Source organism: Equus przewalskii, chromosome 7 (assembly GCF_037783145.1).
Source record: "Equus przewalskii isolate Varuska chromosome 7, EquPr2, whole genome shotgun sequence".
Taxonomy (NCBI): Eukaryota; Metazoa; Chordata; class Mammalia; order Perissodactyla; family Equidae; genus Equus; species Equus przewalskii.
The window spans coordinates 84,974,556-85,046,644 of NC_091837.1; the positions used below are offsets into that span (position 1 = coordinate 84,974,556).

General features: G+C 38.7%; 1 protein-coding gene across 4 annotated transcripts; it reads right to left on the reverse strand.

Annotated features, from left to right (window-relative positions):
- Nucleotides 1–15,914: 15,914 nt before the first annotated feature.
- Nucleotides 15,915–38,965, reverse strand: DSEL (dermatan sulfate epimerase like). 4 transcript variants are annotated; one of them, XM_070627842.1, is made up of 3 exons: nt 38,608–38,965; nt 33,230–37,782; nt 15,915–16,136 (listed from the first exon to the last, which is right to left on the reverse strand). In XM_070627842.1, exon 2 carries the CDS (start codon nt 36,875–36,877, stop codon nt 33,239–33,241), a length of 3,639 nt encoding a protein of 1,212 aa, XP_070483943.1. In that variant the 5' UTR covers nt 36,878–37,782; nt 38,608–38,965; the 3' UTR covers nt 15,915–16,136; nt 33,230–33,238. The 4 variants fall into 4 exon arrangements, with proteins under 4 accessions (XP_070483943.1, XP_070483942.1, XP_070483944.1 ...); XM_070627841.1 differs by lacking the exon at nt 15,915–16,136 and adding an exon at nt 21,670–25,024; XM_070627843.1 differs by lacking the exon at nt 15,915–16,136 and adding an exon at nt 38,318–38,451 and having other exon boundaries at nt 29,435–37,782; nt 38,608–38,743.
- Between the last annotated feature and the right edge of the window lie 33,124 nt (nt 38,966–72,089).

Below are 72,089 nucleotides of genomic sequence, written 5' to 3' on the forward strand. Positions count from 1 at the left end.
CCACATACACAGAATTGATTCAAACGTGCATACAGGAGTTTCGTATGGGGATTACTACCTCACTTGTAACATTTGGTTAAAGTTGGAGAGCAACAAAAAGTTACAACTGTAATAATATTTCCTATATTAAATACCTATGGGCACAATTTCAATGAAAAATGTATATAGTCTTTGCAGTCCTTTTTTCCTATTGTCTATTTGATCTGATTATTGAAAAGTGATTTTATGTCTGTTGAGTCTAATCATAAAATGATTCCTGTTTTATCTTTTGTATTCATTTTTCTAGCAATTTTATTTTTTACGTTTCATTTTTTATTGTATTTTACAAAAGCATAGATCACTGACAACTGGAAATTAAAAAGCAAAACTGTCCCTAACCACAGATGGTTTGAGAAACACTGCTATAACATTTGCCCTATGTTAAAGATAAGGAAAAGAAGCCAAAAGAAGATTAATAGTTTTTCACAGAAAAATCAAGGTGTACGGTAGCTAGATGCCCAAAGAATGTTAATAAATATCAAAGTACAAAGTGGAGTAGTCCTTAGCAAAGTCACATAGTGTGGTGGCTCTTAGCCTTGTCTTGTTAAAAATTTAATTTATAACCCGGAGGAAGACAGACAAAGGGCATGGCTTTAAGATTTGTAGATGGCAGCAAGCTGGGAGTGATAACTAAAGCAATAGAAACAAAATCAAGATTAAAAAATGGTTGTGACCATCTGGTATGCCTTGTAGAAACCTAGACAAAAATTTACAGAAATTGAACAGAAGTCTGGTACCTTTCAAAACGCAGTGGTATAATTTCAGAAAACAGGAAGCTTCTTTTGTAGTAGTTCCTTTAAAAAACCTTGGAGACTTTAATTGGATATATATACACATTGTGATTAGGAGGATGAGTTCCCTAAAAATTCTAACACAGAAAGACACCTGGTTTGCAAAATAGAAAGTTAACACAGATTGTTATATTCTACCACTCTCCTGGCTCAAAGGGCAATTTCAAACTATATTTTTATTTCTGCCTTCGTCACATGTAGAGGCTATTTCTTCCCGTCAGGGTCAGTTCTGTTTGTCCAAGGCCTTAGGTGTGTCCCAGACCTTCAGTGGTGCATTGTCCAATCAGGAAGGGCCATGGGATTCCAGGTGCGAGGCAGAGCCTGGCGGCAAGTTCTTGGCACGGACGAGAGTGTGTCTCTGCAAACATGATGCTCAACCGCTGCGAGGCTGGCTCTGCGGCTCAGCTGCTCTCCAGCAGGAGAGCGAGAAGACGGCTTATTGCCAGATTGGCTTCCCCATCTTTCCCTAGTGGTGTGATTGAAAGTTTGCCTTTACCCACCAAGGAGCTCAGTCCCTCCATTCTTTTCTCTTGGCTTCTCCCCCATTCTCTTTTCCTTCCCCTTTCCGTTAGAAAACAAAACAAAAACAACACGAAGCACATTCCACAGAGGTATACAGCAGTGGGGGGGAACGTTTGATGGGAGGGGCAGCGTGTAAACCCTCGCAACAGAATGCTCCGTATCTCGGCTTCTCAATTTTAAACGAAAATTTTTAAAGAAAAAAGGTTTCATGATTATGTTAATATTAATAATAATTTCACTATTAAAACATCCGTCTATATTATGTAACAGTACGTGACATTTACTTCCTTTCTGAACGGGGCTTTGAAGAAATGTGGAGTGTGCAGCAAGCAACTCCAAGTAATGGCCTCTTCCATGTCTCCATTTCCACATTTCTCAAATGAGGATAATGATTGTAGCACATTCCCTTTTTATCTCCAGACAATTGGCTTAATTTGGATGGAGCTGTCCGAGGGCCCTAAATTAATCTCTACCTCAAAGTGAGTCCCAGTAAATTTGGAGAGCCTCAGACGGTGGCTTCATCTGTGCTCATTACTCATCCCCCAGTTCTTCCTGCTGGTGCTATGTCTGCTGCCGACCACCCGGGGGCATCGCCTCTGCGGTAGGGACACCGCGGCGTGAGGCCCACGTCCTCCTCTGGTAGAGCACACGGTTACTACATCTGGAACACGGGCAGGCCCCCTTGGTCCCCAGTGCATGACGGACGCCTGGATGGAATTTTAACAAGACTGTAGCGAACGCCTGTGGGAAACGGAAGCGAAGCCAGCCTCGAAGTCTCCGAGCTCCCTTAGAGCCACCTGACCTTAAGCGACACGACTCCTCCTTTCTGCTTAGGGAGTGTTCGGACATCTCCAAAGCCACATTACGGCCCAAGAGAATGAGGAAGGCGTTTCTACAACCTGAAGTGACCCAGGATTAACCTTGTCCCAGGATGATGAAAAACGCAAAGCAGCAACTCCAGCAGAGAGCTTCGTCATGACACCATGCAGAACGGAGAGGCCCAAGGCCCTGAAACAGCCACGGAGTATCTGCCAGAACATCTCTGCCAGGAAGGCCAGCGAAACCCTCACGCGTGCTTTTTACCAGAGACCTAAACTCCACATCACCTACAAAGAACTGTATGAAAACGAGGAGAAATATGTAGAAACAGGCATGTGTAAATGACGTTTTAGAAAAAGAAATTTCTCTATTGGAAATAATTTACAGTGTGATCTCTCTGCTGAAAAAACAACTGTAGGCTTGTTGCAGAGAAGACAATTTCACGGCTAGAAGTTTGTTTTTAAGGGCTATTTTCCTTCATTCAGGGCTCTTTTCAAATTCATGGCAGGTATTTAGTTTTACTTTTAAGATGAAAATACAAAACAGAATAGTCATGAAATTCTGATAATATAACTGTATGAAATGAGATGTATCTTCAGGGTAAATTCCTAGAATTTGGATTGCTGGATCAAAAGGTTTAAAAAGATAGTTTTGTTAGGAATTTCCAAATTCCCCTCACTAAGGATTTTGCTAATTTGCGTTTCTCCTGGATATGTAGCACTTCACATTTCTTTATACTCTTGCTGGCAGAGTGTATTATTATAGCTCCCAATTTTTGCCATTCTGATAGATACGATGATTTTTGTATGTATGTTTTGATTATGAGGAATTTTCAACATATTTCCTTATGTTCAAATTAGCTTTGAATGTGCTTATGGTAAATTGTTTTTTGTTCATTATTATGAGCATTTTGTCTCTTTTTCTGTCATTTTTGATTTCCTTATTGGGGTATTACTCGTTTGTCAGTGATATAGTGAAATACATTCTTTCCATTTTCCATTGTTTTAAATCTTGTTTTGGTGTTTTTGCTATGCATTTTTTTTTTGTTTTTTTTAGTTTTATGCAGTCAAATGTATCAAATTTTCTTTTATTGCATCTGAATTTTTTCTCCCAGTGGATCAAGAAGGCAGATGCAATAGCATTTTTAAAGGTTTCCATTCCTTCTTGAATATACAAGCTTTCATCTGTTTCATTTCTTTTCAACCTAAAAAACATCCTTCAGCATTTCCTATGGCTCCAATGGGTTGATCGCACATTTTCTGAGGTTTTGTTCATAACACAGTGTCTTTGATTCTTTTTTCCTGAGACATCTACTGATTATATATAGAATTCTGGGTTGACCTTTCTTTTTTTCCTTCAGCACTATAAAAATGTTGGTCCAATATCCCCTAAACTGTATTATTTTTGAAGTCATGAGTCATTTGAAATATTCTTCCATATATATAGATGGTGCCATTTTCCTCTCACTGTTTTTAGATGTTCTCTTTATCTTTGATTTACAATATTTCGACTAGGGTGTGCGTAGGCAAAGTTTTTTTCATATTTAACCTGCTTTGAAGTTTCCTGCAGGTCATTGAATATAAATTTATATTTTTTAATAAATTTGAGGAAACCAGTTATTCTTCTCATATTTTTTTCTGTCTCATTCTTTCTCTCCTTTGCTTTGGGACTCCAGATATGAGTATGTTATTGCCCTAAATATTACTAATATTGTTTAGTTTTTCAACTATTTCTATAGTCTATGTTCACGTAAGTTCACAGTCTTTTGCAGTCTCCATTCTGCTGTGACAACATCAAGCATTTTTTATTTGTCTTTTTAAATTTCAAATGTTGCATTTTTCAGCTCTGGAATTCACATTTTTTTGTTTGTTGTTTTATTCATTTATTTTTAGTTTTTATTTCTTGACTGAAATTTTCTAATTTTTAGTTATTGCAAAGTAATGTTCCCTTATGTCTTGAAGCATGGTTATAACAGCTGGGATTTTACAATCCTCACTTGCTAATTGCAAAATCTAGATGTTCTCACAGTCAGTCTCAGACAGTTATCTTTAATATCGAGATTCATCACATTCCCCTTTTTCTTTATCTATTGTATAATTTTAGATTGTATCCTGTACATGGTGGAAATTATGTTCTGGATAATCTAGATGCTGTTATTTTACCCTAAAGAGACATTTTGTTTAGTTTTTACTAGGCAAATAATTTAGCTGTTCTCAAACTGAAAACTGTCTTTGGAGTAGCAGGTCCAATCTTAGTTCAGTTATTTTATCCGTATGTAGACCGCCAAAACTCTGCCCTTAGCATTTGTGGTTCAGGGATAGGCTACATTTTTAGGCAGAGTTAACGCATAGAATCTGTGCCCCAATCCGTTCCCAACCTGTACCCCAATCTGGCCCTCCCCTTTTCCAGTTTCCTCTTCCACTTTGCAGTGAGGTTTTCTATTGACATTTTTGGTACCCTGTGTGGTGCGGATCTGCCCTCAGGTGAGAAGTCGTGAAGATGAGAGAATCCCTAGTGCCATTCCCTTCCTCCAAGGGTGAACTTCTTTCAAGTTTCTGCTACCTTGGGATTATTCTCCAGTGCCTCCCAGTAGTTGTGTGTGTGTTTGTTCATTTATTATTCATTTTTGTATTTTCTCTTCAGAGCTAACAGCTGCTATCTGTGAGTGGGTTGACTCAGTCAGAGCTCACCTGCTCTCCCCACCAGAAGCGAAACAAGCATGTAAACACTGAGTCATAGAAAGCCTTTTCCTGTACCCAGGCTGAAGACAAGATTCCAAAGTAATCAGATAATTCTACCTAGAAGAGATTTATCCTAATGCTTTCTCCACTATTCATTTTCTCCAAATTCTCACTACCTTTTTAAAAACACTTTTTTAGAATTTACAATCCGTGCTTTTACTTTTTTTCCGCAGGTTTATTGAGATACAATTGACATATACCATTGTGTAAGGTGGATGAGATGAAGATTTGATATATGTATATACTGAAAAATGAGTACCACAATAAGCTTAGTTAATACATCCATCACCTCTCATAGTTAACTTTTTTTCTTAGGGTGAGAACTTTTAAGATCTACTCTCTTAGCAACTTTAAATATAGTATTGTTAACTGTAGTCACCATACTGTATGTTAGATTCCCAGGACTTACTGATCTTATAACTGGAAGTTTGTACGCTTTGACCACCTTAGCCCATTCCTTCCACCCCCCGCCATTGGCAACCACCAATCTACTCTCTCTGAGTTCAATTTTGTAGATTCCACATATAAGTGAGATCATACAGTATTTAAGTGTCTCTGACTTATTTCTCTTAGAATAATAACCTCACGTTTCATCCACGTTGTCACAAATGTCAGGATCTCCTTCTTCCTCATGGCTGAACAACATTCTATCATACATATATATATGTATATATGTATATGTATATATGTGTATATATATGTATAATAGAATGTTGAATCTATATATCTATAATAGAACATATATATACATATGCACACACACACGACATGACATTTTCTTTATCTATTCATCTGTTGAACGTTATGTTGGCTCCATGTGCTGGCTATTGTAAATAACTGTGATGAACCTGGAGGTGAAGCAATCTCTTCAAGATAGTGATTTCGTTTTTCTTTGCTTGTATATCCAGAAGTGGAAATACTGGATATTATGATAGTTCTACTTTTTATTTTTTGAGGAACCTCTATATTGTTTCCATAGCAGCTACACCAATTTACATTCCCGCCAACAGTGTACAAGAGTTCTCTTTTCTCCACATCTTCGCCAGCACTTTTTATGTCTTGTCTTTTTGATGATACCCATTCTAACAAGCGTGAGGTGATATCTCACTGTGGTTTTGATGTGCATTTCCCTGATGCTTAGTGACGTTGACCACCTTCTCACGTACCTCTTGGCCATCTGCATGTCTTCTTTGGAAAAATATCTATTCAGGTCCTTTGCCCATTTTAAAATCAGATTATTTATTTTTCGCTACTGAGTTGTATGAGTTTCTTACATATTTTGGATACTAACCCTTTATCAAATATATAATTTGTAAATAACTTCTCCCATTCTGTAGGTTGCCTTTTCATTTTGCTGATTGTTTCTTTTGCTGTGCAGAAGCTTTTTACTTCGATGTAGTCCCACTTATTTTTTTTTCTTTTGTTGCTTGTGCTTTCAGCGTCATATTCAAAATATCACATTCAAGATCAATGTCAAGATTTTTCTCTACATTTTATGTTCTTCTTTGAGGAGTTTTATAGTTTCAGGTATTACATTTAAGTCTCTCATCCATTTCAAGTTAAGTTTGGGGAGTGCTGTAAGAAAAGAGTCTTGTTTCATTCTTTGGCATGTGAACATCTAGTTTTCCCAGCACCATTTATTAAAGAGACCATCTTCCCCCATTGAGTATCCTTGACTCCCTTGTCAAATAATAGTTGCCCTTATATTCACGGGTTTACTTCCCGGCTCTCAATTCTGTTCCATTGTCTATGTATCTGTTTTTACGCCAGTAATATTGTTTTCATTACTACAGATTTGTAATATAGTTTGAAATATGGAAGTGTCAGGCCTCCAGCTTTGTTTTTCTTTCTCAAGATTGCTTTGACTATTCAGGGTCTTTTGTGGTTGTATATGAATTTTAGGATTTTTTTTCTATTTCTGTGAAAGATGCCATTGGGATTCTGAAGGGGATTGCACGGAATCCATAAATGGCTTTGGGTATAATGGATATTTTAACAATATTAATTCTTCCAATCTATGAACATGATAAATCCTACCATTTGAGTCTTCTTCAATTTCTTTCATAAGCATTATAGTTTTCAGCGTTCAGATCTTTTACCTCCTTAGTTAAATTTATCCCTAAGTATTTTATTGTTTTAGATGCTATGGTGAGGGGTTGTTTTCTTTAATTCTTTTTCAGATATTTTATTCTTAATGTATAGAAATGCAACTGACTTCTATATGTTGATTTTGAATCCTGCAACTTTACTGAATTTGTTATTTCCAACAGTTTTTTTTGCTAGAGTCTTTATGATTTTCTATGTAAAAGATCATGTCATCTGCAAACAGAGATAATTTTATTTCTTATTTTCTAATTGGGATGCCTTTTATTTCTTTTGTCTTTTTTTTCTTTTCTTTTTTTTTTTTTTGGTGAGGAAGAATGGCCCTGAGCTAACATCTGTTGCCAATCTTCCTCTTTTTGCTTGAGGAAGATTATCACAGAGCTAACAATCTGTGCCAATCTTCCTCTATTTTGTATGTGGCATGCCACCATAGATGGCTTGATGAGCAGTGTGTAGGTCCACACCCAGGATCCAGGCCCAAGGACCCGTGGCCACCAGAGTGGAGTACACAAACTTAACCACTACACCACTGAGCCAGCCCCACCTTTTATTTATTTTTAATGGCTGATTGCTTCTAATTAATACTATGATGAATAGGAGTAATGAGAGTGGGCACCCTTGTCTTATTCCTGATCTTAGAAGAAAAGCTTTCAATTTTTCCACATTGAGTATGATGTTAGCTGTGGGCTTGTCATATATAGACTGTCTTATGTTGATGTACATTCCTTCTATACCCAGTTTGTTTAGAGTTTTATCAAGAAAGGAATTGAATTTTGTCACTTGCTTTTTCTGCATCTATTGAGGTTATCATATTTTTATCCCTCATTTTATTAAGGTGGTATATCACATTTATTGACTTTCATATGTTAAATGAGCCTTGCTTCTCAGGATGAATCCCAGTTGACCATGGTGTACGATTCTTGTAACGGGCTGCTGAATTTGGTTTGCCAGCATTTTGTTGAGAATTTTTGCATCTATATTCATCAGGGATATTGGCCTGTAGTTTTCCTTTCTTGTAATGTCCTTCTCTGGCTTTGGTAATGCTGGCCTTAAAAAATGAATTTGGGAGTTTTCCCTCCTCTTCTATTTTTCAAAAGAGTTTGAGGATTGGTGTTAATTCTTCTTAGATGTTTGGTAGAATTCACTGGTGAAACTATTTGGTCCTGGGCTTTTCTTTGTTGAGAGGTTTTGGATTACTGATTTAATCTTTTTACTCATTAGTGGTCTGTTTAGATTTATATTTTTTTCATGATTCAGGCTTAGTATTTTTTATGTTTCCAGAAATGTATCTACTTCTTCCAATTTATTGGCATGTAATTGTTCATAGTAATTTCTTATAATCCTTTGTATTTTTGTTATCAGTTGTCATTTCTCCTCTTTCATTTCTGCTTTTATTTATTTGAGTCTTTTCTCTTTTTTTCTTGGTAAGTCTAGCTAGGTTTGTCAATTTTGTTTATCTTTTCTGAGAATGAACTCTTAGTTTTGTTAATTTTTTCTGTTGTTTTCCTATTCTCTATTTCATTGATTTCTGTACTAATCTTTATTATTTGCTTCCTTCTGCTAAATTTGGGCTTAATTTGTTCTTCTTTTTCTAGTTCCTTGAGATGTAATGTTAAGTTGTTTATTTGAGATCTTTCTTTTTTCTTAATGTAAGTATTTATATAACCATAATCTTTCCTCCTAGAACTGCATCCCATAAGTTTTGTATGTTGTGTTCCATTTCCATTTGTCTCAAGATATTTTTTGATATCCTTTTCTTTTTGGCTGGGAAAGATTCACCTTGAGCTAACATCTGTTACCAATCTTCCCTCTCTCTTTTTTTTTGTCCTCCTCAAAGCCCCGGTAAGTAGTTGTATATTCTAATTGTAGGTCCCTCTAGTTCTTCTCTGTGAGCTGCCACCACAGATGGCTACTGACAGACAGGTGGTGTGATTCCACCCCTGGGAACTGAACCCAGGGCGCCAAAGCAGAGCATGCAAAGCTTTAACCAGTGGGCCATCAGGACTGGCTCTTGATATCACTTCTGATTTCTTATTTGATCAATTGGTATTTCAGGGGTGTGTTGTTTAATTTTCATGTGTTTGTGAATTTTCCAGCTTTCCTCCTGTTACTAGTTCAGCTCTGCAGATGGGCAGAGCCGCAGGCTGGAATCTCCACTCAGGTACTACTGCAAACAGGAATGCAGTCTTCCAAGATCTCAGTGCCGGTTGCTGTAAGCCGCACCCCTCTTCTCTATCTCTATTTGGTCCCCAGTTTTGAGCCCCACAAGTTCTTCTAGCTATACCCGTGAGCTGAATATCCACCCTGGGCTCTCTGGCTCTCTTTCCCACTGGATAACCTGTAGGCTCAGGGTGCCCTCTTGGTGAGGCAATGTTCCAGCATTGGAGACAGGCAACGAGATGAGTTTCCTCTCTTCTCTTACTCTTCTAATGCTGTCCTTCTCAGTCTCTGGTGCCCAGGCGGGTGTGTCAGCCTCACCCCCAGGCTCTGGGATTTTCACAATGGTATCTTATCTACGGATCATTGCTAGTTGTTCTTCTTGTGAGAGGGATTGAAGTTGGCAATGACCTATGTCACCATTTGTTTTGAGGACTGACTTGTAATGCACTGTAGTTGAGGCTTGGGACACAAATCTGGGGGACAGGCTTCCTGTCCTAAGTGGCCTGCTGCCTTGCAGGCACAAGTTGCCCAGCTGAATTCCGTGATGCAGAGGCTGGTGGCAGCTCTGTCGGCAGAGCCAAAGCTGGAGTCAGAGCCAGAAAGCCTGGTTCTGGCGTTGCAGCTGCCACCACAGGCCACCATATTCTCTCATTAACCTTTAGTACGAAACCAATTTCATTCAATTAAGAAAAAACATGAATATTTCTGCTGGTAGTTGCAAAAATTCAATCTGGTTTTAACAGTTTCATGTTAATATCTAAAAAGTTACATACTACAATGCCTTATAAATATAATATTTCAGTGACTGTAAGAGATATCATAATTACCAATAGCAAGTAACCTAGGTTCATCTTTATTCATGTTTATTTGGGCAAAATATTATTTGATCAGTAATAATCTGTGCTCAGGAAGGGATGCATACATCATGAAGTCTCTAAATTACTCCATTTGGGAGTTACTTTTACAGTGCTATGAGTGATAAAAAGAACTAGGGAACAAAAGTGGCGAAGGTAACGATGAGACCTGGGATTCATTCTCTTTTGCATTAAGTGTCCCAGTTCTTTACTGAAAGTGAGGGAGTACCGCAAGGATGCTTGTTTCACTGGAGTCTCTTTGAACAGGTATGAATCTCCATGCTGGATGGTCCCTAAAAGCTGTGAATAGTTATCATTAGCATATCAAAAACCTTCCAAAATGTTTGGAAGTTTTTTTTTCTTTTATCTTCAGGTTTTTTCTGGAAAAGGCTGGTAAGGAGTGTATCCTGGGATCCAAGTTTATTTCAAGGTTATTGAAGTAACACAGAAGTGCAGTCAAATGGAAAACTGATAAATAACATCCAGAGGGCACTGCTCGCAAGATAACCCTATGGTTTAAAGAAACTTGAGAAGCGATGATAAAAAAAAAAAAAAAATAAGTTTAAATCTAGTTTGTTGCCAGTGAGAATAAAAATATATTTTGACAGACAACCAACACTTTTATCCAAGCTTAACCATAAGTTGTAGATTTGTAACCTTCCAATTCACAATGAATATCTATCATTTTGCAGTAATAAGCTCTCATGTTCAAGAGATATTTAGTCTTTAGTACACACATTTGTCGCCCAAAATAAAATCATACAAAATAAAATACATTCAAGACCATTTAGGATACTCATGTGATTTTATTCAATAGGGGTAACTTCCAGGATGTCTTCATGTACCAATCTTGTCCTTAACAATATGCCAGTTGGAGAGATCACTTATGTTACCTAGGCATTATTTTCTGCACAGCCAGACTATGAGATCATAAAGAGTCCTTCCAACTCTAAAATTCTTTCTTTCTACTTAAAGACTGTCCATTATAACTGTTGTCTAGGAAATTGAAAACTCCTAACCAGATAAAGCAGCCTTAAGATATACTAATTAATAAACATACACAAAAGAATATAAATGAAACAGTGAACACACATGTTGTCACCATGCAGATCAAGAAAGTAAATATTATTTTATTTCTGGAAACCCCATGTGCCTCTAAGCAAGTTAGCATTACAGTTAGCGGCTAAAACTTAGACATACACCTGCATACTTACTCTCCTGAAGAAAGAGAAGACACACAGCAGGGCTACCACTGAAGTTAGAACCTCAGAGATGGGGGAAGCACAGAAAAGGAAACCATAGAAGGGCAGGGCCAAATTCCGTGTATAAATTCCAGTCAGATTTCTGACAGAGACAGAACTAGGATGGCAGGTAACAGACTCCAGGCAATCCAGATAAGGCTAAAAGGACTGAAGACACATGTCAGCCGCTGTTGACAACAAGAAGCAGAGTTTGTGGTTTGAGTTTAGCCAAGTTAACTTTTTATAACAAAAGGTTAAACATCCCTGTAATTTTAATCCTACAACAACAGGAAAGAAAATCTATGTGGAGAATTAATGGACAAAAATGTCCTCTATTGGTGAAAGGCATACATTTATAGATTTAAAAAATTCATCAATCTCAGGGAGAATAAATACAAAGTAAACAGCAAGTAGGCGCATCATAATCAACTGTTCACAATCAAGCTTAAAGAGAAAATCTTCAAAGTAGAGAGAGAAAAAGACTTTAAAAGCACATGGGAGCAATGATAGGAATGTCTACTGACTTTTCCTCAAAAAAAACAATGGAAGCCAGAAGACAGCATAAGAACATTTCAAAAGCCTAGAATATTTTCATCCTAGATTTTTGTTTTCAGTGAAAATATTCTTCAAACATTAAAGCAAAATGAATATATTTTCCAATGAGAGGGTGAGTGAGTGCGAGAGAGAGAAAATGCTTTATCAGTAGATTTGTACTAGAAGAAATTTTAAGGAAGTCCTTCAGGCTGAAGGGAAATTAGCAATGATATACATATTATGAGCTAACTTGGCCTAATTGACAATTATAAAATATTTCACCTAACAGAATCAGCATATTCATTCTTTCCAAGTGTGTAGAGTACATTTATCAAGATCAACAATATTTTAGGCATAAAAGACTTTTCATTAAATATAAAAGGACTGAAATCAAACAAAGCATCTCTAACCGCAAATGAAAAAAAATAATAATAAAACAAAAAAAAGAAAGGAAAATTCTAAATATTTGAAAACTAAACATACACTTCTAAAATTCTCACGGTCACAGAATGAATAATAAGGAAAGAATAAAAAAAAAATCTAAAAGCCTGAGAGCACTTAGTCTTAGCCATGTGTGGGTCTGGTGCTGTGTACATCTCTCTTAAATGCAACTGACAGAGCACTCAGAAGTAAACGAGCTATCCATGGAGTGAATTCATCACCATCAGATGCATTCATCACCATCCAATCTAACTGGGAAGCTAGGACAGTAGCAGAATCCTCTGCTAAGAACAGAATATGAAACAGTAACTGACAATAGGAATGACAATGGTTGACAACTATATTCTTGACATACTACTTCCTTTTTCCTCCACAATATCTTAAAAAACCACCGCCACTCAGTTCATTTTCTAAGTTTGGTGCTGAGTGCTTACTTTGCTTACTTTGGCCATTGGATGAGCTCAGAATTAGGTTGGGTTCTTCTCTGGCCATTTTCTTTCTCTAACTGTTTCCTGAAATAATCAGGATCAATTTCCTTATTAATCTTTCACTTTATCTAGCCAAAACTGTCATTTCATAAATGGTCACTGAAGGAAGGGAGAAAAAAACGAAAGGGGAAAAAAGAAGGAAGAAAAGAAATGTGTTTCTATTTCTGTAATTTATAAAAAGAAAACTTCACAAAGTAAGTCAATTATCTAAGCTCTAAATTACTTCCTCTGACATACATGTTTTAAATTAATGAAATAGACTTACTTGGAACTTAATTTGAACTGGAAGTACTGAATGAAAGACTGTTCACATTTTTTAAGCTTTTAATATTTATTGCCATTTATCATTCATGAAAGTTCTGTGAATAGCAGCAGTGTTTCAAAGCACCTATTTTTAAAATAGAAAATATGCTATTTTTTGGCAAAAAATCCATTTCAACTTATTTTCATAATTTTGAGATTAGTTTTTCATTTGCTTAATAGTCATTTTAACTCAGTTTCTAAATTTTATATTAAATCCTGTGAGAATACTTTACTGATATGTTTTTCTTTGACTTTTCAATTTGTTTCTTCTATTATTTTAAAACAATTATTCTAATAATGAATATCACAGATAAGCATAAGGAAAAGAAAAAAAGCACTCATCTGAAATTTCAATACACAGTGATAACCACTGTTAACATTTGACCCAAAATAATCCAGAACTCTGTGTGTATGTACGAAATATGAGTATAAATAGATAATTCACAAATATAAACATAAGACTGAACCATTTGAAACTACTGATATTTGATTGTTGTCAGCCTATTAAAACAGCCATTTGACACACTTCAGCCTAAGAGGTAGATATAACTTTTAACCAATATCAAAATGAGGTAATTTAACAATTGTTTTGTAATCAATTAATTAAAAAATTGTCACAAGGATTTTTTTAATAAGCTACTACACATCTTCAATGATTTTTTGGCACCTTCAGCAAGTTTTCATGTCTTGATATTATAAATGATGCTCTTTTCCCCCGAGTTTTATTCATTTTTACATCGAGAGCAGATCTTTCTAGAGTCGTGGTATTACACTGGGATTCAGGCTTCCTGGATACCCAGTCATTTCAGCTCCCAAGTCCCAAGGTGACTGCAGTCATGTCTGACCCACTCCTTCCATCTTGGTTTGTTTCCCGTCTTGGAGGACACATTAAATATACATCTTTCCACATTTTTTCTTTTTTGTTTTCCTATGAGATAAGATGCTTGAAATGGAAATTCTGGGCCAGAAGGCAAGCTTTAGTATGGGAAGAGGGGATCTTTCAAATATCTGGCAAATAGAAAATTTATTTTAATGAAGAATATACACTTATATTCCCAAAGCAATAGCCAATAATTTACTTTTCGCTATAGCCACCAAAATCGATTTTCTTTTTCTTGGCATTTACCAATACTGATTTCTTCTTGATTTGAATGTATGTAATTAATAATGAGATTGATGGTGTTTCTATTTCTTGACCAACTGTATGTTTTGACTTTCTGAATTCCTCTTTATGCACGTAGAAGCTGCTTTGTACTCCCATACTGCATAAACCATGAAATATACAAAAGAAACATAATTTTAACATAACCTCAGTGTTAACACAAGTTGGTGCCTAATGGCTTGAGAAAAGGAATCTTTTTTGGATTGAGAAAAGTTAACTCCTTCACCTATGGCTTGGGACACCAAGCTGGTCACTGTGATAACTGTTGATTTGTTTATGGAAGGTGCCCAGGACATTTGTGCAAGTGAAGTGACCTGTAATCAATCCCTCTTTTTCAAAACTTGAAAGTAGAGAGGCTTTGAAAGTTGGTTCAGCATGACGTCAAAAACAATTACGTGTGCAGGAAAGGACAACACAAGTGCTTGGTTTTTGGACGGGGGGTTGGGCAGGGGATGGGTTATTGCTACATAATATGTACCTAATGTAGACAGCTTTTCTAGACCTAGTAACAATGTTCCAGTAGGTTGTGCTTTTGAGAATGAAATTAAGCAAAAAAAAAAAAAAAAAAGACAAACTAAAATGAACTGGCCTTTTGTGCATGAGTCACCAATGTGAACTGCGCAGCAACAGTATAAGCCTGAGATTCTAGCCCCTGTAGACAAGTGCCATTTGTTGAGCTGGGCAGAACCAGACATCTATAGTGACACTTTATCCTGGTGAGAAGCAGTGAAAGTTCTGGTCACATGGGATTATAGCTCTTTCTTCGTTTTATGTCTGCAAGTAGTCCTGAAACCTTTTGATTAAATCCCAAGGATTTTATAACTTTTTTTGCTGTATTTCTTTTTTTCCCATTTAGTAGTAGGAGGACAGCCCTTAAAGAGAAATAACTTGGAGTTTAAGATATGAATTGTAAAATAAAAGGAAAGCAACAGTATTTGTAGTTTGAATTGGTGAGACATTATGTTTTATGCATGTTTATCACTTTTAACTTCTCTCTTTTGAAGTTGTAATATTCATTTTTTTACTTATAGACATAAAATGTTTTCTACATTACAGATATTAAATCTTTAGTTGTTTATAGTGAAATCGTGTTTTCTAATTTGGTGCTCTTTTTAAATGCTGTTATTGTGGGGTTTGTTGTTTTGTTTTGACATCGAGAAGAGTATAAAATACGCATGCAAATCTCTCAATCTTTTCTTATCCGGTTTCTGGCTTTGCTATAATGATTACTTAGTCCCGCCTTCTTTACCCTCAATATTATAAGAGCAATCATTTCCTCACTGTAATTTGAACTGTCTGATTTATATCATTGATCCATTTGAAACCTATTTTATGGTATTAAGGAAAAAATAAGCTTGGTTCTTATCATGTATGTCTCACCCTCTAATTAATGAATTTGAGATTCTAAAAATAGCCACTTCAGAAAGTCATGCTTACCTACTGAAGGATACAGTTGAACTACATCTAAAGAAATTAGCAATTAGGTCAGTATTTGTAGTTAGAACTAATATTCCTGAGTCTATATGTACCTTCTTAATTGAGACTTGGTTACAGTTTGATCCCAGTTCAGATCACTTTATCTATTCATCATCTTTATAAACCTGAAAGTGAAAGGACGCGCAGTAAAATGCTAATAGGTATTTCTCATGGGTGGATTTTTGAGTGCTCTTCATATTTTTTCTGTTTTCAACACTTTCTTCAAATAATACACATAAGTTTAAAATCAGAAATCCCCTTTCCCTCACAATACTTTATTGAGAATATACAATATCACTCTTAAAAAGTGTTGAAAATGAAGGAAAGAATAAGGACAAAAACTTCTGCAATAATTGAAAGACAGAGGCAGACAAAATAATTTTGGTTGTTAAAGTAAGGCAGAGAGTGCTCAGGTACAGATGGGGGAGTAGATGTGGAAGCTGTTTTTCACGGCGGAAATACCTGAAAGATCAAAGAGCGAGATTAGAAGGAAAAAGAACTCCAGATACAGTTGATCCTCATTATTCGCAGATCCTCTATTTTTGAATCTGCCTACTCACTAAAATTTATTTGTTCTCCCCAAATCAACCATCATGGCACATGGTTATTTGCAGATATGCACAGAGTGGCACAAAATCAGAGGCCCCCAGCACTCACATACCCAGCTGAGGTTGGGCAAGATGAGGCTGTGCCTTCTTGTCTCAGCTCTCCTACTGTAAGCAAGTGTGCTTTTCAGGGTCGATCGAGTGCCTTACTTTTCACATTCTGGGGGCTTTTCTTGGTGATTTCCCTGTTCGAAATCCTGAAGCATAATGATGCAGTGCTGCCTCGTGTTCCTAGGCATAAGAAGGCTGTGATGTACTTACAGAGGAAATGAGTTGTCGGCCATGAGTTCAATGTTGAAATGAATCATCAATATAAATTAAATAAGATGTCTTTAAACAGAAATATACATAAAAAAGGTTAGGCACTGATCAGTTGACAAAAATGCAGGGAACAGAAGCATGAAGGGACCCAGCCGTACATTTTCCCTAGGAGCAATGGTGCAGCACTCACTAGTTCAGTGTTTGCAGCAATTACATAGACCGTGACTACCACAAAAAACAAGAAACAACTGTAAGTGATTGGAATGTTATCTGCCGAATGCAGCAGATCTCAACCCTGGCCACACAACAGAATCCCCTGGAGAGAGAGCATTTTTAAAAATGCAGATACCTCGGTCCACCCCAGGCCAAGGAGAAAGGAACCTGGGGAAGCTAATGCCTCTGCACTGCTGTTTTTAAATCTCTTGAGGTAATTCCAGAAATTTTTCTTTTCTACCAAAATTATAGCTCAGAAACGTGGAAGCTGTTGGATGGGAGGCTCTTTTTGGAAAGATCTTTTAAAATGAGTACATCAGCTGGGATGCTTGTCTTTCCTTTTTCCTGCTTCCTGGGATGCAGTAATGGTGGATGAGCCCTCCTAGCTGTCTTGGCTCATGAGGCAATCTTAGAAATGGCAAGCACATGCTGAGAATGATGGAGAAACATGCTAAGGGCGGAAGGAGCCATGTCCCTTATCACGGGGGAGCTACATTGACAAGTCCTCGTATTATGTATCTCTGTACCTCTCTCATATGGGAGGTAGAGAAATCGTTATGCAGTAAGCCACTGTTGCCTGTTACCTGTAGCCAAACTAAATCCTCAACCTTCCACCTCTAATCCTCACAGCCTCCTAACCGTTACCTGCCTTGAGACCATTATAACTAATTTCATTATGCCCTTAATACCTGTTTACTGCTAGTCACCCCAAGAATCCCAAGACTATGACATTATTCTGTTGTCCACACTCTAAAACCAAATGACACTGTTCCAAGCTATTTCTGACCCTTCTCTGACTCCCGAAACCCTTGCACTGTGCACCTGGGACGTCAGCCAGCAAAATCCCTTACGGCCTCAATCTCTTCTCTGCACATTCCTTTTCCTCGCTTGTTCCTGCTGTGAGCTGGCTCACACCAGAGGACAGTTCTTCCTTTGAGCTTCATTCAAGCACTGGCTGTGCTCTCTTCTACTCTCCTCCCGCCTGGTTCTGAAGGTGGAGCAGGTGTCCTTTGGCTTCTTTTTCACCTTCTAGATAATTATTATTCCTCCTCCCAAAAAGCACCCAGTGCCGACTCTCTGGTCATTAGACTATGCCACTCATTCATTATCCTGCCTGGCATAGTCCTTCTCCAACTCCACCCCATTCCATAAAGTTTTCATCTCCCGGCTCACTGTTACCCTCTCAACACTTCTCCTGTTATTATTATTTGCAATTTCAATATCCATCAAATGTCCTAGTCTGCTTGCAACAATTCCAGAATTAACATATAGTTTAAGAAATTATTTTCAATGTTCTTTTAATCTCATAATTATACCAGGTTGGTGACATATTTTTTGATCACCTTACACATGGATGTTCCTTCCAAATCTCTGGGCTCTTAGTTCCTGGATGTTCTCATCTCAAATAATCAGATGTCTTTATTCCTTCACTCCTTCTGTCGTACTCGAGACCAGTGACTCTAAGTCTGTGCTCCGTGGATCCCTGGGGTCCCTGAGACACTTTCAGAGGGTGAGGGAAAACTCATTTTTATAATAATATAAAGAAATTATTTCTCTTTTTAACTCTCAGTTTTTCACAAGTCTACAGTGGAGTTTTCCAGAGCTAATCACATCATGTGATCCAGAAGCAGATACGCAAATCCAGCTGTCTTCTAATAAGCCAAACATTCAAGAGATTTGTAAAAACATAAAACAATGACATTCTTCTCACTATTTTTTTTCTTTTGGAAAATATAGTAATTTTTATCAAAGAATTATGATATCATATATCATGCTATCATGGGTTTACTGCTGTTATTTTTAAATAAACCTATAAATGAATATTAAAAAAATCCTCAGTTCTAATTTTGAGTATGTTAAATATTTATATAAAACAGAGTTTTGTGAGCACTCAATAATTTTTAAGAGTGCAAAGCGTTTTCAAGCAAAAAAAGTTTTAGAACCACTGCCCTAGATTTTGTTATTAGCAATAATGTCAATGCCTCGATAACCTCAGTTTCAAGGATCCCACTCTTAGAGCATTGGGTTCGATCTTACCAGCTAGAGCTCCACTCCAACAGTCTCTCACGCCATCAGAATCTAAAATCCTTTGTAACTACGTCTCCTAAGTCTCATTTCCTCATAAGCCTCTTTACTCTGCAATCAGTCCCCCGCATACAACCTCATCTCATATTCTCTTCCCCTGTCATCTCACAATGCAACAACCACAATCTGGTCAATCCAGCTTTCCATTTTTCCATACTTCGTTGTGTGCAGCTGAACCAAGCCGGGAGAAACGGAGTCTCTTACTTTAAATGCAGAGTCATGACGATCAAGGGGACCCTGTAGGCTCTTTCTACAATTTCTCCTTCTACCCCTTTCTGCCCTCATTCTCCTAGATGAAAATTTCATACCCTCTTTTCTCTCCTCTAACTTCCAACACCCTCTTCATCCATATTTATTCTCAGCTGTTAACCTTGCTACCTATTTCACAAAGAAGGCAGAAGCAGCCAAAGAATCAGTAGAATAATATATTCAAAGTGCTGTTAACCCAGGACTGCATGTACAGCAAACTTATTTTGCAAGAATGAACGTCAAAAAAGACATATTTCAGGCAAACAAAAATTGAGAAAACATTAAGATATACCGAAAACAGGGAAAAAAAAAAAAAACAGACAGACACAGAAGAAAGGCTTGAACAGCTTGATGGGCTAGAAAGGACCAAAAAAAAGTAAACATATGCATAAATATAAAGAAAAATTGGGTGTAGAAAACAGTAATCTTCAGTTTTAATTTTTCCATACTGTCTCAAAATAAGAGAAACAGGATGCATTGCTTCTAAATCAGTAAAAGAGAGGGAGGAACAATCAATTAAAAATAAATCAAGAAGGGAGAAAATTTAAAAGAAATATAATAGAGATATAAAGTACATACTAATTATTATAAACAAATCTGAACACTTCAATAATCACAATTAATATAGATTAAAGACTTCAGATAATAAAAGACAATGATTCTTAGGCTATGAATAAAAATTCACTATATTCTACTTATAAGAAGTATTCGAAAAAATAAGGCTGCAAAATGTTTGAAAATATCAAGATGAAAAATTACATGCCAGGCTAGTATTAAACAAAAGAAACATTTATGTTATCGAGTATCATAAAAAAATTCTGTAAGCCAAAAGCAATGCCAGAAATAAAGAGCCTTTACTACATAAAGGCTCAATTCATAAAATTTAGAACAAACACTAGATTATATGCACCTAATAATGTGCATATGCATCTAATGACATATACCTTTTATAGTAATTGAAAGAGTAGAAAAAACTCATATGGATACACGTTTTGAATATGAAAATTGTCAAGCTAGATACTGCAGGCATTTTTAGAACATCATACGCAAACAGTGAAGAGTATCCATTATTTTACATGACACATGCAGCATTTACGAAAATTTACCAGATACCAGTCCATATCCAGGCAGAGAGACGTGCATTTCACAAAATGGGTGCCACACAGTCCATAGTTTCTGACTGCAATGTACTGAAGATAAAAAGTGACAAGAGATCACTTAGAGAAATCCTCTGAAGACAAGAATTAATACTCATGGTTGTATATGAGATCACACTGGAAGTCAGAAAATACTTATAAGGGATAATGGAAAAACTACTTATTAAAATGTCTGGACACAAGCAATATGGTTTCAGAGGTAAATCAATTACCTTAAATTAACACGGTAAAAATAATAATATTTTTAAATGAGAATGAAAAACAAAACAAAGTAGCTCTTGACATCCAGGAGCTGGCCTGTCATCATTAGCCAGGCCTGGTGTCCTCCTGTTGAACATAAGTAATTTCAAAAGACAAAGCAACCCTGTGATTATAATGGATCAAGACAAAAACAAGACCACTCTGTAATCATGTCTTTCACAAAAAAATACATAAACACCTTCCAAACCATAGAATACTACACATCGCTCTCTCCCAGCTAAGAGAAGTGATGGCTACTTCTTTACCAATTACAGCTTCAGCCTCTCTCTACTCTTCCCTCCTTCTAGATAAGACTTATTCAGATATCCAATCATAGAATTACCCCCACTTCCTGATAGCAGCTAATTCAGAGCAAAGTTGTCCTATTTAAATTCCTCTTACTGTAATAGCCAATAAATCCAGTTTGTTCCTGGTAGTTTTTGGCTGGCGGACATTGACAAAAAAATAATGGGGTATATAATTAAAGATACAAAACACAACAACAGCAAATTAGAGAAAATAAAATAGAATGAAGGAAATATATAAGATCAGGAGCCAAAGTTATACAATAGCAAATAAGCATAAAATAGTAGGCAGGGACAAAAAAAGCTGAAAGTTAGTCTTTGAAAGACTTCTATAAAAGGCGATTTAATTTATGGCCCATTATTTTTTGTCAATGTCTACCAGCCAAAAACCACCAGGAATGAACAGAAATAAGGCTCACAAACTCAATATTAACGATGAAAAAAAGGCGTAAGGTGTAAAGCAGAACGCATTATGAGCAAGTTTAGGTCAATAAATGTGAGAAATTAAAAGAAAAAGGCAAATCATTTAAAAATATAACTTGCCAAAATAGACTTCAAAATAAATACATGAGCTAAATAAAACAAGCATATAACCATCAAATAAATTGTACATGAAGTTAAAACGTTATCACAAATGAAACACAATGGCCAGTTATTTTACAGATGAGTTCTAATAAACATTCAATCTTACGCAAACTCTTCTAGAGAGTATAAAAATAGAACATCCTTAACTTATTTTATGTGACAAGTATACCGACTTTAAAATTAGACTAGTATGAAAAAATCACAATTACAAATGCTGATATAAATATCTTAAGTTAATTATTAACAAACTCAATCCAGCAACATATACAAATATAATGAATCATTGCCAGGCTGGTTTTATCATAGCAAATCAAGTTTGGTTTAATCTCAAAAGAAAAAAAAATACTTTTACATAATACACCACATTAACAGATAAGGTAAAGAAATATAGGACTATTACAATAAATGCAGGAACAGCATTGAATAAATCTCAGCATGCACTGATGATAAAAAGTTACTTATCAAATATTCCAAATAGGAATAGAGGGAATACCACATCCTGATAAGGTCAATCTATGATACAGCATCCATCTGCTCAGTGGTGAAATGAAGAAGCAATCCATTCACATTAGGAACAGTACAACACTCACGATTACCAAATCCATTCAGTACTTTACAAGGAGGCCCTAACAAATGCAGTAAGAATATTAAACAGTTGTAAGATTAGAAGGAAGGAAATATAATTCTCATTAGTTACAGATTACAAAACCACCTACGTATTTTGAAAGAATTTACAGGCAAATTATTAAATTATTAAGAGGATTTAATAAGGTCCCTGATACAATATAAATATACAAAAGTCAATCATATTTTCTATAGACTAGTAACAGAACATATAATTAAAAATAAATATTATCTGCTGTAATAACAATATACAAAGTGCTCAGACTTAAATCTATCAAAGGATTAACAAGAATTATATAAAAAGAGAGACATATCATGCTCATGAATAGAGACTAATTAATGTAAAGAAGTCAATTCTCCCAAAATTGATGTAATGCACTTACAGTTAGCATGTATTGTTCTTTGTTTGCTTTGAGGAACTGTGCAAACTAATTCTAAAATGCATATGGAAGAACAAAGGCTTAAGAAGGTCTAAGACAAAATGAGGTAAAACAGAAGAAAAGAGATTTGCCTGGCCAGATTTCAAAAAAGACTATATCACAAAAAGACTATCACAAAAAGACTACAGTATTTAAGACAATGTGGTATTGTCATTGGCGTAAACAAATTTGCCAGAATAGAGAGCTCAGAAAGAGACTCACACAAAATATAAGGACCTGATAGGCGGTAGAGACGGCATTGCAGGTTAGTGGGAAAGAAAAGGTTATTCAATCTTTTCAGTCTCGGACAACAGGTTATCCACACAGAAGAAACAACTATCTCAGAATAAATACAATTAATATAAGGCAGATTAAATATTTAAATATAAAAGACAAAATGTGTGGCAGACAGACTCTAAACTGACTCCCAATTCTTACATCTGCTGGTATTCATTCCCTTGTGTAATCCCTTCCCCTTGGGTGGGTGGGACCTGTGACCTGCTTCTAACCACAGTTGATCGGGCGTCACTTCCATGATATGCTACGTTGTTAGCAGTGTCTCTATCGATTGATTCTCTCTCATCCCGGCTTTCTGGAAATAAACTGCCACATAAAGAAGCCCACATGGCAAGTGACTGAGGGTGATCCTCAGCCACCAACCAGAAAAGAACTGAGGCTTTTAGTTCAACAACCCACAAGGAACCAAATCTTGCCAACAACCACAGAACTTGGAAGAGGATGCTTCTCCAGGTGAGTCTCAGGTGAGATCCCAGTCCTAGCCAGCAACTGATTGTAGCTATGCTTATGAAAGACCCTGACCAGAGGACCCAGGTAAGCCCTGCCTGGATTCCCAACCCACAGAAACTCTGAGATAACAAATGTGTGTTAAGTCATTAAGTTTGTGGTAATACTGTTATGCAGCAATAAATAACAAATACAAAAATTAAAATGCTTAGAAGAGAATAGAGGAGAACATTTTTAGTGCCAGGACTTTGGGAAAGATTCTTTAATAAGTTGCAAAAAAAACCCCATAAATAAAAGGAAAACACTGACATATTCACTTACATTCAAATTAAGAACATCTGTGTGTCAAAATATACCACAAAAGTCATAGTACAAAGACCATGTAAATATAAGCCAAAAACTATTCACAATACACATAACCAAAAAATGGTTAGTATTATTACTATATGGTAAACTTCAATGAATCAATTAAAAAATGAACCCGAGAAAAATGGATAAAAAAACATGAACATAGATTTCATTTCACAAAAGAAACACAAATGGAAAAAATACGGACTACTATATACGTGTGTGTGTGCGCACACAGTTGTGTATATGCTATGTGTCATTAATAATCAGAGAACTGCAAATGAAAACAAAAATGTGACACTCTTCTACCCTACCAGACAGGAAAATATTAAAAAGTCTGAAAATGTCAAGTGCAGGAGAAAATCTGGAGCAACAGAAACTTTTCTATAATGGTTAGAATGTCAATTTGTAGAGGCAATCTAGAAAAATAGTAATTTGGCATTGTCTAAAATAGTTGAGGATGTGCTTTCTGCCCTAGATATACATACAAGGAAGGAGGGTCGTTGGGGATGGGTGGGAAGGTTCTGGGTACAAACAAAACACAGTAACAAAATTCTTGTATATGTGCATTACAGAACATATATAAGAATTTTTATATACAACGCTTGAATTTGCAAAAATTAGAAATATTCCCGAAATCCATTGACAGGATAACAGATAGATAATGGTATGTTCAGATAACGGCCTATTCATATAGCGGAACACAACAAGTTGAAAATAAGTGATCTTCACCTACAAATATCAACACGCAGTAGACAGACAAAAGAAAAGCAAGCTGCACAGAATACATGCAGTATGTTAAGGCTTACACAAAGTTGGAAAACATGCAAAAATACACAATATGTTGATAAGGAGAGAGACATATGTGGAGGAGCTATAAAGAAAAGTAAGAGAATAAAACACAAAATTCAGGAAGGACGTTTCCTCTGGGATGGCTGGTGGGAGAGGAGGATGTGACAATGGAAGGTCAGATGGGAGGCTTAACTACTAGTATTAATTGTGCATTTCTTAGAGTGGATGGTAGGTATACTCATGTTCATGTTATTAATATATTTTATATCATACATGCTTTGTACCATATTGTAGACTTTGTGAGTATATGAATTTGAAGTCCCAGCTCTAGCCACAGAAACTTATCAGTATCATAGAGGAGGGCTTCTGATTTCCCAGTTGGGTCAACACATCTCTTCAGTGTCAACATATTGCTGTAACTTATTTTGCATATCCACTGCACCTAGAGTCTGATAAGTGGGGGCAGTAGAGCTGGCATATTCGAAGATCAACACAATAGTGTTTTCTAATTCACATACAGTGAACCATAGCAAAGGAGTGGACAGCAACATGCAAGGGAAAACTAATCACAGAAAAGGAATTCCTCTCTATCAAGAGCATGAACCCTACTATCATAGGTCTATGGCACTTGGTCCCAACGCAGAGGTGCATGTTCTCTTGCACTCCTTGCTGGAAGGCTGAGTTTCTGGCTGGAGGCTCTGGAATTTGCTCCTAGGTCCCAATCTATAGTTGTGAAAGAGAGAAAGCATCCAAACTTACAAAGCACCAACCAGAGGATAATGTACCCCAACGCAAAGAATATGTGTGAATGACAAGTGAAATAAAAGCAAAAGTTATTCTATGTAGACTAGGTAATTTTATATTAATATAATCCTTTGTTATGTGTGGTGTCAAGGTGAATAATTATTATATATACACATATAAGTGTAATTTAGACATGCTACTTCTGATTGATTTCCACTTATTCCATCCCAGCCAGTGAAGTAAATGCAGTGTTCACACATAGTCTTAGAGACCCCCAACTTTTATGCATATTTCATGATAAATAAGTGGAAAACATTAAAATAGGTAAAACACAATAGTTACAATGTAGAAGATCACAATGACATATCTACTGAATGATGGTATGAACACAAAGTTATGCTTACTCTTATAAAAATGGCATTTGTAACATGGAATGAAATTTCGAGTAATAGCATCATACTTGAATTGAAAAAGTTTTATATCGCAATAAAAGTCAGAAGTCAATATGATATACTCTGGAAAAACTCAAAACATGGCTCTAGAAATGATGAAGACTGAAACTGAAGTAAGTGCAAGTTTGAATAAAATTTTTCTTGAAATATGAACATACAAAAGCATTTCCCAATATATTAATTGTATAATTGTGATTTTACGTGTTTGTGCAACTCAACATATTAAATAATAGAATAGACGTCTGGTCTATATGTCTTAACTATGTATGCTCAAGTTATCTGAAAATATTTTTAATATCTTGTCATTGAGAAAATGGTGCATCACATTATACATGGGTTTGCCTTTCCTTGGGGCACATACAATAAAAGGATCAAAGTTAGCATATCTCTGCACTCCCTCTCTCTCTCTGGGTATATATATCCAATAAGACTAGAGAATTGGAGGTGAACACAAAGAGGAAACAAGTACTGTTCTATTCATTTTCACACGTGGTTTTATTTAATCCTTGCATCAACTTTGAGAATTTCACAGATGGGAAAATGGAGATTTAAAATGAAGAAACTTGCTTAAGACCTCACAGCAGGTCAGTATCTACTGACCTAGGGATTTTTATTATTCTATCTAATTTCAAAGCTCATATCATATACAAAAATGTTGTAAATATAACATTTTTAATAGAAATCTCCTCTTTTGAATTAAGCCAGGAACTGGGGGGTACAAACAAGACTTGTGAAAAACCCACCAGTGCAGTCTGTTGGTTAGAGAAAACCTTATGCTCTTATGGTAATGGGATTCTGCGAAGTTTTTATGTGTGTATACAAGCATGTACCTTTCTGCTCGTGTTCCACAAATGCGGTATTTTAGATAGTCTTATAATGAATGTTGGATAAAAGATAACTGACTGTGTATAATTTCAGTTTATTTTGGTAAATCTACAGAAATAACCACCTGTTCATCAGCACACATAAACCAACTGTTAACTGTGCCATGTTTTGGTTAGCATTGAATTAGCCAGGGCGCTCAGGTTAGTGTTTGAAAATGAGAAGCAAAAACCACCTATTTTGCTTGTGTGGCCTTAATTTTTATTAACTGCATTCTTTATATGCATTTATCTTTTCATGGGTATCTTAGGAAAGCAATTGCACCACTTCTTGGCTGTATTATATGTTCTCATACAGATAAATAAATCCTCCTTCAAAGTTTTGTGAAATATTGCATTAAGGCATCAAATTAAAATGGCTTGATAAGTTATAACAGCCATATTTTAAAATTCCAACAACTTTAAACAAATCTACAACAAAATTAATCTTTTGGAACAAGATAAAGGAATAAATGAATACATAATTAAAACAATAAATAAATAAATACCAATAAAATTGGGATGTAACCTCTCATTGCAGCACAACATGGTTTTAGAACATTATTTGCATTACACAAGGAATAAGATAAGTGTCTTATGCATTTTTCAGAGATAGGTGCCATGTTTTTTTTTGTAGGGAAGGATGTACCAAGCTAATATCTATTGCCAATCTTATTCTTTTTTTTTCCTTCTCCCCAGAGCCCCAGTACATGGTTGTATATCTTAATTGTAAGTCCTTTTAGTTCTTCTATGTGAGCCACTGCCACAGCATGGCAACTGACAGGTGGATGGTGTAGTTCTGCAACTGGGGAGCAAACCTGGGCCATGGAAGCAGGGAGAGCACCAAACTTTAACCACTAGGCCAGTAGGGCAGGCTTGAAAGGTGCCAGATTTTAATGCAGGGATTAGAATACATTGCTCATTTACTAAATGAGGAAAGTGACAGTGATGGGAGCTGAGCTGACTTCCAAAAAGAGGAATGGAGAACTTCACGGATGTCAAATGAGCAAGAACATTTGCTTTCTTAAGTCATTAAAAATCTATATATCCTAAGTTTGGAAATAGAGAGAAAGACAACATATGGGAAAACACCACATATCTAGGACATTTGAAAATTTGAGACACGTAGGTGAAATTCAATACCAGTGTTAATATGCTTCAAATAAAAATTACATTTCATCTCAAGAGAGTAAGAGTAATACAGAAATAGTTTAAAGAAATAAAATGGAAAGAGCAATTGCAATGTACTATGAAAAAGATTTGCTCAGATTATAATTTATCCTTTTTTTCCCTAAAGTTTTAACTACATCAGACTTCAAAGAGATTCTTAAATAGCCCATACAATAATTAACACAATTGTCAGAGGAATGATTTTCCTTGTGCACCTTAGTTTCTGTGTTCAGCTTTAGGTTCAGAGTACCTTCCTTCCTTCCTTCCATCCATCCATCCATCCTTCCTTCCTTCCCTCTTTGCTACCTTCCCTTCCTTCCTTCCGGTATTATTTACACGGTAGAGAAAAGAAAAACAGATTGTTTTATTCCTAAAATGATTCTATTTGAATATATTTGACTGCTAGTCACAGATTTGACAAGAATATTCACTTCCCACTTGGTGCAGGCTCCTTTGTGCTAGGAACATCGTGAAATGCAGAGTATGTCTCTTTATAGTCCCCGCTAGACCGTTAGTTCCATGGAGGCAGGGCTCAAGTGTGTTTTATTCACCAGTACATTCCCAGAATTGATAGCAGTGCCTGGTAATGTGGATGGAGGTACTTAGATGGGGGAGGGAGAGGAAAAGAAGATGTCCTTGGCCAGGTGGAGTCCACAAGAAACATATCGAGTTATCCTCCTTACTGTTATTCCTAGCAATGACCAGCATGCACACCAGACCGCAGTCACACATTCTTTCCTCTTCAGGCATCCCTGGATATTCAACTACAGAGCAAACTTCTTTGTTATAAATGTGCTGGGGTAGTTGAGTGACTGGAAATGGGGAGAGAGCAAGCATGTACTTTTGTTTTGTTCTGTTCTATTTGCACTTGCCTTTTGGAAAGGCTACTTATTAACGGATGTCCTATGACAACTAGTGAGTCAAAGACTAATTAAGGAAAACACAGGTGGTGATCTCTATCCAAATTTTCCAATAACTCCCTCTAACTTGATAAACTACTTCCTTTCCTCATAACCACCATTTCAGAAAGAAACCACATCTACCGCAGAACAGATAACAGTTCTCAGTGCCTTTCCCGGTTATCGCTACCTGGAATGCCCCTCCTCTCCTTCTCTTCTTCATGAATTCCTGGCTAGTTTTAAAGTCTGGAGAGCTTTTAGGGTCTCCAGTAGGGTCTCCAGAGTCTCTCCAAGTCAACTAGCTTTTGTGTCCTTCCTTCATGCTAATCAATACCTTGACAGCAGATACTCAAAAAGTATGGTGAATAAGTGAAATGACACATGAACTGTAAGTCCACTCAAAATTCCTTCACAAAAACATATTCCCTATAGAGGTAATATGGACTTCAAATTTATCTGTAAAATAAGTGTCATGTAGTGCTGTAGTGAGGATTGTAATGAATACACGAAAACCTTATGGTTCAATGTTTAGCACATATTAAATGACTAATTCATGATAGATCCTTAACCTTCTTTAACAAAAGTTTTCACTCCCAGCCCTGTGCATAATCTACTTAGAATGCCTTAAGTAACCTGCAAGAACCTTCTTTTTAGTGATATCATGCTTGAATGAAGATCTTACCAGCGGCAGGAGGGGCAGCTGTAGAGCACTGATGCATAGGACAGGGACGTTCTTACCATTTAATAGGCTGGGATGATGCATGTAGAAGAGTAAAATGGACTGAGTCCAAGTCACAGACAGGACTTGGAATTAAGTTAGGGAAGCAGAGGCAAGGCTTGCCCATCACCAAAGGGTGCAAGACTAGTGGCTGAAATTGTGGGACTGTGTATCAATATTCAACTTATCCTGCATTTCCCAACTTCTGCCTTTCCAGCTCCACACAAAATCCCCACAGTTACTCGAAGACCTAAAGAGGGCTATTAAAAATTATCCCAACCATAGACAAGTTGCATTTTGCTTCTTATTTATTTATTAAAGACTTCTGTTACACATGGAGTTCCAATAAACTAGCTTATGATTTTCAGTCTGTTTTCTTTGCTGCATAACTAGATAGGGGTGAAAGAAAACAAAACAAAAAAATCCCATGGTTGGAAGCCTTAGCTGAACCAATCTTTGGAATTACCATCAATTAAACATGTATGTGTTACTTGGACTAAATAAAACATAAGTTCATATAAATTATAGCTCAAGCATCTACAAATCAATCAGAGAATATAAGAACCTATTGTTTGAAGTTTCTATCATCCTTTGCGCAAAATTTCAGTCATTTTGTTCTTAAAATATTATTTGGATTTTTCTGCCAACATTAAGGGAAATAATGAAACCAGTTGAGTGCTGGAAAAATTAACGTAGCAGCTATTTTTAGATATATTATAGACATACTTTGGTGAAGATTTGAATGAGCAGTAAAATAGCTCACATGTTAAATTCCTTGATAGATCTTAGACTGTCAGGTGCCCTTACCTCTGGAAGTGGTGTTATAACATATTGCCTTCTATTGCAATTTTTTCCTAAATTATCAGTGAATATTTTTCTAATTATGATACGAGCTAATCAAGCTAATCAAACATAGCAATTTCAAAACCATTGTTCATGTTTATTCACTTATAGATAACTGAATGTGATATACTTTATATATCAAGAATGGCTAGGATCCTTGATGATGTACCCAAAACTCTGCAGATAAATGATGCTAATCCAAAGTAAGTGACAGAGAGGAGGGGTGGCATTTCTACAGAAGAGGAATTTTTAAGACATGCTAGTGTGTGGGGGGGAGGTTGTTTTGAATGCGGTTGCTGAGGATGGTATGGCAGGTCCTCTGCCACATCTGGGAATTTGACATTCTTGCCAGGTATTCACTAATTCTTCTGTTTGTCTAAAAAGACAGCCAACCAAATGTCTAATATTTGGGGTCTAGGCCTAACATGTGCGAATTCTTGTGTCAGATCCTTAAAATTTGTGCCTCTTTGGGTTTCTATAAATTAAACTGAAGCATATTCATAGATTTACCTTCTTTTTCCTGAACAGATTCTCCCATTTCCTATCCTGAAATTTTCATTACAGTAATTTCAAGTCTCTGGTTATAGACTAATTCATCCTAAATGAGTAATTCGCTTTATTTCAAACTTTTGAAAACCAGATTAACTATTACCACTACATTTATTTATGTTACTTTTGTCAGCAAAATTAACATATTCTTTCAAAATTTCGGGATTTATATGCTATTACTTTAATAACAGCTTTTATCCCAATTAAGCCTAAGTTTGGGTAAGTTAATGAAGATAGAGATTGATTTTACAGAGAGGATGTTTTATAAGTGTTTCTTTTAGAAGTGTCACATAGTGATAATCGTTCTTTCATTTTCAAGATGATAAGAATAAAACTAAGTGTAGAGGCTATTTGAAGTTTTCCTAAGCTAACACCCTAAGAATGCAGGACCTGGATGTTGTGGGAGTCAGTCGGGTTAGGTATTGAGATTATAAGGTAGGAGGTCCGGAGCATGAAGATATGCATGCATATCCAATGGATGAGTCATCCTTCACCCATACATATCATTCTCACAGGGGAATCTGCAAATAGAAGTCTTCCCCCTCCAGGAACCTTTCCCTGGGGTTGAGAGTCGGGGAGTAGAGATGGAAACGCACCTTGGCATTGCTACGTAGTGGTGAAAGTTAGGATATACCGTGAAGATGATTTTGTTTGCGTGTCCCGTTATTTAGCTATCCAAAACATGGTCCCATATTGTTCCGATATTCATTCACAGAATTCCTATCTCTCTCATTTTCCCCATCTCTCCCCCGATTCCTCCATATACTCAACCTGGCTCCCTTCTGCCTGCGGGTGTTTCTGTACAACATTAAAAGAAAGGCAGTGGTAGTTCCTACTCTTTCTTGTTTCCTGCACACATCTGTAATTCTTACCTCGATCAGACCTAATGCTACTGCCAACCCTAAGCCTTTTTATTTGATCTAATTCAAGACCACACATCCTGGGAATTGAAAGCCAACACTGAGACTCTGCCCAATAATGGAAATAGTATAATCATCCATGAAGCGATCTTACATGCTTGTTGATAACCCTGAGATAGAAAGAACAATCTTCCTTGAGAAGAATAGTGTAGATTCAGGTCTTCAGTTGCCCTCTCAATCTATATTAACAGAATATGATTTTCATTAATTCTGACATCACAGGGAGGAAGCAGTGAGAACTTTGGGAAGGAAGCAGATATTGGGGGGCAGAGGAGCAGCCTGCATTCACACTCTGATGGGAGAAAAATGACAACCAAGTGAGGTGCAGCTGCAATGTAACATATCCACAGCTTTATCACTTTGGAGGCACATTTTGACATAATAACAAACTGCTGAGAAAGAACCACTTTTATCTAGGTCAGCATGACAGACTCCCAAGTGTCAGAGAGTGTGGGGGAACCACACTCTGAAGCATCAGAAAGAAGACTGCAATCTGTACGGGGATTTTCATCAAGTCTCAGCACTGCCTGATAGTTTTCATCCAATACATTGTAATTACTCCACTGGCTTATAATGGCATAGCATTTGGATTTCAGAGCCTACCAAAATAAAATGAACCACATTTTATGACTCCATTTATAATAAGATGCAGATGGTAAAGGAAACAGATGCCTCTGACATCATCTCCCATTTGCCTTCAACTTTTGCAGACACTGGCAGTCTGTAAACTCATTCAAAGGGATGCAAGATAAGTCAGGCAGTTTTCCAACTCTGTTTCCAGTCCACAGAAACACTGGCAGCAGTGGCACTGCTTTCTTTGAGTCATACAGTGACAATTCCTCAAAAAGAAATTTGATTCTAAGTCTGTGTCAGGCTTTACTGCAAAATTAATCATCCAGGAAAAAAAATCCCCACAAATATTGGGAGTTTAGCAATTAGCAGCTACTGATTGTTTTGCATGACAGTGACAGAAAGGACAGGGTGGGAGTGCTGTGATTGTGAACAGCTGTAGCTTCAAGGAGGCAAAAAAGAGAAGGGAGAGTTTTAAACAGACAAGCAGGTCTAAAGTATTCTACCGGCCCTTGGCACCCAGCTCGTTCAAAGACTGATTCCTTATTAGTTCTAAACAAAAACTTTAAGAAGGCTTTTCAGGTTACTGTTTCTGACTCAAAAAAACATATTCATTCTGTATTTCCAGCTGTTTTTCCAGAAGAAATCCTATATTCTGATAGGAGCTTTCACCATTTCCCAGCGATATCACCAACATTACCTACAGGAAAATAAATTCTTTTTTTGGTGTGAAGATAAATGTGTTAGAAGACCTTTTAAAAAAGATAAGGAACTTTTGTAGTCCATCTTGAAAGCAAAAGATGCTTGAGTAAAGCAACAATCAAGGCCTTTAGCAGTGGTTGAGGTTCCAAGATACATCAGCACGGTTACAGATGGAGGAGAGTTAGACAAAAACCTTTAAAACCTTCCCATCTCCCCGACTCCCTGTGATATAACTTCATCTACAACTCTGTAGCAGACACATTTTAGCAGAAAAAATTTGAGAAATGAAGGCAAGAGAAGTGGTGACATAAAAATAAATCTTGCTAGACAACTATGGTACCCACTTTTAAAACAATCTCTCTGTGCAAGTAGCAGACAGAAAACATACAGACCCCCCTACCCACCCACACATACACACACACAGAGTACAAGAATAAACAAACTCTTCTAATTCATATCCACAAGTTGGGTCAGAAAGTATTAGTGCAAATTTCTGCTGACCTGCAGCATCTAGTCCACAAACTTTGGATATCCTAGATGATCCATCAGTGTCCAGCAGATGCTTTCAATGAGTTTAACTTCATCTCTAGGCAAGTTTTGTTTCCAAACATTAATATTAGTTGGTGATATTTCCCCTTCATAGGGAAGATAGAAAAGGTTCGTGGAGGTGGCAAACAATATTTGGTTTAAACTAGCAGGAGACAAAGGAATTCCAAGAAAGGCAAAAATCCTTTCAGTGGTTTTCTGAGGAAAATGCACAATATCTTCAAACTTGATCAGCTGGTAGCTGGCAGGCAGCAAATCCGTATTTATTCTTAGGGCCGCTGCTGTGTTTGCAAGCCACAAATGAGCCAACAGGGAGACTGCACTTGACGTGGATTTTGATAATTCTTTCCTCAATGATTCATACTCCAAAGCATAGCCCGAATTTAAGTTACATTTGCCTTTACCTCCCTCTATTTTAAACAATTTAGCTAAGTGCCCTGGTACATTCTTCAAAGAGTAAAGACTTGGTTTACTACTGTACAGCATTGAATAAATCCATGCCCGAGGGTCCCTCACTATGTACAATGCCCTCATGGAAGCTCCTAAAACTTCCTGAAAAAAATGAAGCTTTAAGGTCCAGCTCCCGCTGCTTAAACTGAGCACAGGCCGTGCACTTGGGTAATAGACCAGGTGTCTCCTCAAAGCCCTAATGTATTCAGCATCTCTATCAAAGGCGCCTTTCATTCTACTTCTTTGTTCTGGCAAAGACTCTCTCCTTTTCAGTTTTCTTTTTTTGTCCTTATTCATTGTAAAATATTGGGCCAGTTTAGCCCTACTAGGTTCATGCAGATGGATGTTCTGCAAATGTAATTTTGTGTCTTGGACTAAGGACTGCAACCAGCCTCGGAGTAAACGGAAATGCATGGTGCGGATATCCGATGCCTTCCATTCACAGGCATCCACAAATGAGTCGATTTCAAATTCAGTTTCAGGGATATCAATGTAGGCTGTAGGAACCCTGATGTAGAGAAAATCGCTACTGTTGAAAAAAAGTTGTTTGAGAATTTCAGCTCCTGAACCAGGAAGTGAGGTAATGACAACATCGGGAAGATCAATGTGGTGCCCTTCGGAAGATGAAGACTTCGCGCTTGCCTCGGCCTCTGTCCTTGCCCATTTTGCACAGATGGGCTGAGTGCAAGTGCTCCACACATCCAGCAGCTCAATAAACCACAAGGCAATAACAAGTATTAGGATCCACCGCATTAGCTTTCTAAAAGAAAGGTAAAACCGCCACTGAAAAGTTAAAATCACCAAGCTAATGCACAAAATCAACCCAACTGCTATGTTAAATTTAAATCCAAAGGGGAAAATAACTCTATCATGTCTTCTGGGCTTTACTATTGCTTGAGTGCCCAAACCAAATCTGGTTATTTGGCCCTGATCAGCCACATTGGCAAAGCCACCAAATCCCAGATAATCAAATCTTGTCTTCAGGTTATGGTAGTCAGTTACAATGGAAACCACCTGTTCAGTATTATTGACACTGAGAGAAATCTGAAGTCCAGAATCAGAATTATCAATAAATCTGCAGCTGGAAACATTGACATATGGCCCATAAAAGACATAAGCAATTCTTGTGATTCTGGATTCCATCTGAAATGTAACATTAACAAACTGAGTCCACCTTTTTTTAAATTCAGCTGCTTGCTCTGCTTCCTGGATACTAGCAATGGGGCTATTGCCATGATGATCAAACCAAAACATTTTATAGTGTGCATCCCACACATCCATCATGGCGCCATTATACCTGCTCATAAACCTATACGGGATGTACTTAAAATCAATATCCAAATTATGAAAGAAGGCACTGACAGATTCTATCGGGGAATCTTCTTGCTTCTCAATGTGATCAACAACTAGCAAAGTTTGAGAATTTAAGAGAAGTAAAGCACGATATACACTTTTCAGCTTCATTGCTGAAGAATACGCAGACACTGCTTCCCCACTCACAAATATCATTTCTCCATGTTGAGAGGCAGTGATGATTTCCCCAGCTGCGTCACCAACCTCCTCACCGGTCCACTTAAGCCACTGTGCACATTCTCCCAGCTGACCTTCCCAGGGATTATTACACTGGCTTGTAGGTGACGGAGCAAACACCAGCACATTGTTAAGGTGGCTCAACTTGGGTCCATAGAGAGCTTCAGAAACAAATACCTGCCCATTGGGGGCAAAAGTAAACGAGTTCTGATCTGGATGTTCATGTCCTGGGTTAAAGCTCCTCCACCCATCAATCCAGGAGTACGGCTGAAAGTGAACTATGTCATACACAGCTCGCCCCCCTAACTTCCCAGATTTAAAAGACACAAAGGTATTGGTCTGTGTATTTGGCAACCCAGCCCCATAAGTGACGACACCCCAGTTAGGGAATATGTGCATTTTTGCAGTACCGTATTCAGCAGGAGGCTGTGGGGTGAGCTGGGGATCATACCAGATGTATTCAGTGTGAAGAGTACTCCACCTCTGTGCAGTGGAGGGGACCATAGGTCCATCTTTAGGTCGGTGCCTTCTAATTTGCTGGGCTAACCAGTTTCCAGCCCCATTCTTTAAGATGAACTTATCCAAAAAAACTAACTGGCTCTCTGGACCATAAAACCAATTATAATTAGAATCTGCTATACCCACAGTTCTTTGGAAGCCTGGTAACAGGGTGGCATAATAGAACCAAAAGTGCATTTTTAACCAGTTATTATCCAAGTTGTTGATATTAAAATGGCGCTGGGCCAGAAAAACATACTGTGTGACTGATTTTGCTGTGTAGCTTCCATAGGCCACACCTTCATCCAAAGAACCATCCACAATATGATTCAATAGAAACATCGTCTTTTCCATCACATCTACTACAACCTGTTTCCACAGATTTACTTTAGACCCTTTATCGACCCCAGTCACCAAGGCCCCAGTGAGTAATGCTATCATATTAGTAGCTTGGTGGTTATGGAGAAGTTGTTTGCCCCATGAGCGGACCTTGGAATACTCATACATTTCCTCAGTAATAATCCATATTTTTTCCAGGTATTTCTGTCTTCGATGACCATCTAATAAGTTATATAAAAAGTCAAAGGCAGTGGCAAAACCTGTTAAGGAATGGCCAACTGGAACCTCATCCCCGGGTGCATTCTCAACTAGCCAGTCTTTGTAGCCAACCATCCTGTCCATATATTCCAAGACAAATTCAAAGGCAACTTTGTCTTCCGGGCATAACAAACAGTACAGTGCTAAAGGAGGCAGATTGTTACCATAAATTTCATTCCACTTGGCAGCAAAATCAGCATGCTTGGGTGGAGGTAGGTAGTATGTTGGGTTGGACAGCATAACTGTCACTGCGTTTCTGATAGCTCTGAAAAGGTGCAAATGGCTTGTGCGAGACTTTTGTCTCATTGCTTGGATTTCTCCTGCATCAAAATATAAACTTGGACGAAGCAGACTTTTCTTCAGCTTTTGGTTGGGTCTGAAATCTTGCACTTTCTGTGTCTTAAACTGATCTATATCATCTGTGAAAACTGCCCAATCAGAGTAATTGCTCACAGATTCCTCAAAAGTAGAGAAAGCAAACATCGCTAATACTAAAAATAAGAAATGTCCTGTAAACATTAACGCCATGATCCATCAGGGAGTTCCTTTCCTTAGGCATACATGTCAAACACAGTGCTCAATGTGTTTCCCATCTGTTAGTAGAAAACATACATTTAAGGCCTTGATAAAACCAAGATTGTAAATCGTATATGCTGTGCAATCCAGCTGACATTCGGCTCATTCAAACCAAGTACAGTTGCCAAAAAGAGAAAATTTATACTGTGTATCTGTGTCCCTGACACAGTTTTGCTTCCCATAAAACTTCAAGGAATGTTAAAACCTCTAATTTTTCTGTATCAGGCAGTAAACAGTGGTATAAAGTTAAACATACTATGAATTCAGGATTTCCTTCTTTTACATAAATCTATCTAACATGAAGTGTCAAAACACACATTTGTTAAAAAAATAAAAAAGAAAAGAAAAAGAAAAAGCACTCCAAAATCCAAATTAAGTCATTCCTAGCATAGGAGGCCATCCCCGATGACAAAATCACCATACGTGTACGACACCTTTGCGTGTCTGCCCAGAGAAGTTGATGAAGTACTCAAACTCTTGGTGTGAACTCAGTTGTTATTCCTCTCAACTTTTTACACTTGTTGCTTTGAGAAGTTTTTCTTCCTCCATTTTTTGAAAGAAAAACATCCTCAAAAAGTGTTCAAAGTCCTACTTGGTTTTAAAAAACTCAAAATTCCTGTCCTCATTTCAAATCTGTCTTTTTCAGGCTTGCTTAATCATCAGCCTATTACGACCCAGAGAAAGCATTTCCATGTCTTCATTTATCAGCTTCGTCTGTCCAACTATAAAAATTTAATCTCTTCAGCCACCCAGGTACTTCTCTTCCAATCATGAAGCAACCACCGACTGGGTGAGAAAACTCCCCTTTCACCAACAGAGACGTCTCTTTTTCTGTTCCTTTTTCATGACACTCCTTTCTGGGGGAAAAATAAAACAAAGAAATTCTCTGAGGCTACAGGTATGCTGAGAGTGGAGATACACTGATGATTTCAATGTTCTACAATCTCTTGATAAAAATTTTAGAATCATCATAAAATCTGTTAAGTACACTCTCAGCGCAAGCGACTGTTTTTCTTACCATACTTTTAAATGCACATATTAGGATAACAATGAATGTTGGCAGACGACAAGCAGCTACAAGACACAACTTTCTCGACAGACAGTATTTATATTCTGCCGAGGGCTTGCGTTAGTTATTTAAACATGTTTTGTTCAAACGCAGTTAACACAAAGGTGAGTCCTGCTATCATGCTTGTTTCGGTCACAAAGGGCTCCGGGACTAAAAAGCAAAAGTTGAAAGGATTCTTTTTGACGCCGGTTGAGGGTTTAGCTTTCACGGGATCAGAAGGTGTCTTTGTAAAGGGAACGGCTGAGACCAGACGCTCTTCGCAAAGGAGAAATCAAGACAATGTGTGGGAGCAAGGGAGAGCAGTTCCCGCTCCGATCTCTCACCTGTAGCCTCCTTTTCCATCCTGACAGAAGCCACCAGAGGGAGCTCAGACCCAGACTTAAGGCGCAGCCTCGCCTTTTCCCGTCTCCGGTTTTGAAGAACCTAACCAAGTTTCAGTCTTGGACAAGTCTCCTCTCTGTAGGAAACATTAACGCTAGGAGTTTCCTGATCCGCCCCGCCTGTTGCATTTTTTTATTCCTACGAACATGCGGCCCCCATCCTCCGCTTCCCACCCCCGACCTCTGGCTGTGGTTTGGGGACAAGAGACCCCTAAATGGCCAAGTCCGCTTACCTTCGGCAGATCCGGACGGGGTCTCCGGCAGCGTTGGGCCCCAATGAAGCGGAGATGGAGAGTTCGAGAAAACTGCTGTGCACTGGAAGCCGGGCCCGCGCGGTCCCCCGCAGGGCTGCCCGCGCCCCCAGCCCGGCGGTCCCCGCGCTCCAACAGGCTGCGGCCCCGCGCTCGGCGCCCGCCCCGCGCTGCCCAGACACGCCCGCCCTCGGGGAACGCCGGACGCTCCCCGGCAGCCCGGGACCGCCGGAGGCCGACCCGCGCGCGGCGGGCGCTCTCGGGGGCGTCGCGTCTAGCGGAGCGCCGGCGTCCCCAGGCCGCGATGCCGCCGCGGCCGCCGCTCCTCCCTGCCAGCTCCGGCCGTGCGGCACGGGGAGGGCGAGAGACGGCGACGCGGGCCGGGGGCGGGGCGGGAACGAGCCGGGGGCGGGGCCGGGGCGGGGCCTCGGGGCCTGGGAGGGCGAAGGACGGAGACGCGTGCGGTGGGAGGGGCGAGAACCAGGGGGCGTGGTTGGGGCAGGACCTCGGGTAGGAGGCGGGGCCTCGGGGTAGCGGGGCGGGAGGGGAGAGAAGGGGACAGGGAGGTGGCAGCCTGGGCTTCGGGGTAGGGGTCGTGGCGGGAGCGGGATCCAGCACCCGCCGGATCCTAACGCGAGTGCCCTCGCGGGTGTTCCCGGCTGCAGTGGTGGCCGCGCGCTCCGGGACCAGCGGAGCCCGAGGAGAAGGAATTTGGGAGCGCGAGTGTCTGAAGACCTAGCCCGGAGGGCGGAGTCCTCCTGATATTCACCCTTTGGTTATGGGGAGAGCTCTGCTGTCACAGGGCCAGGGGGTGGGAGGAAGACAGAGAAGGTTCTGGGCATGATTACAAATGATGGGAGAAGCGGGGGCGGGCGGGATGACGCTGTGGGGTGTCGGGAATCACCCTTTAGGAAGAGCAAGGGCTGAGGAGGGAGGGAATGAGAGGCAGCCTGGCTGAAGTTGCTGTCATTTAGAAAAGCAAAATCAATATACCAGGTTAATATGAGAATGACTTCAGGAGCGCAGATGCTAAAGATCGGGGGAAAACACAGAAGACTAATCGGCTTTATTGATTGGAATAATTTCTCCAGCAGTTTAAATATGAGAAGGTATGGGACAAATAGATGGAAGGAACCTCTTTCTTATTAAAGAGTTGGAAACTGGAATTCAGTAAAGACCCACAGGCAGAAGAATGTGCCTGTTACTCTGACACGTGTGTGCAGTTCCAGGATTTGGAAATCGCAGACCAGCTGTGAATCCTGTTGTAGTCGACATACTGAACTCACAGATCTGCGATTACACTTCTGCATGGCGTGAGCCAACCCAGGGTCTGACCTCAACTATTACAAATAACTTAGTAATAATAAGAATATAGTAAAATGTTATGTGTGGCAAATGAACAAGCCCATCCCCATTTGGGGATTGGTGAAGTGTTCAGTTTCCTCCTACTCCATCCCACTTTGGTAAAATGGACAGATGTAGCCATTAAAAAATGAGTGTCTTTCTTAGATCGCTTCCCTGTAAAGCCAAACAGTAGACCATGGCTAGCAGAAAAAATTTCAAACCATTTACCTTGGAGGTGAAATGTGACCTCTACCTCCTCATCACTCTTCTATTGTGTCCCTTTGGGAGCCCTACCCCAGTCCAAATGGCCAAACTTGCTTTTGCCATGGCACTTCCATAACTATGCTTATCTTATTCCTTCTCGCACAATGTCCTCTGCCCAACTGCCCCCACTTACTAGTTGAAATTTTTCTGCCTATTGGAGTTCTCTTACCATCCTTGTCTCGGCTCAGATGCTTAAATTTGTCTGTAAATAGCTCCTCGCTTTCCCTAGCTAGAAAAAATTACCCTGGCACTCTGATTTGTACCTATATCCAGCACTTAGATTATGCTTAATGTTTCACCTGGCTGACTCCTGTGCTGTCTTCAGAGCTCTTTCGAATCATGAGCAGTCACGCAGTCCCCTTTGTTAGTGCTGTATCTGTGTTTGAAATGAACTGACTCTTTCACAGTTGGGCTTGCATAGAGCGTCATCTCCTTCACTGAGGTTCGTTCTGAAACAGGGTCCTCCTCTGAACTCCAGAGACAGAACTTCAGGATTATCCAACGTCTGGATTGTCCCCCTATGTGGTCCACCATGGAGGAAGATGACCCTTGGCTTCTGCCTCGTTTATGGGAGAGAGTAGTGTTGGAGGAAAGAGGAGCCCAATTATAGAGATTCCTATAATTTTCTCCCAAGAGGGGTTTCGGAAACTGCTGAGGACTTAGTGTTAGTAAACACAGTGAGTAAATATGCAGACCATCTCTCAGAACAAAACGGTGGATGGGGTTATTTCATTCTGTGGATCTGAAGTGCCTCATGGCACTAGGGCAAGGAGAATCATGGAGAATTATTATGAGCACAACATCTGCCAGACGAATATTTTAACTTCCATCTAATCTCTTTTTTCAGATTTGTTAACATCAATGTGATCATTTTCACTTTCCAGGCGAATGAATTCAGGTGCAGACGTTGAGCCCTCCGGTTTTGCCCCATGCGTCCGCACTGACACTGTGGGATGCAGCTAACCTCTTAGCCTTTCAGATGAGCTTTCAGGCTAATTCATTTTGAGCAAGCGTCTTCTCACAGTTGTGAGTGCATTGAAATAACACAGGAGCTACAGCTGAACAATTCAGACCTTTGGCAGAAAGAGTGGTAAGTAAATGACACTATGAAAAATGAAGAGAGTCTTGTTTCCTGTGAACTAAAAATGGATAGCTCCAATTATTGCTCCTTCCACACATGAAGATGGTACAAAGTTAATTATAAATAATGCATCAACCCATAGAAGGGATGAGCTATATGTTATGTTATTGTAAATTAAAAACCTTTATGAGTGTGGCAAGAGACGCATGTACCAACAGCTGCTAAGTACAGAATCCTGGAGCAATATTTTATTTTAATATAAGTGAAGAACAGTGCAGTCTATCACTCTAGGGATTTCTCGCTATATAAAAAGATCTTAAATCTACATGAGATTTTACTTGTGATTTCAGAGCATTTATGAAAATCTGTTTTCTTTATTTGCATATCTTTCAGTCCTACTCCCAGCCACCCTACTTACAACAGAGGTAGTGCTTTCTAGGCTAGATGTCCTAAGGCAGGAGCCCGCTGTCCTTCCTCCCTTCCTCTCTTCCTCCCTTCCTCCCTCCTTCTCTTTCTTTCAAGATTTCTTCCTTTCTTTGTTTTCTTTCCGTCCTTTCTGTCTTCCTCCCTTCCTTTCTCTCTCCCTTTCTCCCTCTCTCTCTCTCTTTCTTTCTCTTGTTATAAATTCTTCTACACTTAGCCCAGAGCCTGGCACTTTGTGCTGAGTGTGTGTTGAATGTTGAATGTGAATTATCACCCTCATTCTATAGCAGAAAAGAAAAAGTCATAAACATCTAAAGTGAGTGGCTGAATTCTGGGCAGAATTAGAAGCTCTTTTTTGCCCAACCATGCTGAGAAGTTTGTTACTGCACAATGGGTAGTTGGAGTGATGTCTTGGGGTGACTTAATTCAAGTGACACCTAAGGCTGGGAAGTCGGCCAACATTTAAGGAGGATTTCTGCAAGAATTTTATGCCTTAAGATGGGTAAATTCAAGCTCTGAGCCTTAGAACATAAGGTAAATACTACGTGGCCTTACAAAAAGATAAAGTGCCAGTAGTAAAGCAAGCTTAGACACTACATAAAGTCTCTCGACTGAAATCTTATTTGCCCACAATCTATTGTTCCAGTTGACTCTTAATAATTGCAGCAAAGATATCTAAGAACTAATTGCTGTGCAATCAACGCTGAGCAGGCACGGATTTCCAAAGCCTAGGCTTGCGCACAGTGCAGGTATTTGAATCTGTGGAGGCCTTTGTTGTTCTCCTCTTAGCATAGCCCTTCCTTGGTATGGTTTTGACTGTGGGAGCTCAGAAGCAGATTTCTCGAACCACTTACGAAGGCCAGATGTATATTATATTGATCCACATGCACTGTTAGAACTAGTATTTGTCCCAGAGTTAGGGGATATAGCAGCTGTGATCGTACAGAAGCAGACACCAAACTTAAGCTGCAAATTTTATTGCACAATTGGCCAGCAGTGATAGGCCATGCCAATAATAAAGACAAACCACAGATTTAAAGCAGGCAGTAGAATCTGGAAATACTTTTTCTGCAATTGCTTTGAATACAAAACATCTCAAAATGACAAGGATTTTGCCTGCAGAGTTGCTAATGAAGATGTGGCTGAGAGTTTCCTTGAGTTTGTTTATCCAGCTGTACGAGAGTCTGTATGACAGTAACTGGATTTATAAAAATTTAAAAATACCAAAGCCAGATTCTGAGGAAAGAAGTTTCCCTGTAAGTCCACTAAAACCTTGTGTTCATAAATGGGAAGCTTTATTGCTAGCACATCTGCTTACATACAGTTTTGCTTTTACTGTGAAAGAGAATTTTAGACAAAGTGATGCTCACAAGGGGAGCATAAGATGGAGTCTTCACTCCCTTCCCCCGTCTTCCACCAGTGGTTCTCAACCTGGGGCAGTTTTGCCCCTCGTGGGATATTTGGCAATGCCTGGAGAAATGTTTTGATTGTCGCAACTGGGGAATGGAGGACTGCTGGCATGTAGTAGGAAGAGGTCTGGGAAGCTACTCAACATCCTATAATGCCCAGGACAGCCCCACCCCTAACCCCAAACAAAGAATTATCCAGCCCACAATGTCAATACTAATGAGCTTGAGAAACCCTGCCCTTGCCCATGACTCTAAAAATTGATTATGTGCAAATCATTGGTAGTTGTTCAGATCAAGTCCTGCATTATCCCCTGGGCTTTCAATCATCTCCTTGCAGTGGTTCCAGAGCCAGCTCTTAGCTAATTTGTTCATGCATAGCTTTCTGTTGTTTACCAGGTACTGGGTCCGTTTCTCTTCCCTTGTCCAGACACTCCTAAACCCAGCTATCTCACCTCATATAAAGCCTGGGCCAGGCTTCCAGGCACAACTGGCAGTAAATCAGTTACTGCAAAACAGTAAGGGAAAGATGTGATTTTAGAGTTATCAGAAATGCCCTTCTGATGTTAAAAAATCATACCACTTCACACACCTATAGACACACACACACATATGCACACACACACCTTTACTATTATCTGAATTGTTTACTTTAGGACAGTGTTTTTCAAATTAAAATTCTTGGACTACCAGTATCAGCAAGACCAGGGTTTTATTAAAAATGCCATTTTCTTAAATCCATCCCAGCCTTATGGATTAAGAATCCCTGGGCGTGTGACTCACTCATCTGTACCTTAAAAATGCTCCTGAGGTGAGCACCAAATTTCGAGAATCACTGTTTTAGGACAAGGATTCTCCTTCTTTTCTTCACCACACACCTGTGGGTATGTCTCCTAGGGTTCATTTGGCTGTGTGACAAAATCATCCTCAGGCTGGCAGGAGCACAGAGACTAACCAAGGAGAGGAGTTGATGTTGCAGAATAACCCAGAGATATGTGGGAAGCTGTTTTGCAGCTAGTTTAATTATTTTACATGCTAATTGTTTATTTACACATGAGAGAGTGAGAGAAAAATAACACAAAGAGGAGAGAAAAGTTAAAATAATCTGGCAGCAGTGAACCTTGTACTGCACATTTTTGGGGCAAATTGATTCAGTGGAAGGCAGCAGAAAAGTTTGTCCTGGGTCCTTGAGGAGTTAACTTGCTGTTCTTTATGGATTCCCCAGAACAGCAAGAGTTTAGCTGTGAAGCGAATGTGAGAGGCTGTCTTTGTGTAATGTCAGCCAGTAACCGTCCCTTAGTGCTGTCCCCTCAGTAAGATCCAGCCCACACCGTATTCCTCAGTAGACATCCTCACTGGAAAGCCACTAGAGGGTTAGGTTCCTCTCTCCATCCATCTGAGGCCAGGAAACTTCTCTCTCTGTTTCTGAGCATTCACTTCATTTGTCTCTTTTTCTGAAGGTCAGCTTTACCGGATCCTTCATGGTGATATGACTAAACCTGACTACCCCTCAGCACAAGTTTATATCACCTTGAGTGTACCTTCAGGCAGAAATAAGTTATCCTTTTTGAACTCAAAATTCAAAGTCTCAGGAGAGAAACCACGATTATGCATCATGGTCTGGGGTCCATCATGACTCACACAGTGATGGAAAGCAGTTCAAGGTCAAGCAGTTCAAACATTGCTACAGGAAATGACACTTGTGGGTTTAGAGTGTTAATCGTCGTAAGAGAACAGAGCTGGCTCATACCTAAAAATTATGACAAACAAATGACACAACAGAGAGCTGGGCTCCCCCTGAGAGTCATATGGGAAGCACTGGATTTGATTTGGGTAGTTGAGGTGGTAGAGATTGAGGTGGGGGTTGCATAGTAGGAGGTAAGGTGAGAGATTGGAATATGTTGTTCAAAAATACCCACAAGTTGTACAGTGCACACTGACTCCTTTTTCTTATCCCTCTTTGAAAATTGTTCCTTTGGTAGAATTTATTAAATTTACCTGATCGTAAGAATCATCTAGAAACACTTGTCAAAAATATACAATATGAGATCTGAGGCTCTACCCTAGACTTAAGAGGGTAGGAAGGAATTCATATTTTTAAATGTCATTTTGATCATGCAAAATTGGCACATTACCCTTAGAAATGTAACCTTTTTAAAATATGGCCAGCTACTTGAAATAGAATGTAAATTAGTTTCAGATCCAGAAAGCAGAGTTTGACGGGGAGGGAAGAGAGGAGAAAAGGTGTGCCTGAGTGAAGCTGTGGAGCTGTGCTGTCCAATATGGTAGTCATGTGGCTAGTTTAATGAAAACTGATGTAAAGTAAATAAAATTAAAAATTCGATTCCTTAATTGCACTATCCACATTTCCAATGTTCAATAGCCACTTGAGATTAGTAGCTGTAGTATTGCATAACACAGATATAGAGTACTTCCTTTCTTGTAGAAAGTTCTGTTGGACAATATTATAGAGGAAGGAGCCAAGGAGAGAGAAAGATGTTATAATATTTGTTTCAGGGGACCCTGGTCACAGGCCTATGCAGAGGTGGTAGATAATTGTCGTAACTTTGATGATGATGTTGATGTACTAATGCTGATAATAATGATACTTACTAAGCATCTATTATGTGCAAAAGACTTTCTCTCGTGATCCTCCAAACAGCCTAACCACTAACCATAGTCATACTGTCTCAGTAAGTAAAGTATATGGATGAAATCAGCCAGTTGATTGTTGTCATGTGGAATTTAGAGCCCCATTTAGCCAGATAGTGTGATTTTGCAAGGAAAGCCAGAAATCTGGACCTTTATGTGAAATTACCTGATTTTTAAAAAATAGCTTAATTTTTTTTTGCAAACAGTGTGAAGACCACATAAACTATGTCTGTGAGATAGATTCAGATCATAAACTGCAAGGTTTTCACTTTTGGTTTAGAAGCTGGATGCACCGAAAATTAATTTCCTGATTTTTCCCCATGTTAGCCCAACTCTGCGTCAGTAAGTCAACTTCCCATTTTAATTCTGGGGAGAAAAGGTCCATTCTTTCTTTCAAGTGATCTACTACTACAACCCATCCCAGTCTGGAACAAAGACTGATGACGTATTCAAATAATCATATTTATCTCTGCAGAAGTGTACTAAACTTTATTTCCTTCATGTATTCAGTAAACATTCACTAAGTGCTATGCCAGGCACTGTTTGGGAAATCTCTAGGGGGAAAAAACATTCCTAGCCAAATGGAGCTTATAATCTTGTGGGCAGAAAAGGCTTAACAGGGATGAATTATTACTTCAGTTGTTGTCTGTATTTTAATCATTACTTCAGGAGATTTAAATGTCTTTGAAGGATCCTCTGTATCTTGCTGGCCATTATTTTCAAAAGCACATTTAAATTGATGAGGACAGGAGATTAGTAATGACTCAAGAACTAGGAAATGGATAAAAACCTAAATGTTATAAGAAATCTCAGGGATGTTTGCATTTTTTCAGAGCTGCTCCCCTTCTGTTATAATACCTGGAGTCCAGCCAGGCACAGAGCAAGCTGGCTGACTACACAGAAAGGAATCCTGGAACTTCTCTTGCTGACCTGTTTCCAGCCTTTCCAGTACGGCTAGCCAGAGACTTCCTATAGAGAATGAGGGAATTCATAAACAACAAATGTGATAGTTCAGCTATTTGTCTAGGGACTGTTGGGGATGAGACTGATCCATTTTCCTCACAGCTGGCTGCAAAGCAGGCTATTGAGAAGGCTCAGTATGAAAAAACAGGGCTGTGCTGCTGGCGTACGCCTCATCATGGGCCAGAGCTTTGTAGCATAGGATTCAGTCAAACCCAAAAAGCAAGATGAAAATCATCTCTCTTATTGTTAATCATTTTAGACATAATAAATAGAAAAGAGATGGACGGAACAATATTTTCCAAAAGTCCTTGATGATAAGAACCACCAAGGGCCCTTAATAATTCCATGCTGGAGATGCAGATTCAGGGGCTGGGATGAAATCAGGAAGTTGGTGGTCTTATGGGGCAAGTCAAGTGATTGTTTCACCAGAGAAGTTTAGGAAATTACCGGAGTAGAGGGATAAAGGGTGATTCTGTCCCTGTAACAGTATCACCCCCAGTCACCTGTGGTGTGTCAGCTTTTATAGGCTGATGGTTACATGCCTAGACTTTGGACTGATATTGTTGAGTTTAAATGGAAGCTCTGAGGCATTTTAAGTTGCTGTGAGACATTGGGCCAGTTACATAACTTTTCTGAAAACAGATGTCCTCATCTGGGAGCATAGACTTGCAATGTCACTAACTGCACAGGGTAACTGGGAAGTTCAAATGAGAAGAGGCAGATAAAGTCCTTAGGACAGAGCTCTGGGGATTGCTTGATGAGTGCTCTTCACAGTTAAAAAGAAATTTTACATAGTTTGTCTTATTTAATCCTTTTAACAATCATGCGATTAACTCAATTTTGTATACCAAAAAACTGAGGAAAAGAAATTCAGGATAGAAAGTATATCTTAGGAGAGTGTGACAAAAATAGTACCCTGATGTCTAGCATCTTGCTTTGTGAATTTGTCTAATTTTAAAGACTGAGAATATTTTAAGAAAACGTCTAATCCATTTCCTTTATTTTGCTGGTGAAGAATCTGAGTCCCAGTGAAGTAAACTAATTTGTTCAGTGTGTGAGAGACAGACCAACAACTGGCACCAGAACTCAGGTTTTTTAATGCCGATCTGCAGCCTCGCCACTGCATTGTTAATGATGTGATTTATCTCTAAGCAAATCTAATGATGTATACTTTAGACTGCATCTTCTGATGTTAAAAAAAACCCTCCTAAATAACTATTCTATGTGCTTCTTAAAATAGAGCAATTTTTCAAGGACTTATCTGGTGTGCATTTATACCAAAATTCTTTAAGAAATCTTTTGAAAACATAGATCTCTATGTTCACCAGAGATCCTTTTTAATCAGAAACTTGATAGGGCATGAGAATTTACATTTTTATCAAGTCTATCAATTAAAGTTTGAGAACTAGCTAATTAAACTATTATGTCCTTGAGACCATAGATTGTGTATTTTCCTTCTTTGTATTCCCATCAGTTCCGGCCAGAATTTTAGGCAGACACTTTTTACTCAGTTAACTCTTAGTGAATTGAACTGTGGTGAAATCAAATTATGGTAAAATGTTTTGATTATGTAAAAATCTGTGAAGCACGTGTATGGATGAACCATTTCCAAAGATATCATTTACAAAATTTAATCTGAATTAGAAGCATAATTCTCTTGCCAGATATATTTATCCGTCTGGAGAATATAGAGAGAGAGAGAAAGAGAGAGAGGAAGAAGAAAATTAGCCTTCAGACAAATGGAATCTGCTTTGATGGGGAGGGAAAAAAGACCAAATATCATGCCAATTTTGAAGAATATTAGCTTGGATGTTAGTTATCTATTACTGCATAACAAATTATCCCTAAACTTGGCAGCTGGAAACAAGTAAACATTTATTTTCTCAAACAATGAGGATTAACAAAAGGGGAAACATTAACAGGGTGGTTCTGGCAAGATCTCTCAGGAGGCTGTAGTCAAGATGTCTATGTTTGAACCACACTACCTTGGGTGAGGCATGGTGAGGCCAGACACAGATCAAGAGAGAGAAACCAGAAAGAGTCTCACATTTCTGTTATTCCCAGCTCCCTGGGGAGAACACAGCACTCCACATGAGGATATTCACGGGTAGCACCAGGATGGGTCACAGGGCAGAGGGAGAAAGAACTGTGGGCAAGCAACGTCTTTGTGATTTCTGAGGGAAGAAATAGGTGAGGCAGGGTTAACAGGCTTAAGTTTGGCTAGCTTAAATAAATTTAGTGGGTTCTGGGCATAGGGGCTGTCCCTGGTTGTCTAGTACCTACCCCGGGCTGATTAAGGTGGGTATATGGTGGCCAGAAGTATGAGAGCCCTATAAGAGACACAGTTGGAATGTGGACTTAAGTGACTACCCAAGAAGGGGACTACTGGCCTCTAGCCAGGATCTAAAACTGAGTCAAGACAGCTTTTAAAAAACGATGTTATAGTTGGCTAGGGCTGCAGTCTCCTGAGGGCTGTTGGCAAGGAGGGCTCAGTCATTCCATGGGCATCTCCGCAAGGTGCTTGATTATCTTCACAACATGGCAGCTGACATCCTCGACTCAGCTATTCGAGAATGAGAGGAGCAAGGAGGAGGGTACATTCTTTTTATGACCTAGACTAAGAGGTTACATCCTGTTGTTTCCCACTTACTCTATCATTAGAAGCAAGACATTTAATCCAGTATACACATTTTAAACCAACACAGCTTGATTGACAAAATCCTCTTGAGAAAGAAGTGACAGAATATTTTCTCTTAGATTCCTGTTAAGGCAATGCTGACTGGAGGGAAGAATAAACGTTCAATTTATTTTGTATGTATTTTGGTCAGTATTACGATTTCATTATTTTTGGTGTAAAAAGTCATGGTTCCAGAAAACAAAGATCATTTCTTTTCATAATTTTCATGTGTGGACATAAAGAAAACTCTAGAATAACACCATGGATTGTCATTATATCAAAATAGTCACTTGAAAGAACAATATGTAAAATCAGTTACATATGCTCAAAAACATTTCATGTTTATTCATTCGTTTATTCAAAAATTATTAATAGAGTTTCTATTATGTGCCAAGCTCTGTGGTAAGCATTGACTATACAGTAGTAAAGAGAGATATGTGGTCCCAGTTCTCATTGAGTTTATGATCTAGTGCAGGGGAGAAAGTTCCACAGAAATATTTGAACTAACGTGTATATAATTAAAAACTGAGCACAACCAGAAGGACCACAACTACAATATAGAACTATGTACGGGGGAGCTTTGGGGAGGAGAAGAAGAAGAAGAAGAAAGAAAGATTGGTAACAGATGTTACCTTAGGTGCCAATCTTTAAAAAAAATAATGACAATAATTAAAAACTGAATTACAATGAAAAATTTGCATGGTACTATGAAAGTGGACAAAGAACGTAGAATAGTGGTTAGAGAAGTTTTCCCGGAGAAAGTGACAGTTAAGCCTTGAGCTGGAATCTGAACAATGAGCTGTGAAGGGGATGAGGAAATCAGACTCTCCATAATCACTTGAACTTTACATCCTATATTCCAGAAGTTAAATAATCTCAACTAACAAAGAGGTCCTCGATGGTTTACTACCTGAGACAAATGATATTACTCTTTTAAAGAGCTTCAATATTTTACTTCCCTGTCCCATTTATAACATTTTTATAAATCTAAGGATTTTACTGGATAAATATCATGGCCTCTTTCAATATATGTTATCAGAATTTCTCACTTTTGCTTCCTGAGTGTCATGGGGTGCTTCCTTCACTGCTGGCCACAAGAAAAATATGCGGAATCTTGGTTATAATTACATGTTCATGGAAACCCATCATTTTTATGGGTTAGGGTACTTAGGTGTGGGGGTCTGGTCCCTGGCTGGTGAACATTCGCCTGTAACTTCCTTGCACTTCAACTGTTGTACATGATAATGTCTTTTTTTAAAAAAAACACTGCACCTATGGTGTGTTTTTACAGCAGTGAGTGGGGAGGGCGAGAGGTTTCTTGTGGATGGAATAGCAAGTGAAAATGCCTGTAGTGGGAGTGAGATGGGCATACAAGAAAAACGGAAAGAATTGTTTATCTGGAGAGGAGGAAGCTCAGCATAATGGGATGTGAAAGAAGACTGGAGATGTGTGAAGCAAGTAAACCAAGTAAGATCTGATACACAGGCTAATACTCAATCCATCTTGCCCAGGGCAGCCCTGGTTTATATTAGCTTTCTCAACATAATTATTAATAGTATGCCCTATCAATCTCGAAAAATTGGTCTTGGGTTGGATGATACATTTTATGATCACACTATCTGTGTTAAAGATTTTGGTCTTTATCTTAATAACAACAGGAAGCCATTAAGGGTTTTGAACATAGGATAACGTGAATATCAGATATGTGTTTTGCAGGTGTCTATCTGGCTAAACTGAGTAGAACAAATTGGCAAGGGGTCATAGAGTGTACAGAGGGACCGTCTGTTGCTATAGTTCTGCAAAATATGGTAGCTTGGGCTAGATTGGGGGCAGTGAAATGGACAAGGTGGCCTGATTCAGTAAATGGCTGTCAACTCTGCATTGTACTCCTTCTGTGTTTCTCTGTTCAACTGATGTTTTCTCCTTCCATGACTAGTAGAAGCCTTTTTCATTCCCTTCTAAACTAGGACTCCACTCCCAATTTCAGACATCTTTATTCTTACTCTCAGCAGAAGAAATTGTTCCCTTTTCTTAGAAACTAAAACCAATGATTGGAACTCCCTCATTGTCCAGCTATAAGATCTGCAAACCTTTCTTCTTCTCAGATTACAATGTAGGAGGTATCACTCCTTTTACCTAAAGCCAATAAATCCACTTCTGATTTGGATCCGGAAATTGTCTCCTCTCCTCTGCACAGCACTTAATGTTTCCGTTTTCTCACTTCTCACTTTTTAACCCAATCTGTTCTGGTTTTTTTCCCTCACCATTTCCTGAAAGAGTGTTCTCTGAGGACACCAATGAAACCTATGTCACTAGATTCAATAGATCTTTTCCAGGTCTCATCTTACTTCACCTCTCAGCGGCACATGATGTTGCTCACTCTCTCTTCTTGAAACACTACTAACACTGGTAACTTTCCTCATTTTCCCCTCTACCTCTTTAGCAGCTGTGACATGTTGAGGTCTTTGAAGCTCCTGGACCATCTGCTCTTCTTATTCTGTCTTCCCACCTATACCATCTTTTACATGTTCATATCTTTACCTACCATCTATAGATTGTTAATTTTCTACATCTATATATATCCAGGTGAAGATATTCAAATGCTTTCATAATGGTGCCAATTGAATGTCTGAAAAGTGAACCAAAAATTCATATAGCTAAGCTCAAATTTGTGATTTCCTCCTACCCTAAAACTGATCATCTTCCATCACTGTGTTTTATGGACTGTCACATACATCTAGTGACATGTGTAAGAATGCTAGTCATTTTCATGCCTTCATCTCTCATACTTTGTCTTTCCCCAAGTTCTGTGAATCCTACTCTGAATAGTGCTTAAACTAATGACATTTGCTCTATTTTCTTATTCTCTACAGTAGCAAGGAATTGTGTGGGTACAATCATGGAGAGAGCAGATTATAAAGTCAATTCAACATTAGATTTTGCTTTGTGACAGTACAAGGAGACTGTGGTATTTACAGCAGTGCTACTGAAGTGATGTACCATTAATCTAGCTGCCTACAGCTGGAACTCTGAATATGGCAAACTTATGTATTGATGTTCTGATGTGGCTGACAAATGGCCTTAGAGAGATAGCTGTACAAGTGGAGGGGAAGAAGGGAGATGTTTTCAGGAAGCAAGATTCTTCTCTTTGCTTTTCCTTTTTTTTTTTTTTTTTTTTGCATTCACATTCTTATTCATTCTGGCTAGATTCAGAGCTAAAGGTAAACCAGTGAACCAAACAAATAAAGTCCCTGCCCCCATGGAGTCTTATTGTACCTTCAAGTGATACAACACATATACAGATAAACATATATTGTTATGTAATACTAAATGCTAAGAAGAAAATAAAGCAGATAAAGCAACAGATACATTGGAATGCTAATATAGTGACCTTTCTGAGGCATGGTATTTGAGCAGAGACCAAAAGAAGTAATAGAACAGAGGATGGATTCCAAGATGGCGCCGTGAGTAGTCCTCTTTGTCTCTCGCCCTTCGAGTCTACAATTATTTGGACACTTATCGCTTGACAAAGGATATCCAGACAGCATCTCAGGACGTCTGAGACACCCACGCGACTATACATCGGAAGGCGGACGGACTTTCCTCCGGGAGGATGTGGAAATAGGTGAAAACTCTCCGACCCCGACGGGCAGCCTAGTACCTGCAAGCGGCTTTCTTCCAACGGACGCCCCCAGAGGATCCACACACATCTAGGGCAGGAGCGAGAACACAACAGAGGAGCGACGGTGGAAACAGGTGACCAGAACCCTACTTAAACCCCCCGCAATTACTCCTAAACGCAGAGGGAAACTTTGGAGTTGCACACCTGAGCCCGCGGGGAGAGTCTCTCCCCGCCATTGGCGGGGAGACCCGGCCTGGTGCTCGGGGCACCCGGAGGGTCCCAGAGAGAGACACGGAGGGCACGGAGGTCTCCCAGCTGCCGTTGCCCGCCCCGTGGGACTAGGGATTGCCGGAGATCTCGGAGAGGACCGGGGCGGGGGAACTTTCAAAGGCGGGTCCGGCGACCCGGTGGAGAAGCGCCGGAGCTCCGCCAGGCAGCAGACAAAACTCTCTGTCTGCCATTAGCAGAGGGGCCACACCCAGCATTCAGGGCTCCCGGCAGAGGCTCGGACAGAAGCCCAGAGGGCGGGGCGTCCCCCAGCTGCCGTTGCCCGCCCCGTGGGACTAGGGATTGCCGGAGATCTCGGAGAGGACCGGGGCGGGGGAACTTTCAAAGGCGGGTCCGGCGACCCGGAGGGGAAGCGCCGGAGCTCCGCCAGGCAGCAGACAAAACTCTCTGTCTGCCGGTAGCAGAGGGGCCACGCCCAGCATTCAGGGCTCCCGGCAGAGGCTCGGACAGAAGCCCAGCGGGCGGGGCGTCGCCCAGCTGCCGTTGCCCGCCCCGTGGGACTAGGGATTGCCGGAGATCTCGGAGAGGACCGGGGCGGGGGAACTTTCAAAGGCGGGTCCGGCGACCCGGAGGGGAAGCGCCGGAGCTCCGCCAGGCAGCAGACAAAACTCTCTGTCTGCCGGTAGCAGAGGGGCCACGCCCAGCATTCAGGGCTCCCGGCAGAGGCTCGGACAGAAGCCCAGCGGGCGGGGCGTCGCCCAGCTGCCGTTGCCCGCCCCGTGGGACTAGGGATTGCCGGAGATCTCGGAGAGGACCGGGGCGGGGGAACTTTCAAAGGCGGGTCCGGCGACCCGGAGGGGAAGCGCCGGAGCTCCGCCAGGCAGCAGACAAAACTCTCTGTCTGCCGGTAGCAGAGGGGCCACGCTGAGCATTCAGAGCTCCCGGCAGAGGCCCAGAGAGAAGCCCAGAGGGCGGGGCGACCCCCAGCTGCCGTTGCCCACCCGGTGAGGCTAGGGATTGCCGGAGATCTCGGAGAGGACTGGGGCTGGAGAGAGTTCCAGAGACCCAGCTTAGTAGCCTAGGGGGAAACCCTACAGGCTCACAGAAGCCTTAGGGAAAGCCTCTGCACAGCACCAGTAGAAGGCACCCAGCCGCCAGCCACAAGGCTGGAAGACCAACTTTATCAATGCAAGAAGACCAACTCCACGGCATATAGTAGTGAAGCTAGCAAAAGTCAACGACAAGGAGAAAATACTAAGGACAGCCAGGCAAAAGAAACTAACCTACAAAGGAACCCCCATCAGGCTATCAGCAGATTTCTCAGCAGAAACTTTACAGGCTAGAAGAGAGTGGAATGATATATTCAAAAATCTGAAGGACAAAAACCTACAGCCGAGAATTCTCTACCCAGCGAAAATATCCTTCAAATACGATGGAGAAATAAAAACTTTCGCAGATAGACAAAAATTAAGGGAGTTCATTGCCACAAAACCTCCTCTTCAGGAAATCCTCAGGAAAACCCTCATTCCTGAAAAATCCAAAAAAGGAAAGGGGCTACAAAACCAAGAGCAGAGGAGATAAGTAGAAGGACAACAACAGAGAGTAGCAGCTCTACATCAGAACAGATTAAACCATGGGACGAGAAACAAAGGAAACTGAAGAAAACCGGAAAACAAGACAAAAAATGGTAGTGGTAGGCCCCCACGTCTCAATAATCACTCTAAATGTAAACGGATTGAACTCCCCAATCAAAAGACACAGAGTGGCAGGATGGATCAAAGAGCAAGATCCAACAATATGCTGCCTCCAGGAAACACACCTCAGCCCCAAAGACAAACACAGACTCAGAGTGAAGGGATGGAGAACAATACTCCAAGCTAATAATGAACAAAAGAAAGCAGGTGTCGCTATACTAATATCAGACAAGGTAGATTTCAAAGCAAAACAGATAAAGAAAGACAAAGAGGGACAGTATATAATGATAAAAGGGACTCTCCACCAAGAAGACATAACACTTATAAATATATACGCACCCAACACAGGAGCACCAAAATTTGTAAAGCAACTCTTAATAGAACTAAAAGAAGACATCAACAACAATACAATAATAGTAGGGGACCTCAACACACCATTAACACCAATGGACAGAACATCCAGACAGAAAATCAACAAGGAAATAATAGAATTAAATGAAAAATTAGACCAGATGGACTTAATAGATATATATAGAACACTTCATCCAAAAACAGCAGGTTACACATTCTTCTCAAGTGCACATGGAACATTCTCAAGGATTGACCATATTTTGGGAACCAAAGCAAACATCAATAAATACAAGAGAGTTGAAATAATATCAAGCATCTTTTCTGATCATAACGCTATTAAACTAGAAATCAACTACAAGAAAAAAGCAGAGAAAGGTGCAAAAATGTGGAGACTAAACAACACGCTTCTCAACAAACAATGGATCATTGAAGAAATTAAAGAAGAAATCAAATATTATCTGGAGACAAATGAAAATGAGAACACGACATACCAAATCATTTGGGATGCAGCAAAAGCAGTCCTAAGAGGGAAATTCATCGCAATACAGGCTCACCTCACTAAACAAGAAAAAGCTCACGTAAGCAACCTCAAACGACACCTAACAGAACTAGAAAAAGAAGAACAAACAAGGCCCAGAGTCAGTAGAAGGAGGGAAATAATAAAAATAAGAGCAGAAATAAACGATATTGAAACAAAAAAGACAATAGAAAGGATCAATGAAACAAAGAGTTGGTTCTTCGAAAGAATTAACAAAATTGACAAACCCCTAGCCAGACTCACCAAGAAAAGAAGAGAGAAATCGCAAATTAATAAAATCAGGAATGACAGAGGAGAAATCACAACAGATACCAATGAAATACAAGACATCATAAGAGAATACTATGAAAAACTATATGCCAACAAATTGAACAACCTGGAAGAAATGGACAAATTCCTAGACTCCTACAATCTCCCCAAACTGAATCAGGAAGAAATGGAGAATCTGAATAGACCAATCACAAGTAAGGAAATAGAAACGGTAATCAAAAACCTCCCCAAAAACAAGAGTCCAGGACCAGACGGCTTCTCTGGAGAATTCTACCAAACATTCAAAGAAGACTTAATACCTATTCTCCTCAAACTGTTCCAGAAAATTGAGAAAGATGGAGAACTCCCTAACACGTTCTATGAAGCCAACATCACTCTGATCCCCAAACCTGACAAGGACAACACAAAGAAGGAGAACTACAGGCCGATATCACTGATGAACATAGATGCAAAAATCCTCAACAAAATTTTGGCAAACCGATTACAGCAATACATCAAAAAGATTATACACCATGATCAAGTGGGATTTATACCAGGGACACAGGGATGGTTCAACATCCTCAAGTCAATCAACGTGATACACTACATTAACAAAATGAAAACCAAAAACCACATGATCATCTCAATAGATGCAGAGAAAGCATTCGACAAGATCCAACACCCATTTATGATAAAAACCCTCAGTAAAATGGGTATAGATGGAAAGTACCTCAACATAATAAAGGCCATATATGATAGACCCACAGCCAACATCATACTCAATGGACAAACGCTGAAAGCCATCCCTCTGAGGACAGGAACAAGACAAGGGTGCCCACTTTCACCACTCCTATTCAACATAGTTCTGGAGGTGCTGGCCAGAGCAATTCGGCAGGAAAAAGAAATAAAAGGAATCCAAATAGGTAACGAAGAAGTAAAACTCTCGTTGTTTGCAGACGACATGATCTTATACATAGAAAACCACAAAGAATCCACAGAAAAACTATTAGAAATAATCAACAACTACAGCAAAGTAGCAGGGTATAAAATTAACGTGCATAAATCAGTAGCATTTCTATACACTAACAATAAACTAACAGAAAAAGAACTCAAGCACTCTATCCCATTCACAATCGCAACGAAAAGAATAAAATACCTTGGGATAAACTTAACCAAGGAAGTGAAGGATCTATACAATGAAAACTACAAGACTCTCTTGAAAGAAATAGGCGATGACATAAAGAGATGGAAAGACATCCCTTGCACATGGATTGGAAGAATAAACATAGTTAAAATGTCCATACTACCTAAAGCAATATACAGATTCAATGCTATCCCAATCAGAATCCCAAGTACATTCTTCACAGAAATTGAACAAACAATCCTAAAATTCATATGGGGCAACAAAAGACCGCGAATTGCTAAAGCAATCCTGAGCAAGAAAAACAAAGCCGGCGGAATCACAATCCCCGATTTCAAAACATACTACAAAGCTACAGTGATCAAAACAGCATGGTACTGGTACAAAAACAGGTCCACAGATCAATGGAACAGAATTGAAAGCCCAGAGATAAAACCACACATCTATGGACAGCTAATCTTCGACAAAGGAGCAGAGGGCCTACAATGGAGAAAAGAAAGTCTCTTCAACAAATGGTGCTGGGAAAACTGGACAGCCACATGCAAAAGATTGAAAATTGACCATTCTTTTTCACCACACACCAAAATAAACTCAAAATGGATCAAAGACCTAAAGATTAGGCCTGAGACAATAAGTCTTTTGGAAGAGAATATAGGCAGTACACTCTTTGACATCAGTTTCAAAAGAATCTTTTCGGACACTGTAACTCCTCAGTTGAGGGAAACAATAGAAAGAATAAACAAATGGGACTTCATCAGACTAAAGAGCTTCTTCAAGGCAAGGGAAAACAGGATTGAAACAAAAAAACAGCTCACTAATTGGGAAAAAATATTTACAAGCCACTTATCCGACAAAGGGTTAATCTCCATAATATACAAAGAACTCACACTACTTAACAACAAAAAAACAAACAACCCGATCAAAAAATGGGCAGAGGACATGAACAGACATTTCTCAAAAGAAGATATGAATATGGCCAATAGACACATGAAAAGATGTTCATCATCGCTAATCATCAGGGAAATGCAAATCAAAACTGCACTAAGATATCACCTTACCCCCGTTAGATTGGCAAAAACATCCAAAACCAAGAACGACAAATGTTGGAGAGGTTGTGGAGAAAGAGGAACCCTCATACACTGTTGGTGGGAATGCAAACTGGTACAGCCACTATGGAAAACAGTATGGAGATTTCTCAAAAAGTTAAAAATAGAAATACCCTATGACCCAGCCATCCCATTACTGGGTATCTATCCTAAGAACCTGAAATCAGATATCTCAAGAGTCCGTTGCACCCCTATGTTCATTGCAGCATTATTTACAATAGCCAAGACGTGGAACCAGCCTACATGCCCAGAAACTAATGATTGGATAAAGAAGATGTGGTATATATACACAATGGAATACTACTCAGCCATAAAAAAAGACGAAATTGGCCCATTCACAACAATGTGGATGGACCTCGAGGGTATTATGTTAAGCGAAATAAGTCAGTCAGAGAAAGACGAACTCTATATGACTCCACTCATAGGTGGAAATTAGTATATTGAGAAGGAGATCTGATTGGTGGTTACCAGGGAAAAGGGGGGGTGGGGGGAGGGTACGGAGGGGGAAGTGGTGTACCCACAACATGACTAACAAAAATGTACAACTGAAATCTCACAAGGTTGTAATCTATCATAACATTAATAAAAAAAAAAAAAAAAGAAGTAATAGAACAAGGCAAGAGAATTTCAGGCCAGTGGATCAGCTAGTGGGGACAGGGAGTGCTGAGTGACAGTGAGGAATAGCATGGAAGCCAGTGCACCTAGAGTTCATCTGGGGGATGTGGGGCATGGAGATTTGAAGAAGTAACTGAGTACCAAACAGTGCATGGCCTGCGGCCCCTCATAAGGATATCAGATTGTATTCTTGGTGAGATGGGAAACTATGAGAATATTTTGAGCAGGGGACTGGAAAGGTCTGAACTGTGTTTCAAAAGAATTTCTCTGACAACCATTTGGAGAATAGGCTATGGTGAAACAAGAGTGATTTCAGGAAAACTGGAGCAGGGTGTAGAAATTAGTAATTTTCTGTGATGAAAAGATCCCAAACGTGAACACAAGTGGAGACCAGAGAATAAGTTCATTGGCATGTGGTGCTCAGGAGCTGAGAGGTCATGGAAGTTTTATCCATATGGTTGTTGGCAGGAATTGGGATAGGATATTCCACAGATGAGGAGGAATCACAGTGAGGTCCTCGATGATGAGGATGAGGAGGGGCAGAATCTGATAAGAACTGAACAGCGTGATTTCATAGGGAAAGGTGTTTTTCGAGAGTATGAGCTATAAGCCTGGAGTCAATTATAGATCTTACCTGAGGTTGCATCAAGAGATCAGGCGCATACTCAGTAATAGTATTTCAGAAGTAAACAAAAAGAGGAGACACTTAAATGATGAATGACATTGAAACATGATGAACACGTCTCCCTGCTAGAAAGAGGAAGAGAGTTGGGATCATTGAGATGCTAAGTGCTAAACCAGTGGTTAAAAATAATTCCTGTTATGTAACTACTTTATGAAGTACATTTACTAATTTTTTACAGGAATTAGTACATTTAAATTAAATTAAATATTACGAGTATTTTTTTTTTCCTTTAGAAAGGGAAAAAGAATCCTCATGTAAAAGAATCTTCCTTAGAGGATGTTGCGAATATGAGAAAAATATTAGACTCAGAGCATCAAGAAACTAACTCAAATCTGTTTTCTCTAAAGGAGAGATAACCATTTAGGTTTAATAACTACTTTTGCTCTGTAATTAATGCTACTTTTAAAAAGTGAAGTTCAACCTCATGTAGATTAGCTTTTATTGTTTCCCTTGAAATCAGTTTTAATACTATCCTTAATGTCATTTAAAGTCAGCATTTATGTTATTTGCTCGTAGATTTAATATTGCTCTCCTGTTGTCAACTAGTACACCATTTAAAGGGACAGGAACACCAATATAACAGAAAGAGATGAAGACCACCAATGTTTTCTTAACTTTATGGAAAGCAAGTTGACTTACCCTGCAGTAAGTTATCAGTAGAGCAGTTGCCAAAACCTAGTCCCCTGTGTTATGAGAGGCAATCTGGATCCTGACTTAGAGTTCCGGCTAATGAGAGTCTCTCCATGGTGAGGTCGACAGGACGGAACAAAAGGTCATGTGTGAATCCTAAATTTTGAAATTATTTTTCATATATTTCTTGTTTATATTCTCCTTTTGGCAACTTACAAAACTTCTCTTATCTTTCACGGAAGAGTAAAGAACAGTTACCATAGCAAGAACTTTACACTCACAGGGAACCATTTCTTTTGAGCTATGCTGTTAGTTACAGAGTTCCTATGCTACATGAAAAACAGTGCGCTTCTTGAACTGAAGATACGTTCTTATCCTTCTTCCTTCTGACTGGTCTTCTGTGTTATAAAGCAATTTAAAATCAGGAATTAAAAACTTTTAAATATATAGTTTAGAAAGAAGGTCTTAGGGGATTTAAAAATGGGTCCAAATGGTCACTTTTTTCCCATCCATTTAGTTAACTTAATTTCTATTACTCTTTCCAGATGCCATTATCTTTGCCTTTCATGCTTGTACTATGAATATTATCATTCAATGTGCATTTAATTTGGACTCATTTTTGCTTCTTAAGTATGTATTATTTTTTAAAGCATGAAATCCAATAGCTTTAAATATTTCATTCCAGTTTTTTGTAATTGCTGTTTAAATTTTAAAACCTTTTGTATTATACAATCAAAAGACAAAGGGAAAAAATAATTTCCTCCTTTTCTACACATATATTCTTTCTTTTTTTAAAAAAGACTTTTAATCTGTAATATAACTGAATTACATGACCTTTATATTGTTGATTTAATTAAATCACTTGCCCTTGTCAGGATCTAAGAGTTTCGGATATTAGTGGAATTAAATAGATTTTTAAAAGTCAAGTGAGTTAGAAAGAAATCAAATAATTCTTCAAAGGCCCTTGAAGAAAACTATACCCATACATATTTTCTGTTTCAAATTAAACAAAACGCTTTCCTTTTAAGACTATCATGTTATTCTGCAACCGTATAGATTATTTGGAAGCTAAAGGAAAGAGCTTTATGTAAATATATTTCATTTTTTAAAAGTGCTGTGTAGAATTCTACTATGTAGCTGGTATTGTATAACTATTGCTTTCAAACTTTGAACAGATAATGGCTTGAAAGGAAAATAGTCTAAAATTAAAATTTACAAAATATGACTCATGCAAATGTTACATTTTACTTAATCAAAAATAAAATTATGGGGCCAGCCCCATGGCCGAGTGGTTAAGTTTGCAAGCTCCGCTTTGGCAGCCCAGGGTTTTGCCGGTTCGGATCCTGGATGCTGACATGGCACCACTCATCAGGCCATGTTGAGGTGGCATCCCACATGCCACAACTAGAAGGACCCATAACTGAAATATACAACTATGTACTGGGGGGATTTAGGGAGAAAAAGCAATTAAAGTGTGGCAACAGTTGTTAGCTCAGGTGCCAATCTTTAAAAAAGTAAATAAATAAAAATAAAAATAAATAAAAAAATAAAATTAAGGGCTGGCCTGGTAGTGTAGTGGTTAAGTTCAAGCACTCTGCTTTGATGGCCTGGGGTTTACAGGTTTGGATCTCAGGAGTGGACCTATGCACAGCTCATCAAGCCATGCTGTGGTGGCATCCCACACACGAAAAAATAGAGGAAGATGGGCACAGATGTTAGCTCTGGGTCAATCTTCCTCACCAAAAAAGTTAATTAATTAATTCAATTAAGCTCCTATAAATATTTTGTAATCTATCCATTGTTAAATAATACAAGGATACTTTTCAATAAACAGTTTTATATCACAATTATTTAGAATCTTTTACTTTACAAAAAAAGTTGACTTACTCATGTTACCCCAAATGCTAAGACCTTAGTTTTATGATATATGTAAAAATACAGGAGTACAGAAAATATTTTATGAACACCATAGGGAACTGGAATTTTGTTCAAGATACCATGAAGATCTGGAACTTGGACTTGGACATATTGACAATCCTGACCTCCATTTACTGTTTTTCTGCCATTGTTATTCTATGAGTCTGCTTCTATGGCTCTTGGCACTAGCGACTAAGTCAGTCCCTCTTTATTGGCTCATACTAGATAAACTCCCAACCACTGGATTTCACTGAGCCATTACATATAGGAACCCCTGTGGCCAATGTTCTCATGAGAGTCCTATTCTAACTATGCTGACCTGTCAAATGTGACCAAGTGGGCAGAGTTCTGTGATCAAAACCATGATGACTTGTTTGAGGTCCCCCTTGGAAAGGGCCTGGATAAGCAAAATTCGTGCATGACTTGTGGTATACAGTAGCCCTAGCCCTTTTGCTGATTCTTGATCCTAAAATTTTACAGCAGGAAGGAACCTTGGTGATAATAGAAGCCAACCCTTTATTTTGTTTTGGGGAAATGATCACTGTTCCACTTGTTGATCCTACGTCTTTGCAGAATTCAAAAACTCTAAACTGTTATTATTCCAAAGGCTGCCCTTGCAATATAAAGAATGAAAAAGAGATTATGAAAAATAGAGAAGTTCAGGAATAATAGCAGTGGTAGACTTTTAACTAAGCGATTGTTAGGGATTAAGGAGAATCCGTGCATATATGACCTAAACACCACATTAGACACTGGGGTGAGAGCAGCAGCAAAGGAAGACAGGACTGAGACCCTCGGAGACCCTCAGGTTCAGCTCCAGGCAAATGTGCTTCTGGACACAGCTCCAGACTCGCTCTGATGCCATCTATAGCCTGACCCAGTTAATGCTATTAGAGGTGGATGTATTATAGGAAATTGTTCTTTTGGAGCTAATCGAATTCTAAAGGGAGGTCATGCTAATTATTACAACTTATGAGATTCTAGAATCATTGTGAAGTTGGTAATGTTTTTTATAGCAGATCCATTTCTGAGCAAGGCAAATCAATTTGCTGAGTGAGATTAAAGAAGGAATGGGAAAAAAGATTAATTGCCATCCTATTTATGTAGCAATATTTCTTTCTTTCCTTTTTTTTTTTCTTTAAATAGTGCCAGAACATTCATTTGAAATGAGAAGTGAGGAACAAATTGGCAATTTTGCATCAACAATGTCAACTTGTGGGGTTTTCTTTTTCCACTAAATTGACTGGATGTTTTTGTAGTCTGGAGAAACTGTCTATGTGACAATACATATTCTAGTCAGATCAGTTCAAACAAAACTATAGTCCATGCAGATGTCTGATGTGGTGGCAAAAGAGCACGTGAGTGAGTTGATTTAACAAATACTTATTGCACGGCTGAGATGTTCCGGAGAATGTAGTAGATTTGTTATTGGTAGAGTTAGAGTAGAGATTCTGAAAATGAGTAAGCATGGTTGCTATCTTGAAAATGACACAGTTTATTCAAGAAAGAGAAATATAAATAAATAATTACAATATATGGTAATAATGTTATGTTACCAAGCTGGACCCGAAGTGCTGAGGTGACTGTTGTGTTTGGGGCATTAAATATAGGTGTTAAACATGAGGAAGAAGGACACAAAGGCAGTAATTACAAACACTGAAATTAATAGTAGTTTTTCAGCATTTTATAAGCACAGTAATATAGTCTACCAAATGAGAAATTCATCAAGAAAATCTATAATTGCTGCCAGCGAAATTTATAAAACACAGCCCCAAACTGAAAATCATTCTTAAGGATAGAGTATGGATCAGCCAAAGAAATGTTTAGATTAAGGGGAAAAAAAATGTTCAAAACTTGTTATTTGGAGACCGAAAGAAATTGAATAAGCATGACTTGTTCACTCATTTACTCACTCATTTTTCATTCATTTAATGTTGATAAAGCACTTTAGAACCTCATATATTTTCAGGGATCAGACAAATAATTAAATTTTCTAAGTGATAAGAGCACACACTCCATAAAATTATATTATTTTTCAAGTCCTTTGCTGGCCAGACTGGACAGGCAATATTTGACCAGTGGGCTGGCAGTTTTTATCCTCTGATACAGAATCTAGAAAGTTAAATAATATAAATGTGATAAAAAAGGAAATCTAGCAAAAGGCCATATACAAAGACTCAGTTTTATCAATGAGAATAATGAAAGAGAAGGCGTTGATATTGGTGAGTGTACGGATTTTTAGAAAAAGTTGAAATCTAAAGTGTCCATGGGCATGTTTACAATGAGGTCAGATTGTGTGCTGAAAATATCTTGGGAATAGCAGATAAAGGTATGAGATTAAATACAAATGTTTAATTTACTCTCTTCCTCCCTCTCCCCCATATTGTGCTAGGGAAAGATAAGAAGTTACAGATTCTGAAGGCTTTAAAAAAATACTTAATGTTATTGTTTATCAAAATGCTAATAAATGTCTTTTTTTTCAAACCTTAAACATCTAGCCTTTAAAAATTAAATTTGCATACGTATTCTTGAATAAATGGAGTACATGTGGTGGAGGCCATTCCAAATGTGTGTGTGTGTGTCTTACCAGAAGGATTCCTAAAAGATTGTGATTCATTTTCCCTGAATTCTGTCTTCTGGTGCATTAGTTCCCTTGATCTGCAGGGCTGAGAACAAGACTCAGGACCACAATGCAGCTGGCTGCTCTCCCTAGAGGAAATTACTGCTCCGTCTCTCTTTATGTTAAACCGTGTTATAGGTTACAATTTCAGTCCTCCCGGCAGAGTGTTTTTCTGCATGTAATTGCCACAGAAATTTAAAATAGAAAAGAAACGCAGAAAACTTAATTTTTATTCTCAATTTATATCTTTAAAATAAGTCAGTTGTTTTTGCTTGCATATAGACCTTTGAGATTCATTGTCGTTAATGATGTCTAAGAGTAAATGATAATGCATATATTAGAGAAGTACATGTTTTTCTAAAGAATCAGTCTTATGTCTGTTTAAAAGTCTTATAATAGTTTTGTAAGATACTTACTATCTATGCGCATAAAAAATATAGCCAAATGTTATTGGATACTCTGTGAAATTTCTTTTCTCTATAGAATATTGAAGTAAGCGGTAGATATATTAGTCATCATTTAGATCAATATCTATTAAACATCTACCAGGTGTGCGTAATGTTGAAGTATAAAATGACCCATTTTGAAGTTGTCCAGCTTCAAGTGCTGAATCACGTGATAAAAACAGCCATAGAATTTCATGGAAACTGAATATTCTCATTTTATTCTAAATGAGCCTCACTAACTTTGACTAAATTGATTCATTAATTTAAACTAACAATCTGAGTGAATATTTTTTCACTGTTGAATGGAACAGATTTTAGATTAAGTAGTCCTAATCATTCACTCATGCATGCCAAACAACGTAAATCAGATCATATATAACATTTGTTATTGAATCGCCCATTATAATTACTACCCAATCTGAATATTGCATTATGGATTGTTTTCTGATGTTTCAATATTGCCAAATGGCTAACTTTTATATTGATTTGGCAATTTTTAAATAAGAATTAAATGAATAAGAAAACATGGACAATTATGAATTACATAACGAATTTAATATCAGAACTATTTTGAAAAATCACTTTTATATTTAAAACATATACTTTTATTTTATATAAAAAGTATTCAATTAACTGTAGTTTATAGTGACAGAAAATTCACTTTAAAATCATAATTGTTAATTATGAATATCAAAATTAAGAGGAGTGTACACTGCTTAAACATGATTAATACTTCATAGTATTTACATAGAAGATAGAGATTAAAGAAATTAATCTTACATATCCCAATAAGATTGAAGGCATTGATGTAATAGAAAATATGTTTTTCACAACTTTTTTGACCCGCCACACTCTTATCTGGACAAAAAACGAAGAATCGTTTTGAGAATATAAAAACTGAGGAGCTAAAATTGACTATCAATTTCAACATATTTGTTGCTACACTGATTCCTTGAGTAAGGAAATAACGTGTTCCTTGTGTCAAATTGGTAGCAGTTTTGCTCCTGTAGATGTCTGTGACTTTCTGGCTATGTCGTAACTGAGTCTGCGGGGACTTTGGTTTTCTCAGCATCCTACAGAATCCGATACAGATCCACACAGTATATCATCTTGATATGGAGTTCATGAAACCCGAGGTTTCAGGAACCCGTTTGTAGCTACCCTCCAAAGTTAAAGACAAGATGCAAATCCTTCTAATCCTTACCACTTACAATGGTGCATGAAGATTGGTGGGTCACACTGAATCTTGGAAAAGCATTATGTCGCCATTTGTGTGTACTGCTCCAAGCCATTTGTCAAGGCATTATTATTATTTTCATTGTTGGAGCATAGAAGGGGACTGTTGGAAAATTTATGGATGGATTGTAGCAAACATTTTTAAGTTTGAGCTGCCTAAAGTATGTTGAAATCTTTCTTTGTATTTTGAGATTTCCATAGATTTCCTGCAGAGAATCTAAGAAACTACGTTTCCCAATTTCTCCTGCCAGTAGAGTTTACACATGTGACTTAGGTTATAGCAAACTAACATTCTCTTAGGAAACTTAGATTTGCTAGCAAACATATGAGGAAATAGGATGTGAGGCATCCTTCTGGTGTGAGTGGTTTCAGGGGCAGCAAGCTCCTGTGGTGACGGTGACAGCACACATTCCATCATGTACTTCCTTCCTGTAGATTCTGCTTTCCTTGTCCTTTCCAGACAGAAGTGCTCAAGGGTAAAAACAGTTGAGCTTAATTTCTTTTCACAGTTACATTCTAACTACTCTGTGCAGTCCAGCCCATCCAAATCAAAGAGTAAGCTTTCCACAACCATGGTGATATTGTTTAAAAGTGAAAAAATATCTAAAGTCTTTCAGGGAAAAAATAAAACAGATATTTAAAAGACACAAACATCATGATATCTCACAGTGCAGTGGGAAGAAAATGGTCATATATGACCTTGTGCGTGTTCTCTAACCTCCGTCAGCCACAGTTTTCTCAGCTGTGACAATAAATGGAGCCATCAATAAATACTTAGGGTAATTATGTAAGGTAAAGCCCAAATAGAGGTGCTTAGCAATGATCTTGGCAAAGACTGCACATTCTGTAAATGTTAATTCCCTTTTCTTACCCCTTAGGGTCAATTAATAGTCTAAACATCTGTTACAGTAGATTAATTGACATAAATGATTGGACAACAAACAGTATGTAAATTGGGGTTAGCCCCATGGCACAGCAGTTATGTTTGCACATTTTGCTCCAGATGCCTGAGTTTCGCCGGTTCGGATCCTGGGTGTGGACCTACACACCACTTGTCAAGCCACACCGACACAAGCATCACACACATAAAAGTAGAGGAAGATGGGCACGGATGTTAGCTCAGGGCCAGTCTTCCTCAGCAAACAGAGGAGGATTGGCAGCAGATGTTAGCTCAGGGCTAATCTTCCTCAAAAAAGAAAAAGTATGTAAATTTTTAAAAAGAACATGAGCTATGACATTTCTTCTGACCATACAAAAAAGGGGAAGAGACTTCGGTATACTAAAATCCTGGTTTTCCTATCAATGTACTGTATCACTTTTGGCTAGTCACATACTTCACAGGCCCTGAGTTTTCTCTTCTGAGAAGTGAAGCATTTGGGTCATCTCGTCCCAAAGTCCCCTTTAGCTTTATGGAATTATATTAATTAATAATAAAGATAAATTTCTCTATAGTTACTTGGATTTACTTCTCAGAATATGAAGGTATAATTTAATTCTTATATTTGTTTTGTATTCTTTAAAACCTGATTTCTGTTTTATGAGATTTTAAAAATCAAATTTACGTAGTGTAGCTCAGAAGTAGGTAATCCATCTATTCTGTGTTATTCTGAGCTAGCCTGAAGTTAAAATAAAAGAGTCTTCATTTTTCCTACTACTTACATAGAGTAATATCACCATATGGCTATTTTGTAATGGTTTTTTGCAGGTTTCTTACACAGTGAAATCGTTAGAAATATGATGAAAGTTACTTTTCTTTCCTCGTGCATTCAAGCAGTGATTCCTTCAGCAAGTGTTTGAAGAGTAACTCCCCAGTATCCACCTTGCTTTAGATTTGGGGGCAGCCTTGCTTTCTCCATCAAGTAGAAGAAAGCTAGCAGACTTCTTGTTTAACCTCTCTCAAAGCGCTGTCTGCATCTGCCATTTTCCATATGTCGTTGCCTCTGGGCCCAGAGAATCTTTGGATAAACCATGATCTACGCTCTTTCTCAATCACATCTCCTCTGGGGGTTCATTCGTCATCTCCTCACTCTCTACTGGAGCAGAGTAGTGAGTCTGTTAAGAATCCAGATTCAAATTCAGCCTCCACCACTATTAGTGGTGTGAACTATTATTTATTTAGAACTTTGAGCCTCTGTTTCCTCAGCTGTAGAATATGATAATAATATAGCCTCTCTGAGGAGGCATTAAATGAGATAATTGTAAAGTGCTTAGTAAAAGGCTTTCAATACATATTGGCCATCATTTTATCTTTGACCTCTCCCTCTCTACCAGACCTGTAACCTAACACGTAAGCATAGAGTCTCTTCCACCATAAAAATTATATCCCTTTGCCTTCTGTTTTTTATCTGGATACTGCCGTAAATTGCTCCTTTTATTCTTTACTAAGCTTATTAAGAGTTTATATTTGCTGGCTTCACCCAATCTATCACAAAGTCCTACTGATTTTACCCCAAAACTGTTTCTAAAACTCACCCCCTCCTCTCTATGTCACTGCCATAATTCACGCTTTTATTATCTCTCAGCTATTCAGTGCCAAGACTCTCATACCTGCTTTGGAATAGAAGTGCAGTGTTATCCTAAAGAAATATATAATTTGGTAAAAGACAGAAGTCTTAAGAAAATGAAGATATGACCATATATATCTACAATGTTAACATTTTTTAATGAATTACAATGTTTGATGACCTTCTATTACTTGATAATTTATTTTTGTGTATGAGGAAGATTGGCCCTGAGCTAACATCTGTGCCAGTCTTCCTCTCTTTTGTATGTGGGATGCTGCCACAGCATAGATTGAAGAGCGGTGCTAGGTCCATGCCTGAGATCCGAACCTGCAAACCCCGGGCGCCAAGCAGAACACGTGAATGTAACCACTACACTACCACCACTGGGCCAGCCCCTATGACTTGATAATTTTGAAAAAGGAAACATGACGAGAGATTCAAATGCTGGGGATCATTCCATCTTACGTGTTTATTTACTGAGCCAGGAGGCAAACATGGATGGTCTGAGCACTCTTCACTAGCTGGACAGATCATTTCCAAACATTTTAATGCAATTTGCCCTAGAACTAGGGATGTTTAGTTTATTTTAATTTTTCTGCATCTCATAATGTTTATTTATTTAATAAACAGATCATTTATTTAGGAATAAAATATGCTTCTTTTGTGACTTTTCTCCATAGCATATTGTGGTGAAGCCAAAAACTGGCTAGCATTCACCAGAGGAGATTAATGAACAGATTAATAAATTATGATCCTATTAGTTCTGCTGTAAAGAATAATTTTAATTTTTTTTAAAATAATGTAATTTTGTGAAATTTTCTTTTTTTAAAGATTGGTATCTGAGCTAATATCTGTTGTCAATCTTCTTTTTTTACGTCTTCTGCTTCTCACCAGTAAGCCCCCAGTACATAGTTGTGTATTCTAGTTGTAGATCCTTCTGGTTGTGCTGCTGCCTTAGCACGGCCTGATGAGTGGTGCCATGTCCGAGCCCAGGATCCGAACCAGCGAAACCATGGGCTACCAAAGGGGATCGCATGAACTGAACCATTCGGCCATGGGGTCAGCCCCTAATTTAATTTATTTTGAAGAGAAAATTCTGTATCTTTTGTAACATTAGCGGCTGCTTCAATGTCAGATGGATATTTAGTTTTTCATGCTTTGCATTTTTTTTAAATGTCATCAGAATCATCATTTTATTTCTATTTATTGGTTCAAAAAAATTCCTAAAATTAATGTTCTATATTCACTGCCTCTATTTTCCCCCACCTGTGCGTTAAGCCTTTGAAATACAACTTTATCTTCCAACACTTTAGTAAAATGGCTCTGTTGTATTAAATTAAGTCATTTAAATTCTCCTGACTTTCTTTGTTAATATGATGCCACATCTCCCTGATCTTGTCCTGTCTATCCTCCTATTACTTTTTGATTCCTTGATGTTGGTTTATTTTCTTCCTCATGTTCTCAAAATCAGAGTCAAAGAGGAGACTAATCAATTATTTTCTAACAAAAATTCAACATTTCTAAACTTTAATTCACAATGTATCCTACCAAAGGCCGTATCTTTTCAATTCTTCAGTAAAGAAGGTCCAATCTTGGAATTGCACACTACCACAAAATAGATACAAAATGATTAAATAATGAATTCCCAGTAACTTCAGGCAAGGATGGAGGGGGAATGAGCCATTTGGATGTGCAGGGGGTGATCCAGAGCACAGGGCCTTCTGCTCCGTGCAGAGTCAAGGTCGGGCCCATTTTGGAAGCTGTTCTTGACAAGAAGCCAGGAAGCATACACTCATCCCATCAACAAAATACCATTCAAGGACAATACTGAAGGAACTGAAGCGAGGACAATAAACAATGCGAAGAAACAAATGGAGGTTTTCAGGGAGATGACAGGCTGCTGAGGAAGATGCAGAGTAGAAATTTGAAACACGCTACAAATACAAAGAAGCTATTCCTGGGTCATGAGTGACTGGCAGCAGTCACCGACCGTACGGGGATTCTGCTCATACTGTATCTTAAAGGAGAGAAGCACTTAGAAGTTAAAAATACAGCTGATGCCAACTATAAAGGGTATCTGCCAATTACAGCCAAAAACACTGAGAATTTTCAGTAATTAATAACAAATATTGTTTTCATTTGATAGTTGCAAACAACAGAAGCTACTCTAGCAAGATTGAAAAAAAAGAGTTTTTTTTAAAAGGAAATTGAGGAATTCACAGAATTTTCAGGAGGGGCAAAGAGGCAGGCTTGGTGCTACTTAGTGGAAAATTGGAGCCAGGAACTATGCCCAACCCCAAAGTGACACTCTTCTAGTAAAAACACCATCACTACCACTTGGCGCTGACAAGGCTACGGACTGAATTATCAGAAGCTCTGCCACAGCTCCTGAAGAACTAAATATCGCACCACTGTGCTTGCCCAGGGAGCAGTCTGCCTACTCGTGGCCGTCACTTCATGCTGCCCACTTCCACATCCAATTCTCATTTGAGTGCACCTAGTTGGTAAAACCCAAATAACATGCTCTCTGTCTACCAACAAGGAAGTGTGGAAATTTAGTATTTGGATATTGACTTTGGGAGAGTGCATGCACAATGTACGAAACTATCAAAATATTGAGGGGAGGTTCAAAAAATGTTGGACCATCAGGCATAACAGGTGGTCACCTAATTCCTGACACAGGGATATGACCATTCTTGTGACAGGGGTCCATAAAGGGCCACCAAGTGGACGGAAGGCAGACTAGATAGGAATGATGGGAGAAGTCAAGATAAACTAGACTACTGGTCCTGAGACTTTAGTGTCCATGGAAATCACCTGGCCGGCTTGTTGAAACACGGATTACTCAACCCCAGCCCATAGATCCAGATTCCGGTCTGGAGTGGAACGGGAGAGTCTACACTTCTAACAAGCTCCCAGACAATCTTGATAGTGATAATCCCAGGACCACACTGAGAACAACTGGACTCCTAGACCATCAATATTTCCTTTAGTAACAGCTGGTCAGTGTTTTCACAAATTCAGTCTTAATGTTGAATTGAAAGTCAGGAGCAAAAGCACAATATAAATTAT

Coding starts and splice junctions, on each gene's coding strand:
- DSEL (XM_070627842.1), bottom strand. CDS start 36,877: ATGGCGTTAATGTTTACAGGACATTTCTTATTTTTAGTATTAGCGATG.